Source organism: Callorhinchus milii, unplaced genomic scaffold (assembly GCF_018977255.1).
Source record: "Callorhinchus milii isolate IMCB2004 unplaced genomic scaffold, IMCB_Cmil_1.0 Scaffold5, whole genome shotgun sequence".
In the NCBI taxonomy this organism is placed as follows: Eukaryota; Metazoa; Chordata; class Chondrichthyes; order Chimaeriformes; family Callorhinchidae; genus Callorhinchus; species Callorhinchus milii.
Window position 1 is genome coordinate 28839399 of NW_024704746.1, and position 72089 is coordinate 28911487.

Here is a 72089-nt window from a genome sequence, read left to right on the forward strand (position 1 = left end):
GCTCCCTCCATGTCCCCCCCCGACCCGCCCGCTCCCTCCGTGTGCCCCGCCCGCCAGCCCGACCCGCCCGACCGTCAGCGCCCAGGCTTTCAGCCTCCCACCCTCTGGGACCCCCATCCCACGGTCCCTTGGCCTCGCTTCCTCCCTCGCCTCCTTCAGGGCCGGTCTGCCTCACGACCCTCCTCTTCGACCGTGCCTTCGGTCGCCCTCCCACCTCTCTGCCTTCCCTCACCCCTGCCCCACCCCTTCCCCCCAACGCTCGGGTCCTGACCACTGACTGTCCAGCGCCTTGGGACGTCCTCCCGACGTGAAAGGCGCTCTATATAAATGTAATTTTGTTGTTGTTGTTGTTGTTAACGGATGCAAAGAGAATAGGATGGTAATAATGATAGTTATTGCAACTATAATAACTTATAATCACTGGAGACGTGATAAGGCGTTGTGTCAAGTGCAAGGATTAATCAATCAATTAATCTGATATTAGCTCCTGATCATGTCATCATTCTTCCACAAAAATACGGTCCGTTCGCTTTACACTTTGACCGTGATTACATACATGAAACAATTCAGAAATTTTAATTCGCTAAATGACGGTGAACTTTGCGACTGGAACCACTGGTGCAATTTCATTTGTTCATTCAATAACAATAATAATATGGCACCTTATCACACCTTCGAGACGTCTCAAAGCGCTTCACAGAATATACTGTCGAATGAACTGACTGTATATTTTATGGGCAAAACGCGGCACAGCAATCATCTGATAAACAGTCGTGGATTGAGTGACTGAATTATTATTTTATTTATTTGATTTTGGATGCGATTGACTCTTTTTTAAAGAAAAGTGTATTCCCACCAAAAACTGTGCAGAGCCTCTCTCCTCTTCAATGCACAGCTTTTCCCGAAGTCTGTCTGCCGTCAAAACAGCATCCCATTGCATTGTATATAATACATATTTTTTTAAATGGTCGTTAACTTCATGACTGTTTGTTGGTCTGTTTGCTGTGTGCAGTTGGGCTGCTGCGTTTGCACACACACACACACACACACAAACACAAAAATGCGGTCACTGCAATGCAGGATATCCTGTTCAGTGGTTAAGGACGACCTCCCAAAGTGAAGGAGCTTTAATAATAATAATATTCCTTACATTTGATACAGCGCCTTATCACATCTTCAAGACGTCTCAAAGCGCTTCACAGGATATACTGTAAAGTGAATTGACTTTGTGGGCGAAACGCAGCAGCCAATTGCGCACAGCAGCGTCCCACAAACAGTCATTGATTGGGAAAATGTAGAGATTATTGTTGCAATTAGAGTTGACACTAAGCCAGTTCTTAACTGCCAGGGCTGATTTTTGGACTGTTTTGCCGACAGTGGCAGAGCCAGATTTTGTATCCAGGTGGGGTGGGGCAGGTTTGGGCGGTTGGGGGCGGGCAATGGGACATTAGTGGCGGCAACTTCGTGTCACTTTCTGCACGGCCTGCTCCGCGTCCCCCGCCCCACCCGCTCCACCATTGGCGGGAGAGCCTTCAGCCACTCTGCCCCCAACCTCTGGAATTCCATCCCCCAATCACTCCGCCTCGCCCCCTCCTTAGCCTCCTTCAAGTCCCGCCTCAAGAGTCTCCACTTCGACCATGCCATCAGCCACCCCCTTCCCCTCCCCTCCCCCCAACCCCCGACCCCAACTCGGGTCTGAAGTGCTGTTCACTGTCCAGCGACTTGGGACGTCCTCCCGACGTGAAAGGCGCCATACAAATGTAATCTTGTTGTTGCTTCACACCTCCCACTCCACCTCTCTTCCCACTGCTCTCATGAGGTTCTACAAGGCACAAGGCAGTACAGAGAGCAACAGGAAGAGGGCTCGAGCAGGAGGTACGAGTAAAGTAATCGTGAATTAGTAACTGTCTACCTATAATTAGAGCTGCAGATTTATCACGGTGGTAAAAATGTCCCGGATACCGAAATTTTTCTGTTTGTCCATGACTTTTTCTTTGTGTCCATGATTCTAAATAAAGTGCAATGAGAAACAGAAACTGGGGGAGAGCGATGATTGACAGGGATCAATAGAGAAGTTCTGGTCCCACTTCCCACTCTACAATAACAACCACAAATTGCATTTAGCGATGGTTGATAACCAGCTTCAGTTGGTGCATGAGGAACTAATAAACAAGAGTTGTTAGAATATCGTACAATGTGACATTTTCTGTTGACGATAGAGGGAAAATCTTCTATACGCAGTTTGCACATAGCCTGCCATTTCTTAACATCTAATTCCTCAAGGATGAAACCAAAACATATTTGTTCTGCGGGTATAGGGTTATTATCACTAATTATCTATATACCTTTGACAACTTATTGTTCCAAAGTACATATGATTTGCATATGATTTGATTGCCTTTTTGAACGAAAACACTATATGCGATTGTTTGAAGTGATGCCATGTCTGAAATATTGTTTCCGCTTAACAGTCGGTGGTATTCAGTGAACAGTCCAAGCAAACAATAGAACAGGGGATATTTCTCGGTTATATCCCAAAGCATGTAAGTGTTCCACAAGTGGACTAGGTGTAATTCATTTGTGAAACGCTATGCTTTCATTTGTAAACTATTTTCTCAGAGTCAGTCTTCAGGTTTCATTCGTCAGAATACAATTCTAACAAAAGATCTTTGACCTCTCTCTCTCTCTCTCCATAGATGCTGCCTGACCTCCTGAGTGTTCCCAGCGACTACTGTTTTTATTTCAGATTTCCAGCATCTGCAGTATTTTGCCTTCAGTTTTCATTCTCTTGGTTACTTCTTTTTTTCTCTTGGGTCAATTGTTTGCTGCTATAAACTCTCAACTGGACTTAAAACATATATAGTATGCTTTTAAAAAGGTCACGCAGTAATTGTATAAGTTATCATTATTAGGCTTTTAATAAAACTAAACAGCCATATGTTTTAAATCTGATTTTTGCAAAGTTGCTACTCTTAAGCGCACCATATAGTTTTACACGATTTACATCTTGATTTGTTCGGAATTGTTGAACTGAATTATTACCACATGCAGAAATTATAACATGAAACCAAAATAGAGACAATTCCGGTATTTTACACACGAGAGAATTCCTCTCAAAAAGACCTACACATTTATTACCCCGTGGCATCTTATTTCCTTAAAAACATCAGCAGAATATCAGCAACAAAATGCAGAATATAACACAGGTTTCAATCAGTCTACAGGTATTACAAAAAGACCGTCAATTAGGCAATATTTGATGGTGGTGCACATTCCTTTAGTTTTAAACTAGAAAGGGTTCGAATGGAAACGTATGTGGTCTTATTTCTATGGAAAGAAAATTCATAATTAGTTTGAAAGCTGAAAAGGTCTTTTTACTCAAAGGAATATTGTCTCCTCTTCCTGCCCTACCACTTTCATATATATTCATAGAGAGACGACTGTTAAAGATATTTAATAAAGACATTACTGAACCTTGTAAGTTAAGCGTTCTGAGACACTACCCTGTGTGGAGGGTGCTATATAAGTGCAAGTCGTTGTTCTTTTTTTCACTTATCAATTGGACTCTTGTCTTTCATCAATTGTTCTCTTTACAGACCACATCACTTTATTGTATTTTTGTCTTCATTTTCATAAAGATTTGCCTCTTTCCTGAATTTATTGGGATGCATTCCAGGTGGTAACTCAACGATTTCCAAATTCTTGTTGGGCAGAGCTGGCATAAAAAGTGTGAAGAGAGAATTACTAGTTGAAAACAAAAATTGCTGCAGGTTCAGGTTCATTAAATATCTAGTTGCTCCTTACACAGCTATGATCCATATATATTACAGTCTCAGTCACTCCATGAGATATTTATAAATAAGTCAGGGCTGATAATGACACAGCAAACACAGTTTTAGCCCCACTACTATAATTCAGCTAACTGTAATTACTCATTTGTTAACATACAATGTTTTGGGAACAAATATAGGTCTTTTGAAACCCTACAAATCTTTGCACAAAAGCTTTTCCTTGCCAAAGAGGAGGAAACTTTCACAGATTACTTTACAAGCAATGGGATTGAAACAGGATAATAGTGATATCAACTGAACCATCAAAAGAGCTTTTGCATGCTTCGTCTGACAGGATTCTCTTAACCTTGTGCAATAAGCATGCAATAAAAAGCAAAAAGGCCTCTCATTGTGTCTTTCAAAGATAAGACAATGGATATCTGTGTTACTAGAAGTAATGCTTTAATACAAAGTTAAAGCAGATGAGGGACAAATCTGACCTGGTGAATATGTCCAGCACAGTTCTGAGGTGGAACCAAATCAGATGCTGTATATGGCAATGCAGCATTTGTAATGCATTCTCCTTCACTGAATTCTTGCATATTTGTAAAAAAAGATTCACCTTTGTTTTGATACACATCTCTTATTGATTACCACTAAAGGTATCAAAAATCTTTTTTCTTCCTTTCATCCCAGACATCTCTTCCACATTCTTACGCCAGTCGGTGACTTCAACTGACTTGTAATCCTTCGAATAGAATGAAACATACATCAAGGCAACATTGGTAACTAGCTGAAATACGAACATACAGTGATAATTGATTATATGGGGTAAGTGGAATCTTCATCCTTTTTGTTTTGGATGGGCCAAAGCCAACACTGGGAAAATGGAACAACAACAAGATAGAACCATCAACAAACCATCAACCCTCAAAATAGAACCATATAATCAATGTTTATAGCACAGAAGGAGGCAATTTGGTCCATCATGCCACCACTGGCTCTCAGAAAGTGCTATCTGTTTAGTCCTATAACTTTCCCTATTCCCTATACTACAGATGAGGGAGTATGGGGTGCATGCACAGTAAAAGCAAAAGAACGTTACTAAACAGAATGATCTTTCATAGATACACCACAGGAACAATTATTAATAATTAATTTGACACTACATAGAACATTATTGGTGCAGTACTAGTTTTTTTTGTTTTGGTGTAGAATACAAGTTTAGATAGATATTCTGAGTTTCTCAGCTTGTAAGGAATGGAGAGAAGATCAATATTGGAATATTCTGAAATTTGGCATTTCAGAATGCATACGTCCAAACTCTCACACCATTTCTGGAAGATTAACACAAGTGTAGTGTTCGGAGAACAACATTGCCTACCTTTTCATCTTCCTTTCTCACTGATTTCAGGTTGGATCTCAGATCCATGGAAGTTTTGCATGTGTTTTCTGCTAGAGCACCTAACATTTCATCAGCCGACACTCTGACTCTTCGCAGAGAGGGACGTTTAAACTTGCCTTTAAGTTCACAGATCGTCTGCGTTAAAGCGTCAATCTAAATAGAACAAAACATATTGTCATTTTTATCCTTCAATCTAATCATAGAATCATAGAGTCTTACAGCAGAGAAGGAGGGCATTCGGCTCATCGTGCCTGTGCCAGCTCTTTAAAAGAGCCCTTCAACTTGTCCCACTCCCCGCTCTTTGCCCATAACCTTGCAATTTTTTTTTCTGCTTCCCCTCTGGTTCTTTTGCCAAACCTTTGGTTATTTGCAGTTTGAGAGTTTGCCTTTGATTAGATGGTTTCAGTACAATTACCTCAGAATCATTCTTGGTCACTTTACTTTGAATGTCATAGCGCTCCGATTCAGTATTATCAATCTTCTCCTGGAAAGTTTTGCAAAGGCCCTGGAAAATTTAAATAAGTATCAGTCTGACATATTAGTTTGGTTTCTTCTTTGTCCCTTTATCCTTTCGAGTTGCAAACAACAACAACAATTTGCATCTATATAGCACCCCTCACACAGGGTAGCAACCCAGAGCTCTTGACAGTGGTGCAACGCAACACTGAGCTGGGGGGGAGATGACCGTAGGCATGGTTGAAGAGGAAAGTCTTCAGGTCTTAAAGATGGGGATGGATGGGGCAAGGCGGAGGGATTGATGGAGTTCTAGAGTTTCAGGACATAGAAGCTGTAATCGCAGCCACAGATGGTTGGAACAGAGGTCACAAGCAGGAGGCTGGATGGAGCCAGTCGAATTAATATTTTAGCAAAATATTCATTGCTTCTTTTTTATCTCTACCTGGTTAAAGCGTGAAAAGAGTCTTTTCTTAAATGAAAAAAAATCAAGTTTACAATTGTAACCTTTAAATTTTAATGATTCACACATAACAACAATTCACCTGGAGTTCTTCTGTAGAAAGCTTTGTCATGCTTAGCCCTGGAACATTCTGTTCAATGGTTTTATTTTTCTCATTTTCCCTGTCCAGTTTTTCCTTGGCCAGAGCCTTGCTTGCGTATGCAAGCAGTGCAGTCTGCAAATGAAACGTAATTTTGTATTAGCTAAAAAGTTGACTGTTAGTTCAGACTAAATCATGAATTGGGAATTTTGTTCAACAAAAGATTAACGTTTCTTAAAAATAACTGTGAAGAAGCCCAAGGCATTATTAATAATTTACCAGTCTGTAACGGCTCATTAATGAGAGTTGAAAGTGTACACATCTCTTCAACACTGCAAGCCAAGACTAGCTATACTGGATAACTAGTACTGTCTGCCTGTCCAGGTGGACATTAAAGATCCCATGGCAATAAGTGCAAAGAAAAGGGAGTTTCTAGAAAATCAATTGGTCATTCACTTCTAGACTGTTTGTGGGACACTGCTTTGTGCAAATTGGCTGCTGAATTTCACCCATAAAATGCACAGTCAATCCACTTAACAATATATTCTGTGAAGCTCTTTGAGACATCTCAATGTGTGAAGGCACTATATCAAATGCAAGGATTATTATTATTATCGTGAGTCAACTAAATGCACAATCACTACACTTAACAGCAAATTCTGTGAAAGGTGAAATATCAAATATCAAATCACTGCTTTTCATATTTGTCAACTCAAGGATAGCTTTTTCTAATTGCTCTTCTCACTAGCCTCTCTCGCTCATTACTCTTTTGAAGTAGTCATTCAGTTTCAACAGATTCAGTAGATAATTACTGCACAATTATCATCTGTTTCTAAGTTCTTACCTTCATTCTGATTTTCTGTGCAATAGTGACCTTTTTTTTCTGTGAAAATTAAACAAAAGGTAGAATCAAGATTTTCACTTAGCCTTTTTATAATCACACAGTGGAAAAATATTAATTATAGATATTTCAACTAGATATGATGATAACTACAGAGTCTGTATGCTATGATGTGTGTTGTAGGACTTCTAAGCAATTTAAAAAATAGATTCATTGCTTCTTTTAAAAAAATAATAAATGGACATATAAAACTCATTTGATACACAAAAAAAACCTGAAATGCTGTTATAAAAATCTTTATGCAACCATACATCTGAATTGCATTATGTTTAGTCAGCAATGCTTCACCTTAATAACATAAACATGTCAATTTATTCACAAGATGATTTACTTGAACTTGAAGCAGCCATTGGATAGGATTCCACAAGCGAGCCATTGAAAGAAGGTTAAAACTCATGGGGTGAACGGCAAGTCACTTAGTTCGATTGAAGGGGTTCAATTTCCAATTATTTCTTTAACAAATCTCTTGATTATAAATTCCAGCAATACAGTACATAATGGAGATTTGGAAATGCTGCTCCAACTTGATATATTTTCGTAGTGAGATTCAGTGTGAGATGCATAATGTCCTTCCAGTTACCGAAAGGAATTGCCTTTAGCATTTCTTAATCAAGGCTCAAAAATACCAGAGCATTGACCAGGACCAGCGGTGTAGGAAAAGGAAGCAAAGTTGATGATAACTGGGAAACCTTTGTACTTGAGCGCCAGCGAGGGAGAGAAACAGAAACTAGTGAAGGTCTTTGAGGATCTATACTGGACCTGCTGCTTATATTATTCAAAAATGATTTAGAAGTGAGCCCATTGTTATATTGGGAAGCAAAATGCGGCTTCATAACAGATTTGATAGTTATCAAATGTGTTATCAGGTCTATTATGAAGCATTGCACTGGTCCACCTACTCCTAAGGATTGGCTGAGGATGGGAATGTCTCCTCCCCTCCTGACATCACCCAACAGTTGGCTCAGAAGTCGGGGTAAAGGAGCTAACCATATCTGGGGCCCGCTCTGACCTCAAAGCCCTAAACCACGTCTTACCTGGTTTATTAGTTAATCTGCCCCTGGGTTCCAGGGTGTTCTACTTTATTTGGTTCAGGTAAACTGTGGACATTTCAGTTCTCAGTGTTCCTTCATAATACACGCTTCATTTACCTCTACAAATGTTATGGGTTACTCTGCAACTAGCCCATACTATACCTGACCTAGGAGTGCTCGATACTGACATTGTGTGCAAATAAGGAAAAAGTTAACATTTTCCAGCACTGACCGGTCTTACCTTGATGAGCACAAATACTTTACCAATGAATTGAATAAAAGACAAGCTTTAATTGTTGTGAGTTAAATATGAGAATGGAAGGCATCATTTAAAAACTGAATTTTCAGATCACTTTCAAGTATTTTGACTGAATAATTGGGAACGTCTGGGCAGTTTTCCAAGCAATAGATATTGTGTGGAAGATAATTGAAAATAAATACTGACCCGTCCAGTGCTGCACAGTAGGGGAAAGAAAAAGAATATTGAATATTAATTAATGTGTTTCTCAGGTTACATTTCAAAATAATAATTTGTAGATAGAATTTGGAAAATAAATTTTATATCAGTACTTACTTTCCGGAAGACATTCTGATTGTTTAATTTCCCTCTGCAGAATAACAAAGCAGTGATAATTTCACAATACATATTTTCATTATTGTTTATTTCTGCAAGGACAGAACAGCCGTGAAATGAAGATAAATTAGATAAAGCTGATAACCCTTTCATGGCTGTACCAACAACTTTCCCCATTTCCAAGCTCAGAAGAACTACTTCACTGATATAGCAATGCTCAGAGTTAAACGTATTGGTGATGTGCTTTTGCAAAGCAACATTTTGACTTGGGTGTGGCTGAAATATATATCATCCCTGGAAAAACAACAGACTTACATAAATGGTCATATTGACAAACTCCTTTTTGTCCATTTGGTGGCATATTTTCCTCGTGTGGATATACGTGCTCTATCCAAATTGAATTGAAAGTCTAAACAAGTGGGCTAACACTTTTCAAGGTTAAGCACTTTTGGAGACTTGAAGAGCATCCGATAAGAGGTTTCAATGAGGTTGGAAAGCACTAATTAAGAAATGTTACGAAAAGAGGAAAACATTGGAAAGGTGTTTGAATATGTTAATCAAAGAGATTGATAATTCTTTTCACTGTGCTTATTCAGATTTGTACTGAAAGATAATGCTCATTGTGCATTATGATGTATCATTGAATACATAAGGACTATAGTGTCCTTTCAGATACCCTTTCTCACCACTATGGTAAAAGACAGGTAATATAGTTAACTCTAATTGTAAAGGATTTTATTGTACCTCAAACTCTTTCCAAGGGCACGTATATCCACACGAGGAAAATATGCCACCAAATAGAGAAAAAAAATTATAATTACTATGTAATATTCTTATATAGAAAAGTAAGGGTTGGAAATTAGTAGAAACTTTTTTCACACATAAGATTATGAGACTATTGAATGCTTTGCCCTGAGTGACTATTAACAACATTTAAAAGGGAATTGGATAAGAATAATTGAACATTTGAAGAAGATTAATATGATGGGTGGAGAACAAAATGAGGGATTATGATTGTTATCTCTTGCAAAGGCGTTGCCACCGTCAAAGTCTTATTGTTCTGACTGGCCTCCTGTGTTGTATTTCCATGATTGAATAGTTCTTATATAAGTACTTTGTTGACTCAGGTGTAGCACTTCATGAACAACGTTCATTGATGTCATTGCAGTATGCAATTTCATGTCCCCAAAATGGCACCATTTCCATTCTTTTCCATCAGTCTACACAACTGGCAACAATATCTGTAATTGTTGGTATTGAACGTTGTTTTGTTGTTTTTCTCACGTCACCAAACCCCAGAATTATACAAAACTTTTAGCAATTTGTTACTTATCCCGAAACAATTTCAGATTTCCAAAATTAGCTCACGGCTTCCGTTAGCAACACAACTTGCACTTATATAGCACCCTCCACGCAGGGTAGCGGTTCAGAGCGCTTAACAGTGACAGAGCAGACTCCGAGCCGGGGGGGTGTGGGGGGGGGAGATGGCTGTAAGCACAGTCGAACAGGAACGTCTTCAGGTGGGACTTGAAAAAGGGAAGGGGGCAAAGCGGAGGGATTGAGGGAAAGTTTTCCAGAGTTTTGGGGCGTAGTGACTGAATGCTTGACCTCCGATGGTGGGGCAGAGGGTGCGAGGGACGAGCAGGAGGCCGGTGCCAGTCGAGCGGAGGTGCCGGTTGGTGGATTGGGGAGGGAGGAGGGAGGAGAGGTGGGGAAGTGCCAGGGAGTGAAGGGATTTGAACATGAGAGTGAGGAACTTGAAGTCGATCCATTCGGTGATGGGGAGCCAGTGGAGCCTGGGCCAGAACTGGTGAGATGTGGGTACGGAGTTTGGTCCGGTTAAGTTAAGAGAGGAAAATAGAGCTCTGTATGTTGACAGCAGAGTTTTGGTCGCCTTGGATCAGAAGGATTAATGGTTATTCTGCTTTGCTATGTGTATGCATTGTGCTTGTGTTGAAATAAATCACTTTCTTGAGGTCTGACATTTTTGATGTGTGCTTCGTAAGGTCATCATAATTGCCACTCTATTTCGGGATCAGATGACAGGAGACAATTGGTGTTACCATCTGCTGGCTCTACCCTTCCCAACAGAAGGCTATTACTTTATTACTTCATTCCAGCTCATTAGAATGTTTTGAGCTGTTAAAATCTTTAAACATCTTATTAATGGGAAAGTAATACACGATATCATGCACAGGGAAAATAATAATAATACTGCATTATGCATTACATTGTGGAGTCCTGTAGCTCAGTGGTTGAGCACTCGGTTTGCAAGCGAGAGACCTGAGTTCAATTCCAGGCAGAGGGCGAAACCTTGGGCAAGTTTCCTTACTCCACACAGAGCCTAATAATAATCCCTCCAAAACCAAAAACAATAATAAATTGGTCATTTTCAATCTATGACTGTTTGTGGGACATTGCTGTGCGCAATTGGCTGCCGCGTTCGCCCACAAATATACAGTCAATTCACTTTACAGTGTGTTCTGTGAAGTGCTTTGGGACGTCCTCCCGACGTGAAAAGCGCTATATCAAATGCAAGGATTATTATTATTATTATTATTGTGCGTTTTAAGAGAATTCATTTCTATAACGGGTTAAGTTAGTACTATGTTCCGAACAAATTTCAGATATAACTCAATGTGCGAAATGTATACAATGCTTTACAAAGCTCAGTAAACCAATAAAATCCTTAACTGCTTTATGTGTTAAAGTAACAAAAACGTGATCATGTTTTAACATTGAAAGTTGGGTTTGAAGAAAATTTGAGAAATATCAACAAAGCGTTTAGAAAATGATGAATTTGGCCATTAATTTACACTCTCCTTCACAGAAGTGGTTCTTACCTGCTCTTTGTTGTGAAGACAAATGCAGGTTCTAATGTCGTCGGAGAAGAAGAACAAGTTGTGTATTTATTGTTTCCTGGTGTCCTCTCATCTGACTATGAGTGGCCAGCTAAAATAGTACCACAACTATGACATTGCTATGTCCTGACATTATTTCATCACACTATGGTCCACTGACCTGCACATTCGTGCTATCATTTCTCTCCACATTCCTTTTATAGCTTCATTGGCCACTGGCATACAATTACAATACATCATGGAATAATTTCAGTGCAGCTTTAAAACGTTAAAGACCTAAAGTAGTCACCACGTCCCATACATACTGATAAGATAATTATTTATCAACCTGCAAAGGTACTATTGTTACTACTCTCAAGGTACTACTCTCATATTGTTCACATATTAAAAAGGTTTGCGTTATATCCTGGATGTCAGCTATTACATATTGTGGTTGGAACCCCCAATGAAATGGGAAGATCTTTTCGTGGATATAAATTTACTGCTAGTAATTTTTTTTTAAACATTATTGCTGTGATTATTGCTGTGTTCAAATTGGCTGCAGGATTTGCCTAAAAATATACACTGTCACTACAATTTATTGTACATCTTCCGAAGCACTTCGAGAACATCCATCGAACACGAAAGGCTATATCAAATGTAAGATTATTGTTAATATTGTGGAATTAATTAAGGATGACTGATGTGGCAAATGACCTAGCATTTGATGTAGCTCTGCTGATGTTTACACTCAGTACCAGAAGAGAAGAATAAAAGCTATAATTCCTAGCGTTGACTTACCTTAACTTGATAAGTGCAAAAGGAAAATAGAATCGTACATTAATAAATAAATAATTTACATATTAATTAAGTCAGGAATCTCACATTTACTGGATCCCACTATAGTAAATTTATCAATAAAAATAAGCTGGTTTTATTTCACCCACAAAATATTCAATCAATTCGCTTCATAGTATATTCTGTGAAGCGCTTTGAGTTGTCTCAATGATGTGATAAGGCGCTATTTCAAAAGTAAGGATTATTATTATCGAGATTATTATTATTATGCGGAATGACTTAACTGAAAGTTTAAATACAACAACAACTTGCACTTATATCGCACCCTCCGCACAGGGTAGAGTCTCAGAGTCTCAGAACAGTGGCATAGCCTGACTCCAAGCTGTGGGGTGGGGTGAGGAGGTGGCTGTAAGCACGGTCGAAGAGGAAGGTTTTCAGGCGGGACTTGAAAAAGGGGAGAGAGGGGGCAAGGCAGAGGGGTTGAGGGAGAGTGAATTTTGCTAAATGTAGCAAGATGCTAAAAACGATATAAAAAAGAATTAAATCAAACACCTTCACCAACTTTATAACGGCATTATTTGCAAGACTTTGCAGATCTGCTAAAAAATGAGATGATACGTTGGATTTTTTTTTCTGGTGCAATTGTTATGCCTTTTTATTTGAAATAATTCTCCTGTTACTAGAAAAATGAAGCAAATGGTCGCTAAGCAGATTACCAATATGAATCACAGGCAAATCTTACAGTAAGATGACTAACATTAGGATTTGAGCTCTGCAGGGTTAAAGACATGTTTATAATTCCTAGTCGTATTGAAGAACCTTGGCTTTGCAATGCATGGCGTGTAATAATCACATCTATCCCAGAGATATACTGTTTACCTCCTCCCCAAGGAGAATATTTGACATTAAACATCATACTTATTTTGACCTTGAAAGGCTGAAGGACTGAATGGACTAACAGGTATTTCTAAGCCAAGGACTCAGCTCTAAAATGCTGGAGAGAAAGAAAAAAAACAAGGGAAAGGGGGAAGGGCTCGAAATATCAACAATTACTTGAATTTATTCAGTGCTCTTCACACAGGATAGGGTGTCAGAGTGCTCCACATTTTTAACACAATACAGGCGATTTGTGCGGTAAATGTGGAGAAGTTCTCCAAACAGAAATAGAAGGGAAAATACTAAGGGACTCCCCGTTATAAGAAACTTCCAAAATAAATGATTCATCTTTCAGAATTGTTGACTTATGTGATAGACTGACAGCTGCATGGAGTCAGTTGAAGCATTCAGAACGAAACAGATTCCTCTTTGAGCAAAGAAAAGAGAGCCATAGGCTTTGTGCTAAAGCAGAAAGGAGATAAACGGTGGTTTAGCTGTGCCTTGTAGATGGCTTAAGAAAAACCACGTAAGAAGACTGACCTGTTCTTAGGACATTTTTCTTCCTCAAATCTCAACAGTGGAAACTGACCTTATAAGCGAAGAGAATCTGCAAAGGTGTTGAAGTGAACAATGAGTTGGTCTGCATAAATTTTTCCTTTGGCGTTTAATACAAAAGCAACAGGTGTTAATCTCAAGCGTTATGTCTAGCCAGAACCATAGGCTCTGCGTGCCTTGCTGACACAATCATCTGCATGTGTTAGACCTTTCCGCTCTTGCAATGACTTTCAATGTCCTTTCTCTGCGTGTTTATATTTGGAGAAAATAGTTGTATTCTAAAATATACCAATGATAACAGCTGCGCACATTTCAAAACAAAGATTAACACCTCCTTAAAAGATAGATCTTATTCCAGTGAATATTTTTCTATCCCAACTCAGCACAATGCACGTTCTGATTTATATGTTTGGTTAATTAATAAATGCAATAAACACTCACTTGGTAGCACTCTTGCTTTCAGGACAGCAGATTGTGTGTGTATAAGGCCATGTCAGGATTGTGAGCTTATATTGTAGATGACCAGTACTGGGGGAGTATTGCATTGTTGGAGGTAAATGAGATATTAAACCAAACTTCTGTCTACTTTTTCGGAGAGACATTAAAGATCCCACAAAACTGTTTGAAAAGAGTTTCTCCCAGTGTCCTTGCCAGCAACCCTCGAGATGAATTGGTCTTTCACCTCATGGTGACTCTCACAACTCAGGTAAGTTAGGTCAAAATACTCTAACCATTAAACCCACACCAGCTATTCGCCCAGAATCCCTTTTTGTACTTCCTGGTCTTCTTTCATTGGTTTCCAGTCAATTGTCTGTTTCCTCTTCAAGTGTTATCCAACAATGTATTGTAGGTTTGTTACAATTGGGAAATAGAAATACTGTAAATTGATGCAGGATAACATGAATATCAAATGGAATGAGGAAAGGGCAGGTATTCAATGGATAGATCTTTCCAAGAGTAAGGATAAACAGGATGTTCTGAATACCCTCCTGTGCTTTCCCACTCTTGAATTGTAAGGAGGAGTAAGGAGACACATTTATATATATTTTTTAAAAGGTTAAAGAACTATGGGCAGGATTAGGATGGCCAATGTAACGATCTGAGGAATGTATTGAGGCGAGAATCAGCTATTGAGTTAAGAACACTACTACTCACTACTGATTCTGTTTGGAGGTTTTAATTCTTCTGTAAATCCAACACGACCAACAAAGTTGAATGAAACGTATGTGCTCATATGATTTTATAAGGACGTGATTTCAGATTGTAATGAAAGTTGAAATAAGCAAGTGGTGGAAATGTCAGAATGAGTCAGCTCCTGAATTAGTAAGAAAATATCATAGAACAGTGTAAGTGAAGTTCAGCTTACCAGAGTAGTAATGATCACTGATTAATGTACAGTTATCTCCCCTCGACCTGGCTCGGAGTCAGGCTCCACCACTGTTAAGCGTTCTGAGACACTATCCTGCATGGAGGATGCTATATAAGTGCAAGTTGTTGTTGTTGGTGACAAAGATTGATACATCATTTAAATATAAATATGCACTGACATTTCCTGTATATGGTAAATCTTGAGGCTATGTGTTAGTCAAATGAAAACAATCACTCAGTAAAGTCCTCGATTTTACCTTGCCCTATCCTTTGTAAAATGAGAAAATCAAATTATCTGCAGAAAATGGTGGTTTCTTTATAATAATAATAATCCTCTATTTGATATAGCGCTTTTCACGTCGGGAGGACGTCCCAAAGCGCTTCACAGAACACACTGTAAAGTGAATTGACTGTATATTTGTGGGCGAACGCAGCAGCCAATTGCGCACAGCAATGTCCCACAAACAGTCGTAGATTGAAAATGACCAATTTATTATTGTTTTGTTTTGGAGGGATTATTATTAGGCTCTGTGTGGAGTAAGGAAACTTGCCCAAGGTTTCGCCCTCTGCCTGAAATTGAACTCACGTCTCTTGCTTGCAAAGTGAGTGCTCTAACGAGCTACAGGACTTTGCTACTTATCCAACACTAAAAACATTACTTTAAGCAGAAATTAGATAGATACTTGACAACGAGGAATATTGAATAGTATGGCGAGTGAGGAAGACAGTGGAGTTAAATTACTACAGTGCAGAAAAATATCAGCGTAGACTGCTTCTGTGCTGTTATATTCCCTGATGTTAGGGTATTGATTCATTAAAGTTTTCAGCAGAGGACTAGCAGGATAACAGCGACCAGACTGGAGATGTGGGGAATACATGGATAGTCCAGCGATTTTTTCTTGATTATCATTGAGAATTTGGGAATATAGGGTTAGAACGTTTTCTCAGGAGACTAAGTGGTTCAGCAGTGCCCACGACAAGGTAAATTTTACATGTTTGCAGAAAAAGACTGATTGTCTGAATAATCTTTTGTGCTTCTTATGCTATATATCTAATTGTCGTCAAGTCCTGCATCTGCCCCATTGGGTTGTTACATACTGTGAAGTCGCCCACAAATTATACAGTGAATTCACTTTACAGCATATCCTGTGAAGCACTTTGAGACTTCTCGAAGACCTGATAAGGCACTATATATCAAATACGAGAATTATTATTATTATTAATTGAATGGAACGTCAAAGAATGCACAACACAGTTCCCATTTTATACAGCCAGGAACAGAAGCATATTTGCTTTTTTTATTTACAATTCCAAGTCAATTGTTTTACATTGAACATCACAGTTTCGGCACAGTTCCCTCCCTCAATGAATAAAGTGTGTGATCTCCGTGTCAGCATTGCATTGGGTTTCCTGTCAATGGAAAATAATCCAGCCTCTGGTTGAAGTTTAGTCATTTGAAATTTATCAATTACAAATATGCCCCGATGTATGACATGGGGGAAGAGGGAGTACGGAGATGGCCATAGGTACAGTCGAAGAAATACGATTTTTAGGCAGCTTTTGAAGATAGGTGGAGAGAGGGAGTAACAGAGAGGGAATTCCAGAGGGTGTTGATATAGTTGCTTAAGGTTTGGCCACTAATAGTGGGGCAGATCGGATGGGAGACACGAAGCAGGTGCAGGTTTGTTGAGCGGAGTGGACGAATAGAAAAGTGAGCCTGTAGAACATCACAGAGGTAGGGAGGTGCAAGGACACAAAGGGATTTGTAAGCGAGGGTGAGGTTTGAAGGCAATCTATGTCTAGGTCTCAATGCTCCAAGACTTTGTCCTTCATGAAGGGTGCTAAGTAAACTCAAGTTGTTGTTATGCATTATATGATTCCAATGTCCTCAGTGCAATCTTATTACTCTCTCTAAATAAATATTTCCTTCACGACCTGGAATTTGTGCTCTCGTCCTGTTGAAAGTATTGCTCGAGGTATACTTGACCATCTTTAGTATTTCATGTACCTCTATAGGATATCTATCACTGAGGCTAGCTTATCTTTTGTTCATCCCTCTACAATTGAGGATCATCCTCATTGCTCTCTTCCATGCTGGATCTAAGAAATGATAAAATATATCTTTGTGGCCCCTTAAATTGCAGCCACCTGGATTGTATGCAATACCCGAGGCATATTATGGTTAGAGCAGTGTACATCTGAGCATTTGTACTTTGTATATGCCTTTAACTGTCTGGATAATGCACTCCTTACTACCAAGAATATATTGTATTTGTAGAACTTGGATAAACCCATTTAACGTATACCTACTAGAAAAAAAATCCGTGTTGACCAGAATCTCGTAGTCTTTATCATTTAGAAATTCTGCCTTGTAATAAACAGATGTAAGATGATGATGGAAATAGATGTGTTCGCCTGGCTCAGTGGTAGTACTCTCACGTCTCAATGGGTATTACAGGAAATTGCTGTGCACAAATTGGCTGCCACATTCAGCCCCAAAATACACAGTCAATCCACTTTACAATATGTCCTGTGAAGCGCTTTGAGACATCTCAACAAGGTAATACGGCCCTATATCAAATGCAAGGATTATTATTAAGTAACCAGCCAGCACTTAGCAGGAGGCTACCTGAACTCCTTCAAGAGCATGAGGGCATTCCTATATCCTTACATGAAATGAACACCCTTCATATTTCATCGAAGAAAATAGAAGTCTGATAATAAAAGGCAAGAGTCAGATACGTACTTTTATTGCTGATTCAATAGCAAGCCAGTAGTCACTTTAAACAGCAAAATATATCTTTGTAAATATTTAATTGCTAAGTATAATCACAGGAAATTTACAAAGTCTATTTTAAAGGCAAATGTCAGGAGGGCTGGTGCTTGTTTGTAAATGTTTAATCCTTGTCTATTAAAAATGTTGTACTGCTGGAAGGAAAGCAACCTGCACACACCTTCATATGATGAAATATCCCATACACACAGCTGGTTGGTTATCTGCAGAGAAAAACAAATAAAAAAAAACACACAAGCAATATTTTCAGTTCACAATGAAATGCCGTCCATAACAGTGATATAGTTAGTGTCCAACAACACTCACTGAGGTGCAGCAGCATCAAACATCTTCTTCCTGCCTTCCATCCCTGACATGGCTTCCACATTCTTACGCCAGTCGCTCACTTCTGCATTACGCTCCTAGAAAGAGGTAACACAAAGCAAAATTTTGAAGTGAAAGCTCTCAAGCCTTGTAAAGTTTTCTTTTAAATTTTATTTTTCAGAAGTGTAGTTATTTGGTCCAATAAATAAAGTGGTAGTTAACTGAACGTATCTCTTTAAAAATAATAACAACAATAATAATCCCTTCAAAAATAAAGAAATAAAAATTGAAATCTGGTCACTCAATCCACGACTGTTTGTGGGACACTGCTGTGCGCAATTCGCTGCCGCGTTTCGCCCATAAAATATACAGTCAATTCACCTTACAGTATATTCTGTGAAGCGCTTTGAGACGTCTTAAAGACACGATAAGGCGTATCAAATGCAAGACTTATTATTATTATTATTAAAGTCTGGTGCACTTCAGAAAAATCTTTAACGCCCACCTGAACAGGCAGGGAGATTTCGATGTAATGTTTCACCTGAAGGATATATATAGGAAAAATAGTTATTATTACCTTTTCTGATTCATCCTTTTTGACTGACTTCAGGTTGGCTCTCAGATCCATGGATACTTTGTGCTTGGATCCCAGCAAAGCCCGCAGCATGGCATCAGCAGAAACACGGACCCTACGCAAATTAGGACGTTTAAACTTCCCTCTAAGATCAAGGATTTTCAGAGACAGGTCCTGAATCTGTGGGCAGAATAGTGTTACGTCAGGAATTAAAGGTGCTGCCTTTACAGCATTGGCATACCAATATAATAAGAGGCAAAAAAAAGTGGGTCAGACTTGTCGGGTACCTCGTAATTATTCTTGCCAACTTTGAACTCAATGTCGTACCTTTCCTCATCAACCATATCTATTTTCTTGTGAAGATCTATGCACATTTTCTGCAATAAAAAAAGTTACATGCTTGTCAGCAACAACAACGTGTGTCCATGTAGCACTTTAAATGGTTTGGAATGGTGGGGATATGGTGCAAACTCAAGCAAGATGTGAAATGGAGTGAATAGAAGAGAGGTGATCAAAGGGCAATTGAGTGTTATATTGTTATATTTATGTTTAGAACATGGGTAAGGCTCTTCCATGTCTCAGTGAATCTATCCACTGAATACTTTCATCATTCAGACCGGGAGATGCCAAGTTTAACCTTCCATTTGAGTGAATCATTCTTACACTATGTGGAAGGAGGTACTGTATATTACAATTAGCCTCAGTGCCTTAGGTCAGGGAGTGACTAATCAACTCTGTGTTCTTGCTTTTGATGTGTGAAATTCTGTGTAGTCCTAACCTGAAACACCTTTACTAGGGTAAGGATAAGGCAAAGAAAAATGAGGCTACAACCTTGAAATATAGGGTCTTGAAAGAAAAAAAGAGAAAGAAACAAAATGTCCAAAAAAGATAGAAAGAAACAAAAACAATAACTTGCATTTACTTTGTGCCCTTCATGTAGATCAAAGTCTCAGAGGGTTTTACAGAGACAGTGATATGGACTAAGCTGTGGGGATGGGGGAATAGGGAGGTGATGATAGACACTGTTCCAAAATTCAGTGCAACTTCAAGAACATTTTATATTAATATGAGCACTAAAATAGCTTCACAACAAGGGAAGAGAGGACTTACCATTGTTAAAACGAGCCAGGGTTTTAACTGAAATGTTTATTTTATGACAGTTCGTAAAATGTAATCATATTCTTCTGATATTAAAGCAAAGTCATGATTCAACAACAACAAATTACATTTGTGTAGCTAAGTGGAAGGACCGGACAGACCAGTAGATGCTTTGAACTTTTATAAATACGCTATGAAATACAGTCGAATAATATCTCACTTGTAAGTCAGTCAGAGAAAGGCCAGAGAAGTTAAGAGGCACCATACGCTCTGTAAGGAATTTCTCCTTCTCTTCCTTTCGATCTGTTATTTCTTTTTCGAGGTCATCTTTAGCTCTGCTCAACATTAAAATCTGCAAAAAAAAAAAAAATTTGCAACAAAACAAATGCAAATCGTGAAAACGTTAAGTTTTGGGAGAGGAGAAAAAAAACACCTTCGGGGTAATTAATAAGCCAAGACATAAAACATTTGCCTGACCTTAAGGTGAAGCTTGCGTGACGCTGAGATCTTAGATTTTCTCTGGCGTGATAAAGAAAAAACAAAGAAAAACAGGATTATTTCAGTGCTATTAACCTTGACATTATATCCAAATGAACAACAGAATCCTAATTCTAATCAAGATATAACATAGGGTAACTGAACATTATTGAACTTAAGCTCAGAGTACTCCCCACCTGCAATTGGAGCCCAGAGTGTGAGTTGGGGTAACTGCTGGAGTCTAACCAGCTATAACCGCATAGCTTGCCATTGATATCGGCAAGCTTTCCCGCTGCTTGACCAGCTAGGACCACCCTATCCTGCCCTACCCATTAAGGAAGGTTGAATACCTTTTGATTGAGTTCATTCATATTGTTTGGCTTCAGTGGTGGAGCCCGTGACATGGGAGGTGCTGGTCGAGGTGGTTCTGGTTCAGGTTCGGGCTCAGGCTCTTCCACCTCCTCAACCTCTTCAGTCTCTTCAATAGTTTCTTCAACAGCATCCTGGTCATACTGCCACAATATTAATGGTTTCATTATTACAATCGTTATATCTGAGGAATACCTGATGTGACACGTAGAGGGTTCGCCTCGCAAGTGAGAGGACCCGGGTTTGATTCCCAGGCAGGGCTGGGCTGAAACCTTAGGCAAGTTTTCTTACTCCACACGCCTCTAATTTACCGAGCAGTAACTGGGAACCTGGTTTTAGTCGATTGGAGGATCGCTTTTCCAGGGGTAATAAACCCTTCAAAAAAACAAATAAATAAAATAATAATAATAATTTGGTCACTCAATTCATGACTGTTTGTGGGACACTGCTGCGCGCAATTGGCTACTGCGTTTCACCCACAAAATATGCAGTCAATTCACTTTATACTAAATTTTTTTGAAGCGCTTTGCGACGTCTTGAATATATACCATGCTATATCAAATGCAAGGATTATTATTATTATAACGGTTATACGTTTCTGTCGAAATCTGGGGAAATCAAAACCAACAAGATATGGCTCACTTTTGGAACACATGCGACTGCTATGAAAACACAACTCCAGGTGTATTTAAAAGACTTACCTCTTCACTGAAATAGAGAGAGAGAAAAAGAGAGAAAAGCATTACTATTCAGAAATGATATTCAGTATACATTTACAATTTAAGCTTAATTGTCCCATTATACGATACCCGTCCTGGCTCTTTGAAAGAGCCACCCATTTAGTCTTATTTTCCATTGGACAGCTTTATGTATGAGTTGAATTTTTAAGTGAAGTGAATGCATTTCTTAAGCTTACATTACTTACTTTGTAATCAATGACATATGTGCGTTGTATGCTGTTTAAAAATCCATGATGCAGATTTTTTTATGGGTGTTATTTAGATAGATCTTCAGAGGACACAAAGATCTGTAGTGACTGCAGATGAGTTTATAAATCTTACAGAAAACTAACAGGTGAAAAATGGAACATTCAATATCACTGGTGATATTATCACATCAACAACAACCACCACCACGAATTGCATTTATATAGCGCCTTTCACGTCGGGAGAACGTCCCAAGGTGCTGGACAGTCAAGGGTTTGCACCCTGGCTGGGAAAATGAATAACTAGGAGCAAGACTGTGGAAGGCTCTACGAGTGAGTGCAAGGATCTTAAACGCGGATGGGCAAATACTTTTTGGAATGATTAATGCCACTCTGTTGTGTGCCTGGCAAACAAATAACCAAAAGGTTTTATGAAGTTTCAGTGAAAGAAGGAGGCAGGCCAGGTGTTACAGTGAAATAACTAAACCTTTATCTACAGACAGAGTTATAGTCTTTGAGACAAATCTAGTTTCAAAGTTAAAAAGAAACTTACCTTTCAGACATTTTAGGACTGTGATATTCAACCTGGAAAAAAACATATAGTTGTTTTGTCCCCCAATATTTAGGTAATAGTCTGATATGGTGAAGGTGTAAACTCAGGTTATATGACGCAGTGCGAGAGTATCTCCTCATACCAGAGATCTAATGCTTTGAAGGGAACCCAGAAATGTTTATTAACAACCAGCTACATTAAAACTTTGTTGGCAAGGGAAAGGGACTCTGTGATGGTGTTTACCCCCAAAATACAGTTAAGCCACTTTGCAATATATCCTGTGAAACTCTTGGAGGAGATATCTTGACAACATGATAAGGCACTATATCAAATGCAAGGATGATAAATATTATTACTACTATAGTAAAACTCCTACAAGTGGATACTTAAGTTCTAGTCAAAACAAAATAACCGGTAGATTTATTGTTTGGTCAGTGAGGCAATGAAAACATTTACTATCAGGATTGGATAGTGCGATCTAATTTGTTGGTTGAGCAAACAAATGTAAATTGTATGTGCAGAGTTAATTACAAGATCCCCTTAACTGTAATTAACCAAGAAAAACAATTACAGATTGCATTGGTTGCTAATTACATAATTAAAGGCACCCCTAATTCCCTCTGTAGCTATGTGTATACTATTCACAAGTTAGGCCCTATATCTCTGAAATGTAAGTACCCCTATTCGAAACCAGGCCCACAAGGAAAATATGAAGATATGAAACTTGTGAAAGTCGATATTGAAACAATATTAGTAACTGCACATCTGGCTTTCAAACATGATCTGTCACTTAACACCGGTACATTTTAGCATTAATATTTTCTACATCTACATTTACTCTGAAATGGAGAACTCCTCTGGAAACATTTAATAGTTCTATTGTAATTCGGGGACTTTTTTTTGGTCGGCCGAGTGTCTGACACGTGTGGAAACCCAACACAGTGTTCAAGAGTATCCAAACCCGACTGAGATTTCTACATATGTATGCCAACCTACACATGGAAAATTCTCTGTGTCTGGAATGGAACGTACACTCCCTCCCTGGAGGGATAAATTTGGTTTACGTAATTCCAGGAAGCATTAACGCAGATTGGGAAGAGCCACGGCTTGGGGGTCCCAGAATGTGCTTTGGGGATACTGTTGAGAGCTTAATCAGCTAAAAATGTTGGTTACTATTCAGTACATTTTAGGCCGTTTTCTGACTGGTTCTAAAACTACATTATAATAGCGCAGACTCTTTGACCTAAATATTCAGATCTCCCTTTGGATTACAAAATGTGTATTCAATTCCAATAATGCAAAACTTATATGGCACTTTGAACAGCAGTGTGAGCAAATGACTTTTTTTTTTCTGTCTGCAAGGACTGTGGTTCCCTACATTGGATGAAGTGGAAACAGACATTTTCTCCCAAAAGGAGTTACAAGGTGTTGCTGTAGACAACCGGGGTTCATTTTCCTTTATCTGAAATTCCAAGCAGTTAGTTGCATATTGACTACAGTTATCCCACTTCCAGTGTAGTGTAATCATATTCTTTGGCATTTGGCGTCTTCTCACATTAAGATGTTTCAACGTGCTTATAGGTTTCTTCAATGTGCTTTTTTCCGCCACAAAAAACTATCTGTGCTCCTAAAATGCTAAGTTTGGCAAAAAAATCCATCATACATTTGCACAATTAATTATTTATGACACATGCACACTAAACAATGAGGCAATATTAATGTTATTCTCTGAATCACCATTCTCATATTAATACTTTATCACATACATTAAGTGTGTGTTTTTTCCCTGAACACCATTCTTTCTGGCTGTCCATGTGATAGACTCATTAAATACTAATAATTCAGAGAGATCCAAGTTATTTACAAAACTCCAATAGTGGGTTTGTTGGGCAGTTCCACTTCATCATTTCTTCTAACATGAATACCTTTCATTACACGTACCCATTATTATCTACACAATTTTCAAACTGATGTTGTTACTCAAATGCGAGCAGCTCGACAATTTTTAATATGCCAGTTAACATTGTAAAATTAAGCGTTGTACAGTCCCAAAGTAGATTCAAAGACTATAATTCTGCAGACTATAATTCCCTTTCATAATAAATCCTCGAATCATTCTTACCTTCCTTATGAGAATCAAACTACTCGCTTTGTTGGACAATAGATCTGGTAGTGAATGGAGTGCATGCATGTATTTATTATAAAACACAAAAGGGTACTATTCCCTGACTGGATAATAAATTTAGCAGTGACAGTTGTCAATGCATTGTTTATTTTTAGCAGTCATTCAGCATCTGACACACGATCTATGTGTTAGACTCAGGAATCATGGTCACCTTCATGCTGTTGTTCTAATATCTTTGTTTGGAGAGAAAAAAGTTACATGTTTTTATTGAGAAGAACTTTGAACCTGCAACAATGAACCAAATTGAATGACTATTCAAAGAAAAACATTTAAATGACTCAATGCAACCATTTTTTAATTTAATTCCCCCCCCCAAAAAAAAGATATAAAGAATGAATGTTTACTATTAGGCACAATATTAAGATTTTTTTGTGCAAATGTTAAATATTCCATTCAATTGAAGAAAACCATTCCGATCTCAAATGAATACATAACATCTTTTTATCAACTTGTTTTTAAATCTTCCAACCAGCGGTTGAAATTGTTTTTCTTTTAACCTGTAGCAATATTTGAGAAAATATCAACACCATTGCATTGCGTTACTCTATTTTGCTACAGCTCTGTTCTAATACTGAGGGAAATTAGTGCGATTTCATTTTTATTCTGGTAATAATTGACACATTTTCTGCGTTAATGGTATTCTCCAATCATTTTGGAAGCAAAGTAATGAAATTAAAATAGAACTAGATTTCAGCACTGCATGTTTCACTTGGCTGCAGACAATATGACTTTAATTACCAGACCAAAACAGGGCTGCAGAGATACACCGTGGCATCTCATAAACAATGAAACATTGCTATAAAGTCAATGCACTTGAGTTCACTTTGAAACATGCTTTCGCTGTCCAGAAAATATGATAAGAATTACCTGAGCTGTGATTGTGATACTGCCAGAGTGCTCAAGGAATAAAAATACATTTTTTGAAGTCAATAACTTTCCCCCAAACTAAATTTACATTTTCATACAAAGGCTTATACGCGTTTTGTGAAAAGTTTGTTCTTCAAATGCTAATGTTTCCTTCATTCTCGTTGCATGTTAAAACAAGCCAAATATTTTGCATTAACTTAGAATTTGTGCAGAGCCATGAATAGCAGGAAGCCTGTTGCACTGTACGTTTCAATATGGAAAGATACCCCATTGGTTGGTTACTAAAATTCTGAATAGGACAGAAGCTATATTAACTCTTCCAAATTTTTCCTACAAACTTACCCTTTAAACGTCATTAAACCTTCTAGGATCTGTCACTAACGTAAAAGAATAGTAGACCCAGGCATCTTGTTATCACAATAGGGAACCTGAGCTCTGAACCACCTCCCATATGGTTCTACTAATTATTTATGCAGTAAATCTGTCTTCCTCTTATCCATTTTAGCATGAGTGCCGAGACACTTAATTCAATGGAAAGGAGGGTTTGCACGCATTTTAATCTCTGCCAATTCCATGTAGCAATGCTATCGTGCTTCTTTGGAAAACAGGAAGGGATAGAACCACGCTCAAAACCAAATGAATTCACTGAAGCTTACATTTATAAAACAAAGGAAAAAAACAATGAAAGCATTCTTTGAAATGACAGTATTGTCGGGAAACTATGAACTACTGTAACTACTCTGAACGTGACCTTTGCCTGGCTTCTCAAAGTTATTCAATTTGTGGCTATTATATTCTCAGTGAGGGCTGGGCACATTCCACCATGTCGTCATTGTTACTAACTTTAAAAATCTGCCATTCCAAAGCTAAATCGAGTCCGCTGTTCTTTGAACCGTGGGCATTTTGCCCAAATGAATGAAGACGTGCTACATATTTCTATCAGTCCAGTTTTTAAGCTCTTAAACATTGTCAAGACTGGTTAATCAAGTGTCTTACACATGAAATTACAGATACACTACACTGCTAATGTGAGTTCAAAATGTCTGTATTTACTTTATTGCACCACACTAAGTAGCTTATTTTCTTCATTTGCTCAGATAGCACATCAAGCACTTAAAGCTTTCTTGTTTGGAAATCAATTCAGTTTCTATCCACAGAAGTCGTGTTCAAGTTGTACATTGCTCTAGCTCAGGACACTCATTCACATGGGTGAGCTCAGTTGATATTATAAAATTACATTTGTATAGAGCCTTTCACATCAGGAGGATGTCCCAAGGTGCTGGATAGTCAACGATTTGGACCCGAGCTGGGGGTTAGGATCAGGGAATACACTATACAGTCCCGTAGGACCTTTAACATTCACAGGAACAGGCAACAGAACCTCGGGCTTAATGTCTCAGCCTGAGGACGGCACCTCTCACAACACAGCCCAGCCCCAGCAGTGCACTGGAGCATCAGCCTAGACTGTGGGGATGGAGATCACCAGGTGGAACTTGAACCAAAAAACTTCCAATTCCAGAGGTGACGGTCCTGCACCCACTGAGCCAGGCTGCCGGCTCGATTCCTGTGGGTCATGTGTCCGGCCTCTGACCGCAAAAGTTCAACGCATGATTCAATGTGTTCCTGGTCTGACCCACTGCGAGGCCATCCTGAAGCTGGGGCGGTAAGCGGGGAGGGCCAACTGGTTCCAAGGTGACGTGTTTGGAATTTGTAACGCTCTTGGTCGTCCAGTTCCTGAGCCTGACGGGTCTGCAGGGTTAACAGGAGCTGAGTGGGATGACTCCCCGCCCAAAACCCCCTCCCCCCCCCCCCACCCAGTGCCTGGTCTTCCCTTCCAACTCCTGCCGTCGATGAGCCGGACTGGACTGTGCTGTCATCGGCAGCGCCCAGGAATACTGCGGAACCCGCCCGGGTCGCGAACCGGATACGCAGTCACTACACCTTCCAGTGTGTCCTGCGAAGCTCTTCGAGGGGCCGCACGAAAATGCCGGGAATATTATTATTATTATTAATTTATTAATTCATTTATTATTACACCCGTAACCGCCCGAGAGGGTGAGCTCGAGTCCCGACATCCCGTAGCCGGGCACGGCGGCCCGGAGCCAGGTTCAGCTCTGGGGACGGACTCCAGGTCCAGGTCAGCCTCCGGGCCCACAAACCAAAGCCCCCCACCCCTCCCCCACACCAGCCCCACCCAGACCCCCTCCCCCACACCAGCCCCACCCAGACCCCCCTCCCCCACACCAGCCCCACCCCACCCTCCCCCACCCCAACACCCCTCCCCCACCCCAACACCCCCCCCCACCCCAACACCCCCCCACCCCAACACCCCTCCCCCACCCAAACCCCCTCCCCCCACCCCAAACCCCCTCCCCCACCCCAACACCCCCCCACCCCAACACCCCTCCCCACCCCAAACCCCCCTCCCCACCCCAAACCCCCCTCCCCCACCCCAAACCCCCCTCCCCCACCCCAACCCCCCCCCCCACCCCAAACCCCCTCCCCCACCCCAAACCCCCCTCCCCACCCAAACCCCCCTCCCCACCCCAACCCCCTCCCCCACCCCAAACCCCCACCCCAACACCCCTCCCCCACCCCAACCCTCCGCCACGTCCGGGTCCCTCTCCCGTGTCACATGATCCGCCGCTCACACACGTCACGGCCCCCGCGACCGCCGGAAGTGTGTCGCCTGCAATCCCGTCCGTCCACTTCCGGTCAGGATCCGGGCCCTCCACTCTCTCTCTCTCTCTCTCTTTGGTTTATTATAAATCTTTCGGAAGCTTTTTTGTGTGTTTTTTTTTCATTTCCCGAAGTTTTTTGGTTTGACGGTGGGTGTTTAAAGTGTCCCCTCCTCTCCCCCCCCCTCTCCCCCCGCCAGGCTCGGCTCGTGGGGGGGGGGAAGCTGTTCAGTGACGGACGCCGCCGGGATTCTAAACGGTTTGGTTTGAGACGGCGCGAGGATGTCAACGGCTCCACTCAGAGTGTGAGAGACACAGAGAGAGAGAGAGAGAGAGAGGGATAGAGAGAGAGAGAGGGATAGAGAGAGAGGGGGGGGGATAGAGAGAGAGAGAGGGATAGAGAGAGAGGGATAGAGAGAGGGGGGGATAGAGAGAGAGGGGGGGATAGAGAGAGGGGGGGATAGAGAGAGAGGGGGATAGAGAGAGGAGGGGGGGATAGAGAGAGAGAGAGGGATAGAGAGAGAGGGATAGAGAGAGGGGGGGATAGAGAGAGAGGGGGGGATAGAGAGAGAGGGGGATAGAGAGAGAGGGGGATAGAGAGAGAGAGAGGGGGGGATAGAGAGAGAGAGAGGGATAGAGAGAGGGGGGGATAGAGAGAGAGAGGGATAGAGAGAGGGGGATAGAGAGAGGGGGGATAGAGAGAGAGAGGGGGATAGAGAGAGAGGGGGGGGATAGAGAGAGAGGGGGATAGAGAGAGGGGGGATAGAGAGAGAAGGGGAGGATGGAGAGAGAGGGGGAAGATGGAGAGAGAGGGGGGGGATAGAGAGAGAGGGATAGAGAGAGAGAAGGGGGGGGGTAGAGCGAGAGAGGGATAGAGAGAGAGGGGGGGATAGAGAGAGAGAGGGATAGAGAGAGATAGACAGAGAGGGATAGAGAGAGATTGGGAGAGAGAGATTGAGAGAGAGGAATAGAGAAAGAGATTGAGAGATAGAGAGTGGGATAGAGAGAGGGATAAAGAGAGATTGAGAGAGAGGGATAGAGAGATTGAGAGAGAGGGGGATAGATAGAGAGATAGGGATAGAGAGATAGACAGAAGATAGAGAGGGGAGGATAGAGAGAGAGACAGGAAATAGAGAGAGATAGACTAGAGAGAGAGAGAGGTATAGAGAGAGAGGGGGGGGGATAGAGAGAGAGAGGGATAGAGAGAGAAGGGGGGATAGAGAGAGAGAGGGGGGATAGAGAGAGGGGGGGATAGAGAGAGAGGGGGGGGGGGATAGAGAGAGAAGAGGGATAGAGAGGGGGGATAGAGAGAGAAGGGGAGGATGGAGAGAGAGGGGGAAGATGGAGAGAGAGGGGGGGGATAGAGAGAGAGGGATAGAGAGAGAGAAGGGGGGGATAGAGCGAGAGAGGGATAGAGAGAGAGAAGGGGATAGAGAGAGAGGGATAGAGAGAGAGGGATAGAGAGAGATAGACAGAGAGGGGTAGAGAGAGATTGGGAGAGAGAGATTGAGAGAGAGGAATAGAGAAAGAGATTGAGAGATAGAGAGTGGGATAGAGAGAGGGATAAAGAGAGATTGAGAGAGAGGGATAGAGAGATTGAGAGAGAGGGGGATAGATAGAGAGATAGGGATAGAGAGATAGACAGAAGATAGAGAGGGGAGGATAGAGAGAGAGACAGGAAATAGAGAGAGATAGACTAGAGAGAGAGAGAGGTATAGAGAGAGAGGGAGACGGGAGAGAGAGAGAGAGAGAGAGGGAGACGGGAGAGAGAGAGAGAGAGAGACGGGATAGATGGAGAGGGAGACGGGAGAGAGAGGGAGACGGGATAGAGGGAGATGGAGACGGGATCGAGAGAAACTAGAGAGACACCAGCACGGAGAGTGAGACACAAAGGTAGCAGGATAGAAAGAAACAAGAGATCATAGAATTATACAACATAGAAGGAGGCCATTCGGCCCATCGTGTCTGTGCCGGCTCTTTTAAAAGAGCTTCCAAATCAATCCCACACCCCTGCGCTCTCCCCATAGCCCTGCAAACTTGTCCTCCCCAACTAACTACTCTCTTAAAAATTATTATCGAATCAGCTTCCACCAGCCTTTCAGGCACATATGGAGATACATACATGGAAACTAGAGCGATACCAGCTCAGAGTAGGAGAGACAGACTTAGAGAGAGAAAACAGAGATCGAGAGAGAGCAATTAGAGAGAAACACCAGCTCAGAGTGAGACACAGAAAGATAAGAGAGGGAGGGAGGGAAGAGAGACTGGAGGGAGGAAGAGATGAGAGAGAGACTGGCAAGAGAGAACAAGTGATTCATTTAATCAATAATAAAACGTGTTGCTTTTTGATGTTCAGAAGTTACTTACTTCAAAGTATTTTTGTATTATAAATCCAAGGATAATAATGGTACAATGTTTAAAAAATCTGCTTTTGATATACTGGATTTTTTTTTAATTTTCAGATTAGCTTGTGGAGATGTTGAAGGAAAACTTAATGTGTTGTTTAATCGAGTACGGTCTATTCAAAAGAAAAGTGGAGATTTTGATGTAAGTGCATTTTTGTTTATAAATAATTGTCGGGAAACAATTTTGGAAAACTTTACTAGTAAAAACAATTGAGCTATATTCTGCCCAATTCTATATTTTATTTGCACTATAACAGAATTTGGGCTTGATTTACAGGTACATTATGCATTTTTATCATTTGTTAGCTGGGAAATTATGAATATTAGGTCAAAAATACAATTCAATTTGTATAGTGCCTTTTCTTTTTGTTGGCAATCTCTAAAGGTATTACATGCAGTAAAGATGAGAATTTGTTCCCAATCCAACAATTGAAAGTATGGTTTAGTAGAAGCCATATTCATTAGTGGTATACTATTTTGATATCCCTCCATCAAAAAACACATTCTCTTGACTCTTTGTGGAGTCCTGTAGCTCAGTGGTTAGAGCGCTCGCCTCACAAGTGAGAGACCTGGGTTCGATTCCCAGCCGGGCAAAAAGTCGAGCAAGTTTCCTTACTCCACACGCCTGATAATAATCTCTCAAGAGAAAAAAAACAATAATACATTGGTCACTTCAATCCATGACTGTTTGTGGGACACTGCTGTGCGCAATTGGCTGCTGCGTTTTGCCCACAAATATACGGTCAATTCACTTTACAGTTTATTCTATGAAGCGCTTTGAGACGTCTAGAAGATGTGAAAAGCGATATCAAATGCAAGGATAATTATTTTTTATTATTTGTATTGAAATGGGATATTTATCAAGGTCGTTTTTGTTTTATTCCATATAGAGAACAGAAATTACGTAAAACCCAAACACTTTATATTTTGTGTTAATACTGTAACCTATTTATGTTGTACCTTTCATGTCAAAATAAATGTCTTGAAGTGCTAGATTGCTATTTGATTGGAAGTGAAATGAATGTTAAATAGCTGAAGCTGATCTGCATCAGCAATGATCCCATAAACAATGAAATGAACAGCCAGTTGATTAAAATTTGGGGGGGTATTTCCATTAGGGAAGGGAATATAAAAAAGGAGAGACTCCACATTGCTTTGAAAATAGCAATGACAGGGTAGACCTTTTTGTTTACCTTAATTACAGTACATATTTATTCCTGGGGTATATAAGCAGTGAGCATAGTGTCTGAATCCCATATAATGCACAATACTTTGAATTTACAGCCTTGGCTGCAGTGCTGTGGCATGCTGCATTGTTAGAAGTGCCTTTGAATGAGATATTAAACTGGGGGTTCAAGCTGCCTGTTCAGGTGGATGTTAAAGATCCCTTGGCGTTATTCAAAAAGAGCAGTGAGTCTTTCCAGTGCCTGTGAAGCACTTTGAGACATGACATGGTGCAAATTCAAATGTAAGGATTATTATTAGGATGAATTTTATTCTAAAATCTATTTTTCAAAGTGAGTAACTCAACTAGAATTTCATGTGATTTTCATGACTCAGCAAGGCTGAATTAGCATTTAGTTTCGGCTAAGGTTTGTTGTCCCTAAACAATAATTTTTGTAGAATGGGCATCCGCCCAACGTGAAAGGCACTATACAAATGTAACTTGTTGTTGTACTAACAAACAGAAATTCAGCTAAGTATCCCTCCAGCTTGTAATAATGCTTTCTTGTGATTAGTTAAAACTTGATATTCAATTACTGCTTTGTATTTCTGCACACCATCACTATGACTAGTACTGATAGTGATGCCTCTGTCTCTCTTCATGGCAGAATACAGGATGCTGTGGTGCTGGATTACAAAGCAACAATTGAAGAGATCAGAAAACTGAGCTTTTCTGTTTGTTTTAATTATTATCTGAATCTAGAGTTTAAATCTTTGCCCTGGTTCTAGTATCTTGTCAAATTTTGTTTGCATAAAAATGAATAAAGTTTGTTGTGGTTCTAAAATTTTGCTGATGATGTTTGCTCTCATGGAATGTTATGATGGAAAAGCCTTTAACAGTACCTGTATTAACTAACATGTGATCCACATCAAAGATTTACTAATTACAATTTAATCTATACGCATTTCTCAATTGATAAACTAACTTTGAAAATAGCACATGAATTCATTTAGATTTTGCAGTATTTTAAATTGTTGGTGAGAAGATATGGTGAAGAAATAATCAAAGCAATCTGTTGACTGTCATTTTTATATCTGTAGTTGTTGTTATGTGTGGGAAATTTCTTTGGAAGCACAGAGGAGGCAGAATCTGAATGGGAAGATTACAAAACTGGAGTCAAGAAAGGTAAATGATTATGGACCAACATTTAACATTTCTGTCAGGCAAAGTTTAATTTTTTTGATGTAAACAAACTATACAAGGTGAAACTGCTTGTTACAGGGTTGTGATTCCTTTTGATTTGCATGTTTTGATGTTCGACATTTTTAAATGAAAATTCAGAAGATTGTGAGTGCAAAATATTTATATAATAAAATAATATTGAGGCTGGAAACTAAAGTCACTCCTTTTAGAATGTGAGCACATTAACCTTGATTGGAACTAGTTCCAGTATACCAATGGGCAACCTGATCTAATCAACATAGTTGATGCAGAAAATGAGCAAACACAAAATATATGCCCACAAAATAGACAGTCAATTCACTTTACAGTAAGACATGAAAAGTGCTATATCAAATGATGCTTGAGGATTATTTATCATTATTATTATAAACAAACAGTTAACAATGCAAGTTTAGCCAGTGGATATTTTCTGGGTTGTACTTATCTGTTTTTTTTCTTATCCAGCTCCAATGCAAACCTACGTTTTGGGTGCCAACAATCAAGAAACTGCTAAACATTTCTCTGAAGTAGATGGATGTGAATTGGCAGAAAATATTACATATCTAGGTGTGTGTCATATCCCAGTTTGGGCACATCTTCCAAAATGTGCCATTTACTGATTTTCAGTTAAAAGTGTAATGCTTGAGGTAAAAACCTGAGCTTGATAAAAGTGTTCCAGATTTGTCTTGAAATAGATATGTGGTACATTTTGTTCTTGCAGGTCGTAAAGGTGTGTTTACAGGAGCCTCAGGTTTGCAGATTGCTTACTTGAGTGGTACAGAAGCCCAGAATGAACCCGCACCATCTTATTGCTTTACTTCTAAAGATGTGACAACACTGATGAGCTCACTAACTGCCAACTCCAAATTCAAGGGTGTAGACATACTGCTCACATCAGAATGGCCAAAAGGGGTGTGGCAGTATGGGAACAATCCAGTATGGCTTATTCGTTTCGTTTTTATATTTTCTTTTGGTCAGCTGAGAGACGCATGCGAAAACCCCATCACCCGCTGCTATGAGTAAAGTTAAAGCTTGGGAGCACAGAAGGGCACTGCTGGGAATTTAACCAGCTCGAACCAACGGCTTCCTATTGAAAGCACCGTCTGGCAAGCTTCCCGCTGTTTGTCCAGCCAGGACCACCCTGCCCGTTAGGTCTTTGGCCTCGCTAGATTATCAGGAGCTGAGTAGGAAGAATCTTTAACCCCAGCATGGGAGCCTGGCCTTTTAAATCCTGTTGATAAACTGGTGGATCTGTCATCAGAAATACTGTGGATCTGTCAGGCTCAGGAACCAGGCTACTGAGACCATCATACAGGGTTGAGTTGATCCTGATATTCTGTTGCCAAGTATGTCCACCTTGGAGCCAGCTCAGCTCCAAGTAATCCCCAACTTCCTTATCCCCTGAGGCTAGTCACCCGTTTGTGTTTCTAGTTCCAATTCAAACTATTTGCCTTTTGAATTAAAATAGGCTGTTTCTGGTTTGCATATTGATTGATGCAGGGTATATGGTAATAGCTTATGTTTGTGGAGACTGACAAGTCACGTATCAGGGATCACAATTTTGAAAGTTCTTTTTCTTTCATGTGCTTTTTTTTTTGACAGTACAAAACTCCAAAAGTTTGGATTTTGTTTGTTTGATTATAGATGTACTTTTGGGGGCAAGGACAAGGAGGAAACCATTTGAGCCCATAGATGTTTTAAAACAGTTTTGAAAAACTATTGATTTTTGTGGGTGTCACAGTGAAGCCTTTCCTTATCTGACATCCAAAACAACTTGGAGGCAGCTCAGAATGTCCCCACTATTTCCACTTTTTGTGACTCACCCCGTTTCAAAGTCCTGTATTTTGATGAGATCAGGATGAGGATTATTGAAGTACTGCTGTAGTGATTTAAATAACACACGGTGATAGAACATTTGTTTTCAAAACAGAAACTATATTAAAGGTTTTTAGTAATCTTATATGGCGTTACTTACTATAAGAGAGGATGGCAACAAAACCTGATTGTTTTAATGTCTGACAGGATGATGTAGACACAAAATCATGTGGTTCTGGTTCAATAGCTCATCTTGCATCTACGTTAAAGCCACGATATCATTTTGCAGCTTTGGAAGGAATCCACTATGAAAGGTTACCCTACAGGTATTGACTGCTTAACTTTGAATATATCATGCATATATTAGTGTGGTACTTAATTCATATACCTGTAAAGTGCAAGTGCATATATTACAAAATACAAAACATATTTCTAATTGTGTCCATCAAACCCAAATCATTTAGAATAATAATGAGAATATTCACTCGTTTTAAATTTGATTCAGAGCAGAAATCGTACCTGAATCCAAATTTTTCTAAGCCTGCATAGTCTTTGTTAAAGAGGATTGCCAGCTTTTTCTTAGAGAACTGTCCCTTAAATCTAAGAATTCTATTAGTAGGTTTCCTTTCAGTTTCTCCAAACAACTAATTACTTTTTTGGCGGAATTGGGAGATCAAAACTGCATGCAATGGACCAGATTTGCTTTAACCGAGACCACATACAGTTTTAATCCTATCTGCTAATGTGCACATTGCACCCTTACATCCCAACATTTGTTTATTTTTTTAACCCCCCTGCTGTTTTGGGTGTTTTGAAAAGACTAAAAGCAGTGAGGCCAATTGTAAAACTTAATTCCCAATTAAGATTAGCTAATTTTGCGCACATTAATGATTGTAGGAGCCTTCGAAAGTAACATCTACCCACGATAAGATTTTTTAAATGATCTTTTCTATGTAGGAATCATGTGGTACTGCAAGAAAATGCACAACATGTCAGCAGGTTCATATCACTGGCCAATATCAGCAATACTAGTAAGAAAAAGGCAAGTAAACAATATGTGAATTTTTACAATTTTTTGACTGATTTTACTATTTGTATAGAAATGAGATCATTAATTTATGTCTCTACTGCAAATTTGTTGAAAACCTTTGTCTTAACTGCAATGCATTCAACCTTCATGACATTTCAACTAAAATAAGTTGTACATAAAATGGTAACACAGCTTTATGAAGAAATATTTCAAAAATCCTTTTGAATTAAATTTGCAAAATAAGGCTTGGATAACCATTTAAAATTTGATCAGAATTTTAAATAGATTCTTTATGATACTGATTTGAAATATTGTGAGATGTTTATTTTGCACTGCATAGTGTCCTATGTTAATTTTCAGTTTAAGGTTTATATGGCGGGCTTCATATTTACATTTCCTTTTTCTGTAGTATCTGTACGCATTTAATGTAGTACCAATAAACTCTATGGATCCAACTGAACTAGTGAAACAACCTCAAGATGTCACAGAGAATCCATACAGAAAAATGTTCAAAGACTCTCAAAAGACAAAATTAGGAGAAGGCACTACAGTAAGTATTGTTTAATACTACAGTAAGTGTGTTTGCATTGTTTAATCCTGCATTACAATATATATTCTGTACAAACTAATTTGACACACTGTTCAAAGGTATTGTGATAAACCATTTCATGTAGCATTACTTTTATTTGCTTTTCAGCTCCTTGGTATGTCTTTCAGATGTGAAAGGCACTATATGCCCTCGTTCCTCCGGGTCTGTCCTCCTCCTTGTCCCCCAAGTCCTTCGCTCCACCCTCGGCGGCTGTGCCTTCAGCCACTACACCCCGCGGCTCTGGAATTCCCTTCCTCACTCCCTTCGCCTCGCTCCCTCTCTTTCTATTTTCAGGTCTCTGCTGAAGACCTTTCTCTTCGACCGCGACTTTGGTCACCTTCCTCCCCCTCCCCCTGGCTCTGTCCCGGGATCTGTTACTGTGAAGCGCTCTGAGATGCCGTCCAGCATGGAGGGCGCTATATAAATCCAAGTTGTTGTTGTATAAATGTAAATTTGTTGTTTCTTTAATTAAACCAGTGAGTTTAAGGTGGATTTGTACTCACCGTCAACTAAAATGTAAGAATTTTATATAAATTTGTGAATGTTCTTTGGATTTGATATAGAGCAAGTAATCCCTAATAGAGCAAATAATCAAATTTGATATAGAGCAGTTAATGCTTTGCATTTGCTCTATATATGATGAGCTTCGTAATTTTAACAATAAACAAATTGAATTTATGATATAAAATCATTTTTGTTCACAGGAAGAATCTGCTGTCCAGTTCTTCTTTGAGCTGAACAAACCAGAGGGAAGGAAAAGGCGCTCGGATGGAGGAGGAACGTTTACTCAATCCAAACAGCACAGGAAACCACGTGAGTTGTCTGAAAACTTTGCGTTTAGAGATAGACGCACCAGTTGTGTGTCTTTGCTGATGAGATCCAGTCCAATAAAATATTTAAAAGGAACCTCCTCAAAATATAGTTTCAGAATTTTATATTGTAAAAAAAACATTTTGTTTGCATTAGTCTGTCAATTTAAGTTAACTCCTCCGCCAAGTGCATTAACCTTTGCCATACTGTGGATAAGTTTGCTTGTCTGGAGCAAAGATGAAAGTGCTTTGTGAAACTTGAGAGGTTGGTTTGTCTCTTGATTGGTCTTTGGAGCATTTTTGATTCACAAAACCGAGGAGTTGTAAGAGTTTTGAAGTTTGGTTTTATTTTAGATAAATACAATATCTTAAGGATAAATATCCTGAAGGGAGATGGTCATTGCCCTGGAACTGCTTGCAGTCTTAAGGGTTGAGGAAATTATCATATGCCGTACATATCTTACATGAGCATATTCCTCTATCTCCAGCAATGCTATTAAACTCACTGTTAAATGTGTCCCCTCCTCTCCTCAAAGTGTTTTGACTTTTTCTTTCTACCTATAGTTCCACACACTTAGGTTGCCCAAGTGGCAGTTACTTTTGTGTGTACCTTGATGGTGAATATTACCATACTATTCATCCTGATGTCGACAGAATATGCGCCTTCCAGCAGGGTGCTGATTAGCAATCAGGTTTTGTCTCGTTGACCACGGGCCACTTATTGTGCTCAAAATTGCTGTCTTTTGGTCAGTGTGGTCAAGTGCAAATGAGCCATCAACTAGGAGCAACTGCTTCAGATTTGTGTCTGTTCATTTTTGAATGTTCTTGAACCAAGTTTGAAGTCTATTGTGACGACCTCTTTAAATATGAAGTAGTTGCTCGTTAAATTCTGTTTGACGACTAACGGTCTGTTTGATTTTATTGTGTTCAGAGTTTGAGAAGGAAAAGCTGTCACGGCTGCTTGTTCCTGTTGCCCAATCAATTTGGTTATAAGCTAGTCCAGAATCCAGCCCTCTCCTCCACCCAGGCTACCCAGTGGGGAGGGGCTGTTGTGGGGATGATTTTAGTATATGATGAAGTATTATTGATTAACTATTTGGGGACATCATAGCTAGCCTCAATCCTGTTCCCATATTGGCACAACCCAAAAGAGGGCACTGCATAGAAATCAAGACTGTGATCCCTAATCAGACCCTCCCTAACCTTGTGGAAAAGGAGATCTATAGGACCCATTTCAATTTTGAAATACGCAACAAAAGGTGCACATTAGGTGTTAAGAGATCCCTTCCTGTTAAACACAGTATCCCCTGCAAGGCCATCACCAAGCAACATTATACTTGTTTCAGCTCATTTGTAACCCTGGGCTGTTGATCAATAAATTTATCTTGTCAGTAATGCTGCATATTCACCATTTCAAAAGTCAAATTAACTACTTTGCACATTGAGTACTCCGTACCCTGATGTGGAAATACTAATTGAGAAGCTCTACATCTACACTGTAAACTTTGTTAATGGTCCAAAAAGACACAAATGATTACATATTATGTAATTGAAACATGGAAACAGGTACATCAATGTAACTTTTGTCTTGGTGAATTGGTATTCAAAACCATTTGATCTTTGCTTTTGCTGATTTACTTGTCACCTGATTCTATTGCTTGTGTTGTTATAATTCCCTACCAGATATAAATTCTAGATGTATCCTGTCACGTATACAATAAATGTTTGATATTTTTATATTGCAGCTCAGCCCACTGGCCCCTGCTGGTTTTGCCTTGCTAGTCCTGAAGTAGAAAAGCACTTAGTGATCAGTATTGGTACACATGTAAGTACTATATAATATCTTCATAGCCATTTATTTTAAAACTTTCTTCATATAGACTTGAATATCATTGCAACTGAAGCACAAAACCTAGCCCTGTTGAGGTAAGAAAGGCAACAAAATCCTGAAATGGTTTCGTTGAGAAACCTAACTGAAGGAGGTCAAGAGTTACAGTAAAGTGTTACATCACAGAGGAGAGAAAATGACCAAGCAAATAAGTGTTTAGGTGACATTTGGATTTCGAAAGCCTGTGTATCGTAGGAGGAAGGGAAATTGGGGGAGAGATTATAACGTTTAGGTGTTGAGAATGAATTAGTCGAACTATTAGACTGCAATGAGTCTCGATTGAATGCAGTGAAGGGGAGGAACCTGTAGGATGCCATTACGTCAAGCAAAGATCATCCCGCAGTACTGATGAATACAAAAGGATTGCAACTGGAAAGGTGGAGACAGTAGGTGAACGAAGGATAATTTAGTGGCTTATTGAGGTGTTTTTTGGTATTGTGCCTAAGGGTTTGATCAGGATGCTGCAGGAATTCACCCAGATGATGTTCCCTTGGGTAAATTAATGTACCAGTATTTTTAAGCAGTATTTGTAATTGTAGTCAATGTCTGTATTTTCCATTTGGCTAAAAACTAAACACTGTTTGTTCAAATGTGATTGAACTACGTACAGATTTTTTTTGAGAGACCCGAGCCAAATTGGTATCATTTCTGGCAAAAATTCTATAGTATGCCGGTTTTGACTTATTCATTTGTCTCCATGGCTTACGACAGTAGTATGTATAGCTTTGTTTTCTCTTGATTAGCTGCACCCATCGTTCTGCAGCCTGTCTCTAGAACTTGCACAAATTAATGTAACATAATTAAGGTCTATAATTGTACTTAAAACAATTCAAGATTTACATTGGCAACCATGAACACATTCACTCTGACTCTACTTACCAAGTGCTTTGATTACCACTGAGTGGATGTTGGTTATTCTCAAAAATGGAATTATGCATAGAAATTTGTCCTGTGCTATTAAAGTACCCGAGTGTTCAGTTTATTGAACTGTTTGCCAATCTTTACTGTATTTTATGCAGTCTTATAATGTGAATAAATACGTCTACACAGTTTAATAGCTATTACTCATAATAAGTTTATTATAAGCTATAATAACTCCAGTTTGTATTAGTTCTTATCAGGATGAACTCTCTTTTTGTTTTGCAGTGTTACATTGCACTCGCCAAAGGTAGTTTAACTCCCGACCATGTACTTATCTTGCCCATTGGCCATTATCAATCAGTGGTTGAGCTACCTTCGGAAGCCATAGAAGAAGTAGAGAAGTACAAATTGGCTTTGAAAAAGTATTACAAAAGCAAAGGGAAAAGATTTGTAATGTTTGAAAGAAACTACAAGAGCCAACACTTACAGTTACAGGTAATACTCCATGTTTAATTTGAGCCTTAAGTTGCTATAGTGCTAATATTTAGGTTTTGTGCAGTGTTCTATTCATATAATTGGGAATATAAAAGTGATGCATTTTTCATTAATTTTGCAAAATAGAACGTTAATGTTATGAACTAATTTGTGTGTTGTAGTCGTGGTTGATTTTATAGTGTGACTGGCTTTGAAAGACCACAGGCCAGTCCTAAAATCACCACACAAAGTATTGAGTGGAGAAAGCTATAGTAGTGAAGAATTAGCAAGTCAACCAATTCTTCTCTTAACACTTTCCATCTCACACACGGGTTTTAAAAAAAACTTTGCACTTCATTAGTTTAAGTCTGAAATCAATCTATATGATGATAACTTGTCTCTGAGGGATCCAGCATCCCAATGATGTATTTCTTCCCCCCCATAAATTTTGCAGTGGTTGGTGGAAAAATATAAAGCTGACTCTTGTATAATTGTCTGATTTGATGCTGTACTTGTGATGTGCTTGATTTGTCACTGGCATTCTCTAATTCCTGTTTTAATCCAGGTGGTTCCTGTTCCTGTTCAGTGTTGTGTTACTGATGACATCAAAGAAGCTTTTATTGTACAGGCAGAGGAACAGCAGATGGAGCTCTTGGAGATTCCCGAGCATTCAGACCTCAAGCAAGTGAGTGTGAGCTTTCTGCACTTGCTCAACAAAGCTCGTTGCGTTAAAGAAAATGCGTTTGATATTAAGAAGTCTAAAATGAGATTTAAATGAAATTTTGCCTTGTGTGGTCTACATATAGCATATTAATATTAAGGTCACTGCTTGATTGACACAATTGATCCATTGTGTAGATAATTCAGCCCGGATCAGCATATTTCTACGTTGAGCTGGAAAATGGAGACAAACTTTTCCACAGGATCAAGAAACAATTTCCTCTGCAGTTTGGCAGGTAAGACTTTAAGGATCCACATGCATACTTCAGTGGGTGTCACTAGTTAGCAATTAGGTAAGGAAAGAGCAGCACAGCTAAGATCAGCTAAATGCTAAGACTAGAAATCAAATCTGCTGCCTTCTAGTTTTGTGTCTTAGTTCAGCATTATTCATTAGGTCATCAGGGAAGCATCTTAACAAATGTTCCAAATAATATAGATTGCGGTTTCTTGCTAAATGAAAGAACATGAAAGTTGCATTGTTATAAACCTTAAAATGTCAATACTGCTCATCCAATGTTTTGCTGGAGTCTTAGATTATTACAGGACAGAATGAGGCCATTCGGCCCATCTTTGTTGAGAGTATGTTCTTTACACATGATGAAACCGATAGCATGAATTTTATTTTTTTAACTGTTAATATTGCACACTTGTGTTTACGGTCATGTTGATGAACTTTCCTGTTTTTCCACAGAGAGGTTTTGGCGAGCGAAGCCATTTTAAATATACCAGATAAAGCCAACTGGAGAGAGTGTAAATACAGCCGAGAAGATGAGGAAGCATTTGCCAAGGCTTGCAGAGAGACTTTTCAACCATTTGACTTTTCCTTACTTGATTAAGTAAACTTCTATGTGTAAATTGCTGCAAATGCTTTTAACACCACAATTCCGTGTATATTTCTAAGGTTATCCGTTTGAGGCAAATTAAGTTTTAGACATAACTTTGATACAAATATCTATTTTCTGGCACAGAACAATAATTATAAAGGTTCAGAAGACATTTTCAAAAGATTTATATTCGTTGATTTTTCACATGGACTCAGCATTTGCAGCAATTTATTTCAAGATGATTTCTTTTTTAGTAAGAGTTTACAGTCCTGTGTTTTTCTTTTTGGTGTGAAATACAACAGTTTGAATAATGCCCATTTGTCTGACACAAACACAGATACAAAATGAATTGATTTTTTTAGTAAAAGTTCTGTTGGAGTCTTTAGTGTGGTTTTTGGAAGTTGATGCAATTTTTACATATTGGAGTTTCCCTTTACAGATATTTTTTATTTTTATTAAAGAATTTTTTTCATTAAACTATTCATGAAATAGATCAAGTTTGGAGGGTAAACTTTCTTAAATGTTTTGTTTGTATGCAATGGATGTATCAATGTGTTTTCCATATCAGCCAACTTTACTGCAATAAAAATTCATGTTGGTATTACCCGGCAAGATTTTACCACTAAAGCATAGCTTTATTTCTTAGTAAGTTCCTGTATGGATAGATTGTTGCATGTTCTTGCTTGTTCTGGTTAGATTGGGTGTCGAGAAAATTAATCTTCTTATACTCTAATTGGGGTTGCATTTAAAAAAGAAGTCCTTTTTATTTTTGATTTAAAAAAATGATGGTTTTACTAAATTTGTTTTAGTTGCTGTTTGAATGAACTTTGCTTTCCTGGAAAAGATTGAAGACTTGCACTTTAAATTAGGTGGACTTTGAAAACTGCTCAGAACAAATCCATTTTTAATCAAGTGTTTCAACTCCATGTACTGTCTGGGAATAAGTTGACAGTAGCGTTAAATGCTGCACAATTATTTTGATTAAAAGTTTGCAATCACCTTGAATTTGAGAACAATAAAGGGGTTTTGTGTAGTGTACAAATTATTGTATACTGTGCCTAGGTTTCCAATAGTACCAAAGAACACCACAATTTAATGTGGCCTTGTTTGATGTCATGTAAGAACTTAAAATTTAGTTTTCGCAAGAGAGGTTCAGATTAAGAAAGGTTTGATCTCATCCTTTCAAAATACCCACCCTGCTATCCTCTCATGGTATCAAGCTGTTAGTTAAATAAGTCCAGGTTTTTGACCAGTGTGTAGAAATACTTCCCGATATTAGTCCTGAAATTGCCTTGTGAATCCTTGAATTTGCCCTCTTCTGCTGCCATGACCCATTTGAGAATGTTTCCTGGTTTACGTTCTTAATTTCATTAAGTCTCGCACGCCTCTACACAGTCTCTTTGAGATATCACTTTCTCGAGGCTCTAAAAAACACTTATTGCACTGCCTTTTGTGTCAAGACGGCCTTTTTATGTCATCACTGTGATCTGAACTGTATGATGTATTCTAGGTGTAGCTATCACTAGTCCTTGAGCATAACTTCTAGCAATATGAATTTGGCAATACAGTCCAGCATTCTGTTCGCCTTGATTATTGCTGCCTCGCACTGTTTTGACATGGTAAGTCAATATCACCCCTCGAGGTCTCGGCTTTTCCTAGTCAAATTCTATCCCATAATTGGAATGTACACTGCCTCCAATGTTTCCTTTATATTGGCAGAACCTTTATTTGTATTAAACTTAATTTCTCAGTAATCAGACTAAGTGCAAGCCCTATTGAGCCCTTTAAGAGTTTTGCTGCCTGTGCAATTTTCCCCCACCCAAAGTTTGATTCACTCCCAATGTGAAATCATACCTATTATGTGCAAAACAAAAAATTATTGAACGAAAAGGTCATTACCCTCTGGTAGTTTGTAACTATACGTTTGCAAATTTAAATTAAATAATGGAGTCAATCAATACCTCTATAGATTCCAGAAATAAGTCCTTTTAACTATGAACTGTAAATCATAATGGTCTTAAACTTCCCAGTTTTACTTATGCGTTTAGTGGATCTTATCATTATTGCGATCATTATTTGGGGAGGACAAGGTTGCAAGGCTACGGGGAGAGAGTGGGGGAATGGGATTGATTTGGAAGCTCTTTTCAAAGAGCCGCACAGACACGATGGGCCGAATGGCCTCCTTCTGTGCTGTATAATTCTATGATTGTGGCCTTTTCACCTGTTCAGGGATCACACTATACTTTGCAGATAACTTACATTTGGTTATCGTGCCATGTGTTTAGGGAAGGCATAACTCCCTTTCATGTTAGCTCTCTGCGACCAAGTTTAACAGACAAGTTACACTACAAAAACGAAATGTATTAAAATGTAAGGGTATATTTCATAGACTATGGAATGTGCACTCTGCAAAGAACAATATACGCAACCTCTCATCCAGCTATGCTACTGATCATAACTAATCTCTCATTTAACATGCTGATCTGGAAGGATCTAGATCCCTGTGATGTCAAATATTATTATTATAAATATCCCACTTGAAATCTGCAGAAACCTGAATCTACTTAGCTTTTAACTTCTCATGGGACAATCACAGAAATGTAGCTGACAAATAGCTGTTCATTTTAAGATTTTTTTTTAGAGTTGGAGTATATAACATATTGCAATAAATGGTAATGGACTAAATTGTAAGTAACATCTGTGTTCCTATTATTTATATCAGCTTTGTTCTTAATTTTGATGCTTTTTTGAATCCCACAAGCAATTTCAGCTTTTTAATAGTGGATCAAATAGTTTTGCAAATTGCAAGCAAAATAATTCAATAGCTTCCTGTTCACAAATGATCTAAAATAGGAAGAATTCTGATTATTATCTGATTATTATTTGAGCAATTATACAGATTCTGAAGTTATGCAATTCCTACAATTATATAGTTCTGATGGATTTTCCCATGATACCATACAGGAACCAAATCATTAGTTTAATTAGTAAGTAATCCATTTACATGTAATTTAGTGAGCAATTAATCCAACATGAGTTGTATTACTTTGGGTGCAATAGGCATGTAAGTGTCACGTGAATATCAAGCAAGAAAATATTTGTAAAATAGGGTAACAGCTCACCGTTGGCGGTCGAGCCTTCGACCTTTCTGCCCCCACCCTCTGTAACTCCAGCCCAACCACCCCTTTGCCTTGGCACCTCCCTTGTGTCCTTCAAGGCCGATCTTAAGATCTTCCTCTTTGACTCCACCTCACCCCTCTTTGCCCTCCACCCCTCTTGATTCCATTCCCCAGTTCGGGTGCAAACCTTTGACTTTTCAGCACCTTGAGATGTTCTCCCGATGTGAAAGTTGCTGTATAATGGGAAAATGGGGAGAAATTAGGAAGAAACAAAGCACATTTTTAAAATTGATTTTAGTCAGTATCAAATGCAATGTAAAGAATCCATTTCTTCTGCCTAAATATAATATATGGTTAAAATATTTCAAATATTTTCTGTTGAAAACACCTATAACTCCAAGTTGTTGTTAAGTATGCAAATCTTACATCTTGTTTTACATCTGAAACCTTGTGTCTTGATAAATACTTATAACTAAGATAGTTTGCCGTCTTGATTTTGTTTCAATAGTTATAGATTCAAATCTATGGACAAACAGAAAATGCACACATTGTTTACATGAACAGATTGTTTGGTAATACATTAACCCTGATATATCAGTACTTCCCCTTTTGAAAAGCGAGTTAATGTGACGAAGATACAATATTTGAACTGATTATCCATAATGTTTGAGGTTAATTCTTGTAAAGTAGGAAGTCAAGTGTTGCTGATGGACCAACATGCTGCTGATAAATAAATATCCCAGCAGATGGCACCAGGAATTCATTTTATACACAACCTAATGAAATGTAATAGTGAAAGTACTTTTACAACACATGGGATTCCTATTTTTATTTTGGACTAATAATCATTCCACGTCGAATAAATGTAGTTACAAATCTGTGTGATACCTGCAAACCCTCCAAAGGATCTGCTGTAACCTTTTTATTTAACACGGAATTACATTCAATAATACTGCACAGAAACAGGCCATTTAGCCCAACAACTTGACTCACCGACCAGTGGAAATAGTTTCTATCCAGACCTTGTCAAACCAGAGTATTTTTCAAAGATCTGCATGCAGCAGCAAATTATCATTTTTGGGGAAAAAAATCCCAAATTTCATAATCCACCTCCGAAATAGGTACTTTAAAGATCCCATAGCCATTAAATGAGTTTATTCTAATAAACAACAATTTGCATGTAAATAGCACCATTCCATTAGGGTAATGTCTCTTTACAGCGATGGAATATAGATCCTGAGTCAGGGAGAGAGGAGATAAGCGAGGTGGCCATGGGCAATTTGAAAAAGTGAGACTTGAGGCAGAACTCAGAGACAGAAAGAGAGGGGTCAAGATGGAATGGTAGAGGGAGGGAGATCCAGAAGTTAGGAGGGTAGGAACTGCTGGCTCAGTCATTGATTGGTGGTGTGGGGAGGTCAGGTTGCATATCAAGCCCAAGTTAACTGAGTGGAGGGGACAGGCGGAGGTGTAGGATAGAAGATCTCTCTTTAGAGAGAAGTAGTTAATTATTTAAGAGAGAAGTAGATCATTATTTGGGGAACTTCCCAGTTTTACTTATGAGTTTAGTGGATCTCATCATTGTTGAGATCATTATTTGGGGAGGACAAGTTTGCAGGGCTATGGGGAGAGCATGGAGGAGTGGGATTGATTTGGAAGCTCTTTTCAAAGAGCCGGCACAGACATGATGGGCTGAATGGCCTCCTTCTGTGCTGTATAATCCTCTGATTCTATGATAGGGAGGTGCCAGAAAATGGATAGAATTGAGGGTGAAGATGAGGACCTTGAAATCGATCTGCTGGGAGTTTGATGGTGGTGAGCATGTGGGAAGTGGAATTTTGGATCAGTCTCAACTCTTATAGAATAATTTTGTTTAAAAAAATCTAGAATGCATGGATGGGTTCACTGACAGATTGGAAAAGACTGAAGATGAATTCTGTTTGGATGCTGATCTCAGCTCTGACTTCTGGAAAGAACATAAGAACATAAGAATTAGGAGCAGGAGTAGGCCATTCGGCCCCTCGAGCCTGCTCTGCCATTCGATAAGATCATGGCTGATCTGCTGACCTAACTCTAATTACCTGCCCTATCCCCATATCTCCTAATCCCTTTATTTTTTAAAAAATCTATCAGTCTCAGCCTTGAAGATGATCAAGGACTGAGCATCTACAGCCTTCTGGGGGAGTGAATTCCATAAATTCACTAACCTCTGAGTGAAGAAATGTTTCCTCAACTCTGTTCTAAAAGGCTGACCCTTAATTTTAAGATTATGACCCCGGTTATAGATTCTCCTACCGGGGAAACAGTCCCTCAGTGTCTACTTTATCAGCCCTTTAAGAATCTTATATGTTTCAATAAGATCTCCCCTAATTCTTCTGTACTCTAGCGAATACAGCCCCAGTTTATTCAGCCTATCCTCATAGGTCAGTCCCCTCATCCCAGGAACTAACCGAGTGAATCTACGCTGCACCCCTCGAGGGCAAGTATGTCCTTTTTTAAATAAGGAGACCAAAACTGCACACAATACTCTCGGTGCGGTCTCACCAAAGCCCTATACAGTTATAGCAAGACTTCCCTACTCTTGTACTCTAAACCTTTTGCAATGAAAGTTCCTTGCAACGTCCTCCCAATGTGAAAGGCTCTGTACAAATGCAATTTGTTGTTGTTTGTTGTTGGAAAACCAAATTTTCTTTCTTGTTTTTTCATGTGGGAGACATGTGCCACAGTGCATCAACTACAAACTAAAGAAAATAAACATATTTCTGCTTGCGAGATTAATGTAAAATATAAAATAATAACATTTTCAAGAGTTCTTTCTCAGCTTAAGGGTCTTGTATCAGCAAAACATCAACAACACTTGATTTTTTTTTTGCTTTTCTTCTTATTTCATAAAAAGACCATTTTGGATCCTGAAATAACATCAAATATCTTGGTTGCTTTCAAATATATACGGTACGTATTGTTCAGTAAAAGATTTCAGTCGAACTTTAAAACCAGGATATTCCAAGAATTGAACGACTTTCCCCGATAATATTACTGGGAGGATGAAAGATGCACGACCACCAAAACAACTTTAAGTTTATCTCTTTAACGGCTGTACTTTCTCACACACTCAGTACATGAAAATCCGGTTGGCCTTTTATTGTGGGGTGTCCACTACAGTGAATCATAACCACTTAAGTTCATTAACTAGAGACACCTAGTTCCTGTTTGCGTAAAGTCTTTCACAAACCATTCTTCATTCTTGGCCTATCTGTTCAATCAGGATATGGTGAATAAAACAAAGTCTGAAAGGAATGTATTCAACGACCAGAAATGCTTGGCAGGAAATCTATTTGTATTAAACATTCACGCACCACACGCTGTTCTTGCCCCCATTTTCTAATAATAATAATCCTTACATTTCATAATGCGCCTTATCATGTCTTCGAGACGTCTCAAAGCGCTTTACAAAATATACGGTAAAGTGAATTGACTGTATATTTTGTGGGCGAAACACAGCAGCCAAATGCGCACAGCAGTGTCCCACAGCCACGCGTGGAATGAGTGACCTTATTGATTTTTTAATGGATTATTACCCCTGGAAAAGCGGTCAGCCAATTGATTGACAATCGGGTTCCTACCTTCAGCTAAATAAACAGAAGCATGTGGAGTAAGGAAACTGGCCCAACGTTTCACCCTGCCCGGGAATCGAAACCAGGTTTTCTCGCTTGCGACCAGAGTTGCTAACCATTAAAATACAGGACTCTATTTTATAAATGAGTCACAGACTCGGATTTTTCTTTCCTTAATGTAAAAATAGAAAAGTGGTTGCCAATTAATTGGTAATATTCTTTGTTAGGATTCCCTTTCTAAGGCCTCTGAATCACTTTAAAAATCATTTTGAGCGCATTCCGGTTAATGAGCCGAGCTAAAAAAAAACATTAGGATTTCAACTTCCAGAGTTCATACAGATGTGCACCCTGGCTTAATGTGATTTCCTTACGATTTTGTGGAATAATATTCTTATGGCTGCTACACAATTTCAATAGAAGTGTTTAGAGGGATAGTTTAGCCAATGGAAATATTGCAGTTCGAGGTCTGAATGTAGGGTAGCCACCATCTATCCAAGATTGCTCAGGAATTCTGATATTTGATACGGAATAAACTCTTATAGGTTACTCTCCACGTGTTGGCAAAATGCACCAAACCGTGCTTATGTCTGCTTATGTTGGGATTTTCCATTGTAACCAGATACCAGCAAGGACATGAACTTCATGAAGAGCCAGAGAATGATGCTTCATACCAAGGTCAGTGCACTCACTGTCTAGTGCAGGACAGCAACAATAACAGCATCAGCTTGCATTTCTATAGGGCCCTTCAGGCGAGGGAGAATCTCGGAGCCCTTAACAGTAGCAGAGCCTGACCTTGAGTCAGGGGGAGGGAGAAAGGACCCCCCCCCACCCCACCCTTTAGGCACTAAAGTCACTTTGGGAGGTAAACCATCATATGTACACCTCCATACGTCACTTGGCCTCAGCAATATTTTCTGTTGCTGACTTGAAGACAGACTTTCAGGCTCTGTCAATGAGGAATAGTTTATTACACAACAGCTGGTTGATCTCAGACATTATTTAGTTAATTCTTTCATCAGGGACAGGCAGAGTTTACATTCCAATGGCCAATGTACGAATAGAAAAGTAGAGGCTAGCGATATCTCAGCTTTCCAAACGTTAGACGATAAAACAAAACATTAAAGCACAGTCAGTACGACAAGTAGAGAGACATCTTTCAAACATTTGGGATTGTAAAATACATCCATTTCACAAATAACCCAACCCCAAATAAACTCTAAAGTTCAGTCCATGCTACAAAGTATTCTTAAGATTATTGATTTACGAAAAGGACGAAAATAGGCTGAAGAAAAGTTTTAAAAAGAAGAGATTATCAACAGTGCTATATTAAGAACAGAAAGCATTGAGTAAAGTTCTTGCAATAGCCAAGTGATTAAATGTACTGATTTGTGCTGCATTGAATCATACCTTGTCTGTCCTGAATGAGGACTTGAATGACCTTTTATTTCTGTCGTTAGAATCAGTTCAAACAGATCTTTGTGCAGAGTTACTTGATCTTGGTTGGGGCGGTGGTGAAAGTACTTCAACTGACCCCAGTGTCCCTGGGCTATTGAAAAGGTAGAGAATCAGCCAGGCATAAGAGGTGTTAAGTTACAGAATTGACTACACCGAATATAATGAATTCTAAACCATTTAAGACCTGAATGGAAGCACTCCTGCCCCAACAAAGTGATGAAAATGATCGGGTTCATTGTGAATGAGCATTCGAAGATATGACAAGCTGAATGGTCTTTCATTTACTGACTTTCCAGAGGAAGCTAGAAACACAAATGTCACTGAGGCCTGGGATCCAATCTCAGGGCTTTGTGTTGTGAAAGCAATGCTCCAGTATTACTGTTACTTGGTACGAAAAAGCTCAAAGAGCTTCTAAAGAAAAGAGAAAGTCGTGTGAAACTGTTGTATGAGGACGAGTCTTCCATTGCAGCCTCTCACTACTTGCCAAACTTGTCAAACACAGCCCCAAACCCTATCTACAACACATACCATCTGAACCCACTAGGGAATAGTGTGTTTCACTTGGCCTGAATTCTGAGCTGAGCCTGTAAACATGTGGACATATGGACGCATTTGCCCACAACTCTGTAACTCAGATGAATTCTGAGATACCATGAAGGGTAATTGTTGCCGTATTTCCCTCAGCACAAACTGCACTTTTTTTTTGCTCTGTTAGTCTAAAAAAAACTGACTTGAATATTCTGTACTGACAATTTAAAATGAATATATTTTTTACACACGCAGCCCGGAACAGATCTGCAGATGGGATCTATTAGTGACTCCAGGACATTCTGAGAATAGCATAGATGAACCGATTGCTACTATGAGAATAGACTTGCGAGATCTGCAGATGTTGTCAGTTTTGCTGGAATGAGATTATGCAAACACACAGACCAAAAAAATATATAAAAGTTAGCAAGAGGAGACATGATCTTGAACATGCAAGGCTGCTTACAATATTTGTGAGGAAATACAAGAACAATTTGAATGTCATTCCAACGTTAACCCTAGGAGCAAGACTTAAGCCTGGAATTTATGGACAATTATCCATAGTATGATATTCTGTGAGAACACAACACAGGATGTTACCACTTATATAGACATCACAGAGGTTATGAAGTATAGTCACCATGGATGTAAAAGCAATGGGTGGTGTCTCACAAACAAACTGAAAGTAACTGCAATTGATGAATGAGATATAATTTACTTGGAATTTCAAAAGGCACTGATAAGGTCTTCCCTACGTGAGACTTTTAAAGAAGATTGAACAGTAGAAAATATGTTATTTTTGGTTGAAAACTGATGAACAACTGGAAAACAAAGATTCTAAAAGATGGCTTAAGGCTGATGACTGATGACTAATTAAACATGTTGGAAGACATCCACGGTGTTTCTTATTCTTTGTTGCATCATAATGATATAATAATAATCCTTGCATTTGATATAGCACTTTTCACGTCTGGAGGACGTCCCAAAGCGCTTCACAGAACACACTGTAAAGTGAATTGACTGTATATTTGTGGGCGAACGCGGAAGTCAATTGCGCACAGCAATGTCCCACAAACAGTCGCAGATTGAAAATGACCAATTTATTATTGGTTTTAGTTTTGGAGGATTATTATTAGGCTCTGTGTGGAGTAAGAAAACTTGCCCAAGATTTCGCCCTCTGCCTGGAATTGAACTCAGGTCTCTCACTTGCAAAGCGAGTGCTCTAACCACTGAGCTACAGGACTCCATATAGAGCAACCATGTAGATTAAACTGTTACTCAAGTTACCAAAGTATTCAGCGACTACACAGGACTGTGTGAAACCTATAATCACTTCTAATATGGCACACCCCATTTGTTAGATTTATTTAGCATTTCTGTACTTTAACGGGTATTTTCTTATGTTCAGGGCAAAATGCCTTATCCACATGAATTTCTCTCTCTGGCATCGAAACCCTTTTTAAAAGGGAGGATGTTGCAGTCGGATAACATAGCTTGAAGAGTAATTCATGAGTTTTTCCAGTCCTTTGGCACCAAAGAGAATTTTTCAAAACAGTTACAAGTTTGTTTGTCCATTTATGACATACGATTGAATTGAGGGTTAACACATAGATATCTTGGAAGTATGACAGTTTTTTAAAGGAAGATATGTCCTGTCTCTTTCTCTTCTCTGGATTTCCCTCCTGCGACGTTCCTACTTGACTGGCTGCTAGTTGTTCCCAAAGCATTGCCAATGAAGTTCTATATTTAACTGTTGGAAGGTCCACAAGTGTAATTGACCCTGCACTTGAGCTCCGCTTCAATGACATTGTTGTGTCCTGTAGCTCAGTGGTTAGAGCACTCACTTTGCAAGCGAGAGACCTGAGTTCAATTCCAGGCAGAGGGCGAAACCTTGGGCAAGTTTCCTTACTCCACACAGAGCCTAATAATAATCGCTCCAAAACCAAAAACAATAATACATTGGTCGTTTTCAATCTACGACTGTTTGTGGGACATTGCTGTGCGCAATTGGCTGCCGCGTTCGCCCACAAATATACAGTCAATTCACAGTGTGTTCTGTGAAGCGCTTTGGGACGTCCTCCCGACGTGAAAAGCGCTATATCAAATGCAAGGATTATTATTATTATTATTGTTGTTGAAACTGGGAATTCACTGTGTGGTGATTCATGAATCTCCCCACTCTGTGGTGTACAGTATCCAGTGATGGTCACTTTTAAAACCGTTGATGTCTGCAAACGGTGACCCATTTGACTTTGATTCTTCCCACACAGCCCTGACAGCCAAGGCCCTGAACGGTAGGGTTGGCCCTAATTGGGTAAGCAGTGAAGATAAGAATTTGCTGGACGAAAGAAGATCAAGGTCCATCCAGTTTGCCTTCCACCATCCTGGCAGTCGCTTGCACATCTTGCCCACAAAACACACAGTCAATACACTTTGCAGTATATTCTGTGAAGCGCTTTCAGACATGAGGAATACAATCCCTGAAAGGATGGTGAAACAGGGAATCGATAATAGCTTTCAAAAGGAAATTGGAAAAACTTGAGGGCAACAGGGCAAGAACGGGGTAAGTGGGACTTCTTAATAGCTCTTTCAAAGAGCTGGCACATCCACAATGAATGACCTCCTTCTGTGCTGTAAGATTCTATGATATCAGAACATTGATGCAAAGCCGTTATCTCACCGCAGTTCTTGAACTCGAAATTCCTGGCTTGGCTTTTGAGTTGAGTTGCCTCACAACGACATGCTTCAAATAGCGAACATCTGTGTGGACTGGTACACTGCAAGAGAATTCTATTCTTTTTAAACGTTATGCATTTCAGAAAATCATTTAGACATAACCATCTGGCAGATGTTCTGAGCTGTGCACAGAGGCATAGTGACATGCAGAAATTCAGCTTGTAAAAATATGGCCTGTGGCCTAAGCAGAGTGAAGGCACCTCCCATTGAGGCACTAAGCCAAAGGCAGCAAGATCAAATCCTGTTCTGAGCTCGCTGACGTTGGCACCAGGTCGGCAAGAGGAAAATTAGCCAGGATTCCTGTTACTGGTTGCTATGCAGAGATCCCTGCTATAGGAATGCGTGTGCATGGAAAGTCAGGAAAGGGACAGGATCTAGCTAAACTGGGAATCTGGGCTCAAATCCAGCCAAGACTAAAAAAAATAACTTGGTCACACAATCCACGACTGTTTGTGGGACACTGCCATGCACAATTGGCTGCCATGTTTTTGCCCACAAAATATACAGTCAATTCACTTTACTGTGAAGTGCTTTGAGAGGTGATAAGGAGTTACATCAAAGGCAAGGATTATTACTATTATTTTTCTCGCTCTCTTTGCTGGCTGTAAGGGTTCTGTATGAAATCAATTATAGAGTTTTAAGCTGGTTTCCCACAATCAAAACTGCTCCTAACTTGCATTAAATTGCCAAATTGAGTTAATAAAATTGTAAAATTGTATAGCAGAGTTGGAGATGAAAAAGGATTTGATTGTTGTGATCATTTATAATTCAGTGATGGTTTCCAGTTAATATGAAGCTGCTATCAATAATTAATCAAATTCTAGGTTACGTTATGAAGATAAGGTTAAATGGTTAGATCCCACTATGGCTAAGTCAAAAGAAGTTATTCTAACCTTATGTAGATTACTGGTGTGTGCCAGGTTTTGTTTAGGTTTGTGTAGCCAGTCCTCTGTGGCGGTCTCGGTAGTCCAGCTCCTGAGTCAGACAGGTCCACAGTACTTCAATGCACTTCTGATGACAGTACATCCAACCTGACTCATTGGCAGGACTTGGAAGGGCAAACCAGACATTAGTGGCAGGATTTCTTCCCACTTTGCTACCGTTAACCCTGCAAGCCAAAGCCCTAACGCATAGGGTAGACCTAGCTGGACAAGCAGTGGGAAAGCTTGCCAGACAGTGCTCCCAAAGACGAGCTATGTGGTTTTAACTGGTTAAATTCCAGCAGTTACTCCACAGCACACTCTGGGGTCCCCAAGCCTCGGCTCTTGCCAACCAGCGCCTAATACTCTCCAGAATTAGGTAAGCAGAACGCATCTCTCCAAGGAGAGTGTGCATTCCATTCCAATAAATATCTCGGAGATTTCCATGTGTAGGTGGGGTGCATGGAATTCCTAATTTGGTTTGGATACTCTTAAACTTGGTGACGGTTTTCCACATGTGTCAGACAGCTGACCAAAAAATATTTCTTATGCTCCAAGTAAACACATTAAACAATCGTTCTCTGTTTTCTGCAGAAGTCTTATTCTCTATATGTCAGAACTTTGGACATCGTTCAGAATCTAATGCAATATCCTTCAATCCTTCACAAACCTTAGCACTTTGCGATGTTTCACTTCTTAAAATATTAAACATTGGATTCCATCGGAACCATTACATAAGTAAATGATAACTTTAGGACATGTAGCAGAGTGAGTGATTAATTTAAATGGGTAAAACCCAGTTGCAACTATAGATTTCTAATGGATTTGTACTTTGGTGGAAGGGTTTTCCTTTTCTTGGCAGAATCGTCTTTTTTATTTCCTGCACTATTCTATTTACTTACCCAGATAATAACAATTAACCTGACACTTATCCAAGGAATGTATCCCCCAGTTTCCTGATATAAAAGGTTCCACCAAACAAGATTAGTTCATGAGTGCCCAGTAATTTGGAAATGACCTGTATCTTATAGCTGTTTATCTTGAACCAACAGAATTTGAGATTGAGTCACGATCTTTACTGGATATTTTGCCTTTTCCCAGGTCTGAGGTCAAAACACATCAGTAACTCATCATTAATCATAACTAGGAAATTAAAGGTTTGCATGCTTTGCCTTGGAACAGACAATGTTTACCAAATAAACTTTTTTAAAGATATAACTGTTAAAAGCACACAACAGCAACAAGAAATTATATTTGTGTAGCGCCTTTCATGTCGCGAGGTTGCCCCAAAGCGCTGACAGTCAGGGATTTGGACCCGAGCTTGCGGTTGGGATCGGGAGGGATGGAGGGCAGGAAGAGTGGGGGTAGGAAGGTAACCGAATGTACGGTCGAAGAGGAGGGTCTTGAGATGTGACTTAAACGAGGCAAGGTTTGGAGCAAGGTGAAGGGACTGTGGGATAGAGTTCCAAAGGGTGGGGGCAGAGAAGCCGAAGGCCCGACTGCTGATGGTAGACCGGACCAGGCGGGGGACAAGGAGCAGGACAGAGCCCGATGAGCGGAGAAAGCGGATGTGTTGATTAAGTTTCTCCACGATCTATATAGAGTTAGCAGGTTACACGAGGGAGAAGGGAATAGAGGAATATAGAAGGAGCTAGGGAGAGTGGATTAAGAGGGATGGAGTTTCATGTGGAGTATAAATACTGTACAATGTAAAGGGCTTAATACTGGCGTGAACTAGTTGGGCTGAAGGGTCTGTTTTGGTGCCTTGATATCTATGTTTTCTGACAAGAGAACTACCGATACTGACCTTTTGTTTCAAATGATCTAATGTTTGTTAATGTTAGTGTGATGTTGAGATACATAATCAGGGGTCAAAAACCAAGACATCAGCGTTAGCCAGTAGCAAGAATTGCAGAGCTACCAAAGGTAAAGCGTATAAATAGATTACAAGTATGTAACTATTCAACTGATCATCCCATAATACAGTAAGTCTGAATCAGAAGGGACACCAATCAATCCATCAATGTCTGGATGGTATGTAACCATTGCAGAATATTCTGCACAGCAACACAAAGTTCCTCAAAGGACGAGGTGATCCTTTTATTCTGTGGGTGTCAATCTTCACACATCATTTCGGGACAGAGGGAAAGGTGGACGACTGGCTCGCGAGAGACATTGGTGACGTAGTGATTCACTGTGTATGATACCACTGTACAATCCCTATACCTCAGCACAGAAGGACCACATCCCAGCACTTGGATGAGCCAAGGTAACAACAACAACAACTTGCATTTATATAGTGCCCTCACGCAGGGTAGAGTCCCAGAGCACTTGACAGTTCTTCAGAGGAAGATCTTCAGGTGCAACCTAACTTCTAACTTACTGGGGAGACATTTGGGGTATTCAAACAATGCTAAAATGGCACAATAACAGCTGGAGATGAACTTTCCCAGAACTAGTTTCACTCCCTAAACAGCCTCTGACACTATTTTTGCACTATATGCCTGACTGTCCTCTGTCTGACCTGGGTCTGTTTCGTGCTGGCGTTGTGTGTCAGTAGTGGAGACAGAATCTAGCTTCTGGTCTGAATATTGTTTTGGATAAGATAACAATGTTACATGCAAAAGTGTTATTGCAGACCTCAAAAGATTAAAGGGCAGAAATCCTTCTCAGACTCCAAACATCTGGGTTTTCATGAATTACAACAACAACAAAATTACATTTAAATGAATATTCAAAGCTCAACATAAGAGACTTCCTTCAATTCCTGGCAAGTCACAAGAACTATTTTACCTATCTGTTCAGTAACATCATTGGATCCATGAGGCTTAACAGTCTATACACTGGAATATTTACAGTTGTTAGAAAATCCAAATAAGAGACACTCGCTCGAATGGATTATGTTGGTTCTTTAATACTCAGAATCCCAATGGGTTAATACACTCGGTTAATTGCCCGCAGGCACGGCCATCGTCCCAACTATCTACTAGTTACGATCGTACCGGACACATAATTTCTGCGAGTACCATGGCCATCGTCCCAACTATCTACTAGTTACGGTCGTACCGGACTCCTAATTTCTGCGACTACCACGGCCACCGTCCCAACTATTTACTAGTTACGGTCGTACCGGACTCATAAACACGTCAACTGCCGAGTGTATTAATTCAGAGTATCCTGCCGAATCCCAAATTGTTAGAAAATAAAATCAGCCAAATCTGTAAGGAAATAACGCTAATTCCTTTTATTATTATTCGTTTGTTATTCCCCAATATCCCGATGGGTCAGACCAAAGGCCGGTACAATCAACAGATCTTATAACAGAATAATACCACCGTAGATATCTCGAGTTCAACACTGTGTCTTTCCAGCACACAAGCTTGATTCTTCATGCTTTCAGTCTTCTTGCTTACAGTTTTCAATCTTCCATCTGATATCCTCAGTCTTAGTGTTTCCAGCTCTCAGTCTTCCATCTCCCGTACCCTTGTCTCCGCGACTCGGGATGGCCCCATCTCCCGTACCCTTGTATCCGCGACCCGAGATGGCCCCATCTCCCGTACCCTTGTCTCCGCGACTCGGGATGGCCCCATCTCCCGTACCCTTGTTTCCGCGACCCGGGATGGCCCCATCTCCCGTAACCTTGTTTCCGCGACCCGGGACGGCCCCGTACAACAACAACAACAACAACAACAAGATTCCATTTATAAAGCGTCTTTCACGTCAGGAGGACGTCCCAAGGCGCTGCACAGTTGGGTCAGGACCCAAGCATTGGGGGGAAATGGTCAGGGTGAGGGGAGGGAAGGGAGGGAGCGAGGAGGGGGGAAATGGTCAGGGTGAGGGGAGGGAAGGGAGGGAGCGAGGAGGGGGAAGAGAGTCGAGAGGGGAGCTGAAGGCTCGGTCAAAGAGAAAGGTTTTGAGACCGGCCTTGAAGGAAGAGAGGGAGGAAGCGGCGAAGGCACTGGGGGATGGAGTTCCAGAGCCTCGGGGCTGAGAGGCTGAAGGCCCGGCCACCGATGGTAGGGCGATTGGGGCGGGGGACGTGGAGCAGACCGGAGCCGGAGGAACGGAGGGTACGGGCAGGTAGGTAGGGGGATAGTAGGTCAGAGAGGTAGGAGGGAGCGAGGCCGTGGATGGCCTTATAGGTGAGGATGAGGATCTTGAAATCAATCCTCTGGGGGATGGGGAGCCAGTGGAGGCGAGCGAGGGTGAGAGTGATGTGGTCGCGGTGTCTGGTGCGGGACAGTACACGAGCTGCAGAGTTCTGAATGACCTGCAGTGTGGAGGGAGGGCCGGGAAGGCCGGCGAGGAGAGAGTTCCCATAGTCCAGCCTTGAGGTGACAAAGGCGTGGACCAGGGTTTCAGCAGCGTGAGGGGTGAGGTAGTGCCGTAGTCTGGTGATGTTCCGGAGGTGATGGAAGGCGGTGCCAGTTGTGGTGCGGATGTGAGGGAGAAAGGACAGCTCAGGGTCGAACAGAACCCCGAGGTTCCTGACTGGCTTTGAGAGGTGGAGAGTGCAGCCTTGGATGCTGATGCTGTCAGCGCCTGAGGTGCGGAGGCGCTGACGCGACCCAATCAGGAGGGCCTCGGTTTTTCGCACGTTGAGCTGAAGAAAGTTGTCTCTCGTCCAAGACTCGATGTCAGACAGGCAACTGTCAGGACATCGGGGGTCGTGGAGTTGAGAGTAGAGGAGGAAAGGTAGAGTTGGGTGTCATCCGCATACATGTGGAAGTTAACTCCATGTCTGCGGTTGATGTCACCGAGGGGGAGCATATAGAGGGTGAAGAGGAGGGGACCGAGGACAGAGCCCTGAGGGACACCACATGAGACAGTGCGGGGGGTGGAGGAGAAGCCATTTGTGGAGACAAATGGCCGTACACAAAGTTATCGGAACTCTTATACCGATGTTCGTCCAATCATGGTGCGGACATTAGATCACCCGGTCGAAATCATGCCGTGTTCACGTGAACACCTCATGGGGTGTAGTGCCTCAACACACATACACATTGTCCTTAATTGTCTAAGATAGAGGATTGATCAGTTTAGAGCTGTATCTGATGCTCATTATTTTGTGGTGTGGGATCATTAGTACATTCCTTTTAAGTGACTGGTTATTCCTTATCAGTATCCCGGGATGGTACCAAGGTCCTCTGGTTTAAGCAACTTACTCACTAGTTGCTATTCTTGAGGGTTACCTTCTGTCGGTTGGCCCTGTCAGAATCTAGCGACTTATTGCTCAGTCGAGATCCTGTGTCGACTGATACCTTGGACCGTTACCTCTGTGGGTGTGTTGTCATTTACTGATAAGAGGTGACCCCCGGCCCCTGTCTGTTATTCTTTCAAAAACAGAGAAAAACAGATGTGTCCTATCCCATGACTGTCAGTCCAGTTGTCCCTCACAGTTAACTTAAAAGTTAACCCGTTCACAACATCTATTATGATTCTAACATTATACAAAAAGTTTAAATTCTAACACAGTCCGACATGCTCCAATATTGTATCTTAATCATTCTTGGCCCTTAATACTGCTTCTCCCTTGTGCCCTCCGTTCCATCATCTGTGGCCATACCTTCAGCCATTACGCCCCGAACCTCTGGAATATTCTTCCTCTATCCCTCCACCTGGCCCCCTCCTTCCCATTTTCAGGTTGCGCCTGAAGACCTTCCTCTTCAATAATAATAATAATAATAATCCTTGCATTTGATATAGCGCTTTTCACGTCTTCTAGACGTCTCAAAGCGCTTCACAGACTATACTGTAAAGTGAATTGACTGTATAATTGTGGGCGAAACGCAGCAGCCAATTGCGCACAGTAGCGTCCCACAAACAGTCGTGGATTGAAAATGACCAATTTATTATTGTTTTGTTTTTTTGGAGGGATTATTATTAGGTGTGTGGAGTAAGGAAACTTGCCCAAGGTTTCGCCCTCTGCCTGGAATTGAACCCAGGTCTCTCACTTGCAAGGCGAGTGCTCTAACCACTGAGCTACAGGACTCCACAACCGTGCCTACGGTCACCTCCCCCCTCCTCCCCCATCCTCCTGGCTTGGTGTCGTGCTCCTCTAAAGTCAAGTGCTCTGGTTGTTGTCGTTCTTAACACTAGTTCAATGTTGGTCACTCTGCCCCCCCACCCCACACAGTTCATAGTTTGCCCCTGGTAATGCACAAGCAGTGGATAATTCCTAATAAAGATAAATTCTGAGGAATTTCAGGAAGCAGTATTTCAGGAATTAATAGTCATAAGTGTATCAGTTCAAAGTTGATACTGTAGGCTGATGGAGGAGTGGAAGAAGATCAATAACTTTTCAGCTATTAAGATCCACTTCAGTGATTCTGTTGATGATACACAAGAGGGAGCTGTTAGAATTGACGATAATCTCAGGCTAACTTTGTTAGATCAGGGACGCTATTTAATGCTCAATAATAATCCCTGTATTTTATATAGCCTGCCAGGTTATAGGACATTTTAAAGCGCTTACTGTAAAGTCACCATGAAAGATTACAAAACAACACTTTGAGGGGAAATTGCTCCTCTCTACCTCTGCGATCTTTTAAAACTTCACCAACCTGTCCACTCCCTCTGCTCTGCGGGCATTGGCCTGCTCCATCCCAGAGCACCTCCACCTCGCCCCCTCCCTTGCCTTCAAGGCCAGTCCCAAGACCTTCCTTTTTGACCGTGGCTTCGGTCATCTTTCCTCCTCCACCGCACCCCACCCCCACCACACCTGATGTTCTCCACCCCTCTCTGATCACAACCCGCATCTCAGGTGCAAACCTCTCATTGTCCAGCGCTTCGGGACGTGAAAGGCCCTATATAATTGCAATTTGTTTTAGTTGCATTAGTTTCAGACATGTTGATTCTGTCGTGAAGCCTCCTCCACTGGATCAAATAGTTGAAGTATTTACTTGTTGAAGTAAAGTACACTTCAGGAAATACATCTGAATATCAGGGACACTATTTAATCCTTAATTACCATACAAACATTTCTCTGATTGCTGTAATAAATGCTTCAGACATACAAAAGAAAAACTCTCTACTGGGACCTATTTGTATTTGATGAAAAGCCTTTTCCTGTTTTTTGCTAACTCGCAAATGTTCCTTCAGAAATTTAAAGCCATGAGGCCAACAACAGGCTGTTTGTTTCATCCTATGTTCAAAGAATCTCTTACAATCTGAAGGGAATCCAAATGATGCATCACTTGAACTTTAATAAAATACCAATATATTTAAGGAGTAGATGAGCCACTACAAATGGGTTCATTGTCTCGGGCCCAGGGAGCTCAAACCAGCTGTGCCCTTATCCTATTCACGTGGTGTCACCTCATATTGTACACAAATTTCAACAAGGGTCAATGGGCTACAATGACTGATCTTTCCCCTCCTCCAGTTTTGATTCTGAGCACAATTGTAGCTTCCCCACTCCTACCCTCATTTAAATCAGACAATTTGACATAGACCAGGGGTCAAATTTCTTACCTTTCTGGTCTGGGAAGCTCTACTATATCCACCATTACCAGTTTGCACAGAAGATCTAGATATATAATATAGCACCGATCACTATGATCAATACTTCTATACTCATTTCACAGCTGGTTTTTACAATTTTTACAATAATTCTCCTTTAATGTGTTACTTTAGCGTGTGGAGTCCTGTAGCTCAGTGGTTAGAGCACTCGGTTTGCGAGCGATTCCTGGCAGGGTGAAACCTTGGGCGAGTTTCCTTACTCCACACGCCTGAGGATAATCCCTCAAAAAAAAACAATAATAAATTGGTCATTTCAATCCACGGCTGTTTGTGGGAGGCTGCTGTACGCAAGTCAGCTGCTGCATTTCGCCCACAAATATACAGTCAATTTACTTCACAGTCTATTCTGTGAAGCACTTTGACACGTCTCGAAGATGTGTAAAAGTGCTATATCAGATTGCAAGGATTATTATTATTATTATTGTTTAGTCGCATGTAAAATTAGTTTTGTGCCAATCTCAACTAAGACACGTATTGTAACAAACCTATGTTAAGATCGAAGATCAAGGCTGATTTTGCTGTTACATAATATTATTATACAAGTTAATAGTGCTACTTAAGCTCACTATCAGGCACTCACAGAATTCTCAGACTTCCTGCTGTTTGTTATCATGATTATTTATCACCTCCTCTCGCAGAATAACCTTTTGTCACAGCATCATTTCCAAAACGACTGATAATACATTGTTCTAGATATGAGTCATTCACTAATTCATTTCCAGCCCAATGATATCTTCACGAACAAACATCAGGGTCGAGAAGGGAATAGAGTGGGAAGGGGGAGAGGGATTGGGAGAAGAGATTTGGAGTGATGGAGGTTCATGTGGAGTATAAACACCAGCATGGACTAATTGGGCCGACTGACCTGTTTCAGTACTGTACAAAAATAACAATAACAATAATTCTTGTATTTGATATAGCGCCTTATCGTGTCTTCGAGATGTCTGAAAGCGCTTCACAGAATATACTGTAAACAACAACAGCAAGATTTCATTGATAGAGCGCCTTTCACGTCGGGAGGACATCCCAAGGCGCTGGACAGTTGGAAAGTGAATTGACTGCATATTTTGTGGATGGAACACAACAGCCAATTGCGCACAGCAGTGTCCCACAAACAGCCGTGGATTGAGTGACCAAATGATTATTATTTTTTTCTTTTAAATGTTGAAGGGATCATTATCCCCGAAAAAGGTGTGCGGAGTAAGAAAACTCACCTAACATTTTCCCTTGCCTGGGAATCGAACCCAAATCCTCTCGTTTGCGAGGCGAGAGCTCTAACCACTATGCTGCAGGACTCCACAAATGGCCATTAGGAACAGAGGCTCAAGCTGCAGCAGTTTTACACTATCCCCCAGAATCTTCAAATACAACAACAACAACAACAACAACAAGATTCCATTTATAAAGCGCCTTTCACGTCAGGAGGACGTCCCAAGGCGCTGCACAGTTGGGTCATGACCCGAGCAGGGGGGAAATGGTCAGGGTGAGGGGAGGGGAGCGAGGAGGGGGGAAATGGTCAGGGTGAGGGGAGGGGAGCGAGGAGGGGGGAAATGGTCAGGGTGAGGGGAGGGGAGCGAGGAGGGGGGAAATGGTCAGGGTGAGGGGAGGGAAGGGAGGGAGCGAGGAGGGGGAAGAGAGTCGAGAGGGGAGCTGAAGGCACGGTCAATGAGAAAGGTTTTGAGACCGGCCTTGAAGGAGGAAAGGGAGGAGGCGGCGAAGGCACTGGGGATAGAGTTCCAGAGCCTCGGGGCTGAGAGGCTGAAGGCCCGACCACCGATGGTAGGGCGGTTGGGGCGGGGACGTGGAGCAGACCGGAGCCGGAGGAACGGAGGGTACGGGCAGGTAGGTAGGGGGATAGTAGGTTGGAGAGGTAGGAGGGAGCAAGGCCGTGAATGGCCTTGTAGGTGAGGATGAGGATCTTGAATTCGATCCTCTGGGGGATGGGGAGCCAGTGGAGGCGAGCGAGGGTGGGAGTGATGTGGTCGCGGTGTCTGGTGCGGGACAGTACACGAGTTGCAGAGTTCTGAATGACCTGCAGTGTGGAGGGAGGTGGCGGGAAGGCCGGCGAGGAGAGAGTTCCCGTAGTCCAGCCTTGAGGTGACAAAGGCGTGAACCAGGGTTTCAGCAGCGTGAGGGGTGAGGTAAATACCATAAAGCTTTGTATAAGGAACTTCCAGAAACTAAGATGTGCTTTTGATGAACCTTTCCTGGAATATTCATTTAGCACAAACAATAACCAACTGTGACAAAATGCAGAAACCAATTTTGCAGAAGGACTTTTTATTTTATTCCTCTTTAGGCATTCGGTATGAAATAGAATTCACCGAAGAGCTATCGGCTGTGAGAACATTGTCTTTAGCATTTCCCACTAATTGACCTTAGGGGGCATCAAAGCAAAGGCGACTGATTGCAGACTTGCACAGTGCAGACTCAGACATATAACAGCTGTCAAATAACCGACGAGGCAAGTTTAAAGCTTGGCCTGACAGCTGCTGGAAGGCATTACCTGGAGTCCAGGTTCTTGCTATTGCCTCTGTCTCATAGCAACGTATATCTCTACAGGCAATGGCTGTATTGCAATACCTTGCCCAATGATGTTGTTCATGAGAAAACTAATACAAAAGTGTCTCCATTCTTTCCTCTACCAATGTCATGGTGGATAGCAATTGGAAAATGGGAACCCAGGTGATGTTGCTCTCACTGATTGACAGGTTTCCAGCCCGACGGTAATGCTCATGTTGCTGCTAAGGCTGTGATAAGCTAATTGAAAGCAAACTAGGAATCGAACCAGGAAACTCCCCAATCAGGTCAGTTATACACTGAACAGTAAAGTTACTATCTGGTATGCTCCATCCAGCCAGTCCGGAAACTTGGTGTCTTGTTTGACTATCCTTTCTATCCCACATGCGTGCTATGACCCGCTCTGCCTTTCCCCACTTCTGCAAAATTGCCCGGCTCCACTACTATCTCATACCACAGCCGCCCAAACCCTCACACCCGCATTCATAACATCCAGGCTTGACTATGCAAACTCGCTGCTTGTCGATCTCCCCAATTCTTCCCTCCACAGGCTGCAGATCATCCAGAGCTCTGCAGCCCGTGTCCTCTCCCGCAGCAGGCTCCGTGACCCTAACACCCCCATCCTCGCCCGACTCCACTGGCTTCCCATCACACAGAGGATACAGATTCTGGTCCTCACCTTCAAAGCCCTCCATGGCCTTGCTCCCCACTACCTCTGCAACCTCCTAATCCCTACCATCCTGCCCGCTCCTGCCGCTCAGCGGGCTCCAGCCTACTTCACATCCCCCGTCTTGCCCACCCCACCATTGGCGGGAGGGCCTTCTGCCACTCTGCTCCACCCTCTGGAACTCCAGCCCAAGTCCCTCCGCCTTACTCCCTCCCTCACTTCCTTCAAGACCCATCTCAAGACCCTCCTCTTCGGCCATGCTTTCGATCACCCTGCTTGCCCCCCCTGCCCTCCATCCTCCCCAATTCCGACCCCCAGCTCGGGTCCAAAACACTGACTGTCCAGTGCCTTGGAACGTCCTCCCGACATGAAAGGCGCTGTACACATGCAATTTTGTTGTTGTCGATATATTTTCTCTTAAAAAACAGCGAACTTTCAAACGATACTGTCTCCATTAAAAAGCCTTCAGAGAAGAGACCATATTGTATGCAATTGTGTAGAAACGCATAATGCAACTACGCAAATCATGTCAAAGTAAAGCAATACAGTACATCATTTGCACAATAAGATGAAAATCAAGGTTTTTTCTCAGACAAAACAGTCTTGCCAAATATTGATTGCACAACATACAGTTTGCCTTTTAAGGTCTTTTTTACTGGAGTCTTCAGTACATAAACTAAATAATTTGCTCCTTGAATTCCAGATCTGATTTCCAATTTGTGATACAATACTGAGATCTTGGCTTTGTCCATTGGAATGCTCTCATTCAGGTTATTCTGCTGCATTCGCTAACTGTAGCAAAGTGTTTTTGATGTCCACTAGTAACTCTGTTTTATTCATTGTGTTCACTAAATTTGCTGCTGCAGATCAAAAGTTTTTTTTTAGATTTAATAACCAGAGCAGAATATCCTCTTGCGTTACTTCTGTAATCCTCGTGCCAGTAGTTTACAACAACAAGATTACATTTGTATAGTGCCTTTCACAACCATTAACTTTAGTCAGTTGTGTATTTGTTAATGTTTGACTTGAGGTTGAAGTGTTGTTAGGAATTTGTTTCAGTTACAAGAACATTTCAAACTTTCCCAGTCTGAAATGCAAATCTGTTCCAGTAAACGAAACACGATGACCCACCCTACAGTATCTAAATATGACAGAGCTTCAAGAGGCATATTCCAAATCCACATGATACTATAAACAGAACAAGGACTAACATAAACAGTATATATATTTGCACCAGCACAGAGGTATAGGCAAGTCCTAACTAAATACAGAAACTCCAGAGCAGAGTTGTCAGCTCTGTCAGACTAATGTTAGAAGTGATCAATAAGTGATATAGATGTCCTTCACACACCAATAAGGATGATTTGCATCATAGATGTTATAGCTTGCAATCCCATGTAGAGAAATGGAGCTGTGTGTGTGGGTGGGTGGGGGGGTGGGTGGTGTTAGGAGTGACCTACAGCTACATTGAACCAGGTCACATTTTAAAACACATTTAATAGTCGTCACTTTGATTAAGTGAGAGCTGTCAAGTCTGTGAAGTACTTGCAATGTGGCAATGAGCCTGTGGCATTTGACACTGTGCTGCACACTCATTTTGTGGCTGAGAGTTATATTTGGGGCAAGGCATGAGGCCTATTCATTCAGTGCTTTGTGTGTCTTCATCATAACAAGCCCAGCAAATTACATGTACTTTTATTGTTTAATAATCTCACTTCTTCAATTCAAAGATTTGGTATATCTACTGAAAACACAACTAAATAATAACTTCCACGAAAGCCCTGGGGTTCCTATTACTATTTCACCATCGCTTCCCACAATAGCTTGGGTGGAATCTGTTCAATCAATTTACATTCCTCCCCTGAGTTATGGAGAAAAGTGGTTGAGTTCAATGTCACAGTAGCAGATTGTATGTGGATGCAGTTCCTCATGATAATTACAACCCAGGATTGTAAATGAATTGGCTCTGGTCATTCTAGTCTCCTTGCAGATATTTTTTAACGTTTTAGCGTTTCAGGATTCGGAAAATAGCAGAGGCGACTCCCATGTTCAAACAGGATTAATCATCAAATTTTAGACTTATAAACGTTACGTCCCCATTCTGCAAACGTTTTCATTCTTGTTCTGGGACGCTGCCCTGTGTGAGGAGCAATATATAAATACAAGTTGTTGTTGTTGTTTCTCCCCATTCATAGCCTGGCTCTGTGTTGTCCGCTAGTCCCTTTTAAACCCTGTTAGTTGTGAGACAACTGTAACTTATTTTAACAATAAAAATCCTTGCATTCGATTTCATGTTTGGACGTGCTTCACGGGATTTACTGTAAAGTCGGTGACCGTGTATTTTCTCAGAAGCTGAAAATGACATGAATAGGAAATCACACCAACCCTCCTCAGCCTGTCTTCGAGGAAAGGGTTGCCTGTATAAACAGTCTATAATAATCAGATTGAACAAACTTGTTAACTTCGGTGTCAGGGTCACTGTGCAGAGTGCAATGAATCCCCAGCCTTCCAGCCATGGCTCGTGTCATACATCGGAATCCTATTTTGCAACCTTTCAGTTCATCCCGACAGTTTTGCAAACCATGCGGTTGCTATTCTTTATCTAAATTGGGACTTACACAATACATTAGAAACAGTAATATTTCATAGAGTAAATCATCACCTGTCTTAATGTCAAGCCATCTAGTTCAAATGCAAGGATTATTATTATTATGATTATTAGCTGGTATCTTAGCCAGAGTCATTTGTGTTTTATTCACTGTGCTCTCTGATGCACTTTGACCACATTAAATTTACTGCTGAAAATAAGAAATGATAGTAATTAAGCTCCTGCTTACTGAATTCCCAGAGAATAATGAGATACATCTTAGCCAGGGCTATTTGTACCCAAAGACAACCTACCATTAACACGTTTATTTGCAGTACCCAGCACGGCCAGAGTGGGGCTTGAATCCATGTTCCAATCTGGAGATGTGTTGTTTGTCGGGATCAATTTTCGGTTTTGTGAATCAATGGATTTTAGATCTGATAAAATCAAGATCACCCCCAAAACAGCCCTAGTTATAATTCACCGTCCCAATTTCTCAGCTGTACCATGTACAAAACTCCATGAGGAATTCTGCCAAGTTAGTCGACCAAATAGTTCCCTATTTTTGTTTCCACTCTTCCTTGGAATAAGTGAGCGTTATATTCCAGCAAAAAGAAATATGCATTGGTTACAACCCAGATTTTGGCCAATCCGACAATACAAACCTGATGCTGTAGCGTTTGCTTAAAGGCTGGCATGCTGTAATCATCAATGTAAATTATTCATAATGAAATTTAGAACTGCTTTCTCCGCACTCCACTACCCGCTGCTTCCGCTCGACTGGCTCTGACCTCCTGCTTGTCCCTCAAGCCCTCTGCTCTACCATCGGCGGCCAAGCTATCAGCCACTACGCCCTTAATCTTTGTAATTCTCTCCTCCAAATCTCTCTGCCTTGCCCCCTCCTTCCCCTCTTTTAGATCACGACTGAAGACCTTCCTCTTCGACCGTGCTTACGGTCACCTCCTCCCTCCCTCCCTCCCTCCCTCCCTCCGGCTCAGCGTCGTGCTCTGCCACTGTCAAGCACTCCAAGACGCTGCCTGGGATGAATGCAGTTATCTATACAAATGCTAGTTCTTTTTGTTGTTTGTATTGAAGTCTAAGGCCAACGTTTAAATGCGAAAGAGTGTCCAAATAGCTTCTTGTATAATGCCTTTTGCAGTTGATATGGTGGTGTGTCATGTCAAAGTAATTACTCTGCATTTGCAAGGAAATGTGGTAGCACATTTGTACATGGCAAAGTTCCATTGACAGCCAGAAGCCAAATTTAATTGGAGAATTTGTTGACCAGACTCAACACTTGGAGAAACTCCCTTCTCTTTTCGAACAGAGCCGCGGGTTCTTTAACGTCCACCTGAACAGGCAGACAAGACCTCAAATTAATTTCTCATCTGAACGACATAGTTACTTCAATCCAATCGATGTAAATTGACTGATCAATCATACTTACTCTTTTGGCATCTTGCATAATAAATCTATAATAAATAGATGGAAGAGTAATGCAGAGGAGAGAGAGGTCTGTGTGCTTCATAACATATACAATATACTGCATCACATACAATCTGTTATCAAACACCACACATTTCACTCCATAAACCTCACAAAGTGAATCAATATAATGTATGGTGTTGAACTAGACCATGAGCTCAAAGACGCAGGATTTGAACACAGGGCCTTCTGATCTGAAGTTGAGTGCTACCAACTGAGCTAGTCCGAAACTTGAGCAATTATATTATTCTGGGCATTCAATATCAGGAAAACCCCCCAAACCATTAAATGTATCTACATTTGCAGCTTTCAAATGCATTCAACTTTGCTGTAAATCACAAATATATTTAGATATATATTTTCTGGAAGCAATTTGCTGTGGTTTGGTCTGTTTTCTTCCACTCGCTCTAAAAATAAGCACAGTATAATTATACAGTATTTCCTTTGGAAAGAAATTGTGTTACTGGATCGCTATGCTTCTGATTACAGTACAACTTGTAAAATGTTTAAAAACAAACAGGCTTTACAGAATTTGCTGTAAAGTGAATTGAGTTCACCAAATATACACTCAATTCACTTTACAGTATATTCTGTGAAGCGCTTTGAGACGTCTCGAAGATATGATAAGGCTTTATATCAAATGCAAGAATTATTTTTATTAAAACCACTACCAAATATGTAAATGAATACAGGAGTAAAGAAAGGCACCTCTCAAAGCAAATTTCGCAAGCATAAACTTTCACTGATATTATTTCAACAATACATTTTTTACCACACCCTCAACACTTCTTTTGGAAGCTTGTATAAGGAACTTAAATAGATGGAAGAGTAACAGTGTTTTTCATAACATGTTCGGTTTACTGCATCACGTCCAATTTGTTATCAAACAGCATAAATTTTACCAATTCTAATTTCATAAATCTTGCACGATGATGTGACTCATTTGCCTGGATTAGATTAGGATGTTTTCAAACTTATCAAATAGAAATTGATTTGGACGCAGGCAGACCTCATTATTATTAGGTTTCAGGACTAAATTGACAATCAAGTTAGAGGCATAATAGGAGGCATGTGGTTAGGTTCTTACCTCACTGACCAAATGTTTACTTTCAAAAGTATAAATCAATATAGAATAAATTAAATCAGCAGCTTTCAATTGATTTGTTTTTACCGTGTTCCATTAAATAATCTTTTTCCCCTCAATTTTCTTTTGTTTCTTGTCAGGAAAAATAAAGCTGGAAACTAATAGTCCAGTTTTATTTGAAATTTATAAAATAATGGTCCTTTAATGGTCCTTACCCACACGGGAATACAACATATGTTTAAGTGGGATGTCCTTCTGTGTTGTAAATTCATTATGATGTCAATAATATGTCTGGGACTTTCCATAATCAAATTTGTCTGGTGAATTTGTGCAGTGCTGGCGCTGGATTAAATTCATTTTTTCCGAAAAGCAAATTTAATAGGTTTCTTAAAATGAAAATAAAATAGTTTTGGAAATAATAATAATAATAATCCCTGCATTCGACACAGCGCTTTTTCATGTCTTCGAGACGTCTCAAAGCGCTTCACAGAGTAGACTGTAAAGTGAATTGACTGTACATTTGTGGGCGAAACGCGGCAGCCAATTGCGCACAGCAGCGTCCCACAAACAGTCGTGGATTGAAGTGACCATTTTTTAAAAAATTTGTTTGGAAGGATTATTATCAGGCGTGTGGAGTAAGGAAATTTGCCCAAGGTTTCACCCTTCCGGGAATCAAACCAAGGTCTCTCGCTTGTGAGGCGAGTGCTCTAACCACTGAGCTGCAGGACTCGTTATGTAAAAGACTCATTGTCTGGCTGAAAAAAAGTGTGGGACAAATTTGGTCTCATTTGCATACAAGGTGGGAGCTGTTATCCAAATGTCTTGACATATTATTTGTGTGTGTCACATGATTTGTTTGGCTTGAACCCGTCGCTTAATGCTGAGGGTTTGCTGAACGTTTTTTCTGAAGGCAGTGCAGACTCCCTTTAAAGAAAATTAACAAGCATTTGGACCCTCTCCAGGAAATACGCCTAACAACACAGGAATGTAAAAGCGAGATAGAGAACTTGCTCACCGCCTCTCCCCTCGTAACAGACCAGGGGCCATTTTGATCAAGAAAATCGTTTTACTTTTCAACTATTTGGTCTGTTTCAGAGCTTTCGATGACCAAACCTTTAATGCCATTTAAAGGGTTTTCTGATATTTGTTCCTTGTTGTTCAAAGTCTCTAAGTTCCACTAAGCGAGCTTTAACATCGATCAGGCCGTGTTGAATTCCCATCCCTTTCTTGATTGCCATTAAGACTCTGAATCTTGGAAAGCGATCACAAGAAACAAGGACAAGAGTTCAGACTCATAAAAACATATTGGTGGCAACAGGGCAGAATGCAGCAGAAACCTCCCTTCCCCTCCTCGCACTGTAACAATTTAAAAAAGTCACTACACTTTACAGTACTGTACATCCTGTGAAGTGCATCGGGAAATCCTCCCGACGTGAAAGGCGCTGTAACAAATGTAAGGATTATTATTACTGCATTTACTATCATTACAATACAGTAAGTTGTGCGCGATTTCTCTGATCTTATAATTTTTCCCCCCAAAGCTATCTTATTAAAAGTCTGACTGGTTGTTTTCATGGCTCAGTGTTGTTTATCCATCTGAAGGGGGCTGGGTTTCAATCTCAGTGGAGCATTGTTTAAGATCAGCTACACAGCTGCTGCGGTGAGTAGCTAACAACGGCAGACAGTTCCACTTCGTTGGGGAATAGGAGACCAAACCAGCAGCTTTCTGACAAAACTCCACCCACCAGCTATCTTGGCGATGTTACTTTGCAGCTCAAAAGGTTAATAAAGGAGGCAGCCGCGGTAAATTAATCTCAACGTTCGTTTAAACTTGCAGGAGCGTGTGCTATGGCAACTATAGGATAAACCCATTGCAGTATGTTAATATTTAACAGCTGTAATAATTCAACTGCAAAAAAATGTTTTGAGAGGAAGGGGAGATTGCAAATGACCTAAAGAGTAACGTCATGTTTGGGGCAGTTTCGACAGGCACAGCAGCTTTGGAACAATCAGGAGCAACATGCCCTGATAACTTTAATATGGGTTGCCAGGAAAATATTTACATGCTACAGCTCCTGCAGTGTGAATTACTGCATGCAGTTTGAGCACTTATTTCAGG

The 72089-nt window shown here is 40.5% G+C and overlaps 3 protein-coding genes across 3 annotated transcripts; 1 reads left to right on the forward strand and 2 right to left on the reverse strand.

The window, feature by feature from the left end:
* Positions 1-2895: 2895 nt before the first annotated feature.
* LOC103185560 (troponin I, slow skeletal muscle) lies at positions 2896-11686 on the reverse strand. Its single transcript, XM_007904154.2, has 9 exons — positions 11520-11686; positions 8677-8710; positions 8548-8557; positions 7015-7053; positions 6174-6305; positions 5591-5680; positions 5155-5328; positions 4393-4518; positions 2896-3715 (listed from the first exon to the last, which is right to left on the reverse strand). Exons 2-8 carry the CDS (start codon positions 8688-8690, stop codon positions 4414-4416), a joined length of 564 nt encoding a protein of 187 aa, XP_007902345.1. The 5' UTR covers positions 8691-8710; positions 11520-11686; the 3' UTR covers positions 2896-3715; positions 4393-4413.
* A 6161-nt stretch (positions 11687-17847) lies between these two features.
* LOC103185561 (troponin I, slow skeletal muscle) lies at positions 17848-24412 on the reverse strand. The gene is made up of 10 exons (XM_007904155.2): positions 24329-24412; positions 22207-22238; positions 21430-21436; positions 20710-20871; positions 20360-20401; positions 20103-20234; positions 19072-19161; positions 18788-18964; positions 18214-18308; positions 17848-18110 (listed from the first exon to the last, which is right to left on the reverse strand). Exons 1-10 carry the CDS (start codon positions 24395-24397, stop codon positions 18107-18109), a joined length of 810 nt encoding a protein of 269 aa, XP_007902346.1. The 5' UTR covers positions 24398-24412; the 3' UTR covers positions 17848-18106.
* A 3738-nt stretch (positions 24413-28150) lies between these two features.
* On the forward strand, positions 28151-42364 carry cwf19l1 (CWF19 like cell cycle control factor 1). The gene is made up of 14 exons (XM_042335682.1): positions 28151-28241; positions 30399-30483; positions 32607-32691; positions 33193-33294; positions 33449-33663; positions 34750-34868; positions 35500-35584; positions 35982-36122; positions 36866-36974; positions 38716-38795; positions 40005-40214; positions 40759-40878; positions 41052-41149; positions 41605-42364. Exons 1-14 carry the CDS (start codon positions 28219-28221, stop codon positions 41747-41749), a joined length of 1617 nt encoding a protein of 538 aa, XP_042191616.1. The 5' UTR covers positions 28151-28218; the 3' UTR covers positions 41750-42364.
* The last annotated feature ends 29725 nt before the right edge of the window (positions 42365-72089 follow it).

Coding starts and splice junctions, on each gene's coding strand:
- cwf19l1 (XM_042335682.1), top strand. CDS start 28,219: ATGTCAACGGCTCCACTCAGAGT. Junction 34,869..35,499: donor TATGAAAGGTTACCCTACAG/GTATTGACTGCT, acceptor TTTTCTATGTAG/GAATCATGTGGTACTGCAAG. Junction 40,215..40,758: donor GCCAACACTTACAGTTACAG/GTAATACTCCAT, acceptor GTTTTAATCCAG/GTGGTTCCTGTTCCTGTTCA.
- LOC103185560 (XM_007904154.2), bottom strand. Junction 5,329..5,590: donor TGACCAAGAATGATTCTGAG/GTAATTGTACTG, acceptor TGTTCTATTTAG/ATTGACGCTTTAACGCAGAC. Junction 4,519..5,154: donor TGAGAAAGGAAGATGAAAAG/GTAGGCAATGTT, acceptor TTCTATTCGAAG/GATTACAAGTCAGTTGAAGT.
- LOC103185561 (XM_007904155.2), bottom strand. CDS start 24,397: ATGCATGCACTCCATTCACTACCAGATCTATTGTCCAACAAAGCGAGT. Junction 20,235..20,359: donor CACGCAAGCTTCACCTTAAG/GTCAGGCAAATG, acceptor TTTTTTTTGCAG/ATTTTAATGTTGAGCAGAGC. Junction 18,309..18,787: donor AAAAGGATGAATCAGAAAAG/GTAATAATAACT, acceptor ACCTCTTTCTAG/GAGCGTAATGCAGAAGTGAG.